We start from the raw sequence: 72,089 nt of genomic DNA, 5'->3' as shown, positions 1-72,089 counted from the left end.
TCGAGTTCCTTCTTGGAGCTCGATGAGCTTGTTCCACAAGTCCTTTGCACTCACAAATGGACCTACCTTGACAAGTTGATCTTTGGCTATTCCACATTGTAGGGTGACCACCGCCTTGGCATCGGCTTGTCCTTTGCGAGTTTGCTCGGCGGACCACCTTGACGACTCTAGTTCCTTACCTTCTTCATCTTTCGGTGGTGTGAAACCTTCCTTGACCGAGAACCACATGGAGATGTCGGTCTTGAGATAATACTCCATACGGCTCTTCCAATATTGGAAGTCCGTTCCATCGAAGTAGGGTGGGTGATTGGTACTAAAACCTTCCTTCATAGCCATCTTCTTGCTCTTTCGGGTGTTACTCCGTATGAAGAGCACCAAGCTCTGATACCACTTGTTAGGATCTTCGGATGGCTAGAGAGGGGGGGGGGGTGAATAGCCTCCACTAAAAATGTCAATCAATTCCTCACAAAAGCTTGTTAGCACAACGGAAATAAACAAAAATAAAACTGATGCAAGGAAAGAAGCACAACACACAGCTTACACAAGTATGTACGAGGTTCGGGGATAACTTGCCCCTACTCCTCGGCGTGTCCATAAGGTGGACGATCCCTTGATCGTTCGGTAGATCACACCCCGGACAAATTCCGGCTAAATGTTTCTCCTTCTCGGTGGAGTAACCTCTCCACAAAGATCACAAAATAGATTTGAAAGTAAAGCACAATGACTTACAGATTTCAGTGGCTAAGGATTGAACAGATAAACTTACAGCCACGAAATAAAATGCACGCAAAGACAGAAGGGATCAGCCAAGAGCTCAACAACACACAGCCTCTTGCTTGATCGAACGAGAGCTTTTTCCAGAACCTTAGCAAGCCTCTCTTCTTCCTTCTTCTTATTCTGCTTCCTCACTGTCCCGAATCACTGTCACCTGTGTCGAATCACTGCAACAACTCAGGCGTCGCCAATCACTCTTCCTTCTCATCTGGTTCTCTGAACTCACACCAATACCATCCATGGTCTTCACTGGTGTCTCTGAGCTCGAACCAATGAGGAAGAGTCCAACTGATCACGGCCAGTGAACGTTGAAGCTCGAATTGCATCACTTGCAGTGAAATACAGCATAAAGGGCACTTGTTCTTATTCTTCTGATGGAACTTCATTTGAAATTAACCAATGGCACGATACCTGCAACCTGTAACTTAAAAATCTCACAGCAGATGATTTGATCAGGCGAATCAGAAGTGAATCAGAAAAATCAGAGAAGCAGCAGAAACAAACGACAAGTTGTGGATCGGTCAACAGACCGATCCATAGCTCTCTGGACCGATCAGGACTCATCCTGATCGGTCTGGAAATAGTCTGATCGGTCTGTGGACCGATCAGTCTATGGGTGGATCGGTCCACAGACCGATCCCCCTCTATCGCTTTGAGTTCCAGCGATCCCAACGCCTCTATCTGATCGGTCTGTAGACCGATCAGATAACCCACAGAATTCTTCTGTGTGGTTACTGATCGGTCCACAGACCGATCAGATAACCCACAGAGACTTTCTGTGTGGTCTCTGATCGGTCCTCAGACCGATCAGGTGACTAATGTATCACTGGATCGGTCTTCCGACCGATCCAGACAACCAGAGTATCACTGGATTGGTCAACAGACCGATCCAATGTCCTTGTGTTAGTTTTGGAGCCTCCCAGCCCTAAACCCTAACGTCTTCCTGGTCCAGAGAACGAGCTACCAAGCCCTCTCTGACCTAGTCTGGAGAACGAGCTGTCGAGCCCTCTCCAACTTCGTCCGGTCCAGAGAACGAGCTACCGAGCCCTCTCTAACTTTACGTGCTAAGTATCCGTACTTGGACTTTTCCTCTCCTCATGATCAACCTTGATCATTAATCAGTCTGAGTTTAATTAATATCTGATACAAACTTAAATCAGTGTCAACATCAAAACAACAGCCAGGTCAGACTGTATCAACATGAATAGCCGACCTCAAATTATCGTTTCTTTCTACAAATCAAGTTAGCGCAGCGGAAAAATAACAACAGAAACGTAAATGGAGAAATCAAACCTCAAGCACAGCGATGTAACGAGGTTCGGAGATGAAACTCCTACTCCTCGGCATGTCCGTAAGGTGGACGAATCCTCTCAATCCGTCGGTGGATGAGACCCCCGAAAACCGGCTAATAAACACTCCTTCTGGGTGGAGAAACCTCGCCACAAAGTTCTTGCAATAGCAAGATAGGAGTACAAAGATACAGCACAATACAAAGGCAGTAAGAATGTAAAAATACAGCTTGCCTTCTCGTCGACTGGATGAAGCAGCAACTTCACGAAACACCTACAACAGCAGGAACCAGCCGAAGGAAGCTTCCACGAAGCTTCAGGAAAATGAGAGCTCAGCAAAGCTCTGATTACAGTAAGTTTTTATACTGTAGAGGCACTCAACCCCTTTATATCCCTGAACCTGCGAACCTGTGAAGAGGGCAGAAGACACAGCAGAAATCTAGCAGTTGTGACTCAACGGCTAGAGCTGGACCGATCAGGCTCCACCCTGATCGGTCCGGCATCTCCGATCGGTCCCCGATCGATCAGACGCTCACGAGAGTTGCCCAACTCTCGACGGTCTGGACCATCAGGTGGATCGGTCCACAGACCGATCCCCCTCTTTCTTCTCCCGATCTTCTTCGCTTCTGTATGATTACTGATCGATCACCAGACTGATCAGGTAATTCACAGAAACACACTGTTTGGTTACTGATCGGTCACCAGACCGATCAGTCAACCAGCGTATCACTGGATCGGTCACCAGATCGATCCAGGTTTAGAGCTCCCAGCCCTAAACCCTACCTGGTCCTGAGAACGAGCTACCGAGCCCTCTCTGACCTAGTCCGGAGAACGAGCTACCGAACCCTCTCCGACTTCGTCCGGTCCAGAGAACGAGCTACCGAGCCCTCTCCAACTCTGTCTGGTCCAGAGAACGAGCTCCCGAGCCCTCTCTGACCTAGTCCGGAGAACGAGCTGCCGAGCCCTCTCCGACTTTGTCTGGTCTAGAGAACGAGCTCCCGAGCCCTCTCTAACTCTGTCTAGTCCAGAGAACGAGCTCCCGAGCCCTCTCTGACCTAGTCCGGAGAACGAGCTACCGAGCCCTCTCCGACTTCCCATGCCAAGCTTCCATACTTGGACTTTTCCCGTGCCAAGCTCCCTGCTTGGACTTTTCCGTGCCAAGTCTCCATACTTGGACTTTTCCCGTGCCAAGTCTCCATACTTGGACTTTTCACCAGATGTCTGGTCAACCTTGACCTATCTGGATTTCCCTTGCCTGGATTCACTCACCAGGACTTTCTAATTGTCTGGCTTCACTCACCGGGACTTTCCCTTGCCTGGCTTCACTCACCAGGACTTTCACCTGGCTTCACTCACCAGGATTTTCCGAATCAGGTCAACTCACCTCGGGCCAACCAGGTCAACCTTGACCAAAGATTGCACCCACAATCTCCCAAGTTTGTATTCTGTCAAACATCATAATACAACTTTTCTACTCTCGTCAAACATCAGAATAGAACTTTTCTATTCTCGTCAAACATCAAAATATAACTCGAGTCAGGTCAACTCGAGTCAGGTCAACTCAAGTCAGGTCAACTCGAGTCAGGTCAACCTTGACCTAAGGTTGCACCAACAGACTCGACTCTCGGACATGATCAAATTGGCGCCGTCTATGGAAATCACACCTGAATCCGAGCAGAGAAGATGGAAGGAGTTGGGCGATCGCACGTCGTGAAGCTCTCTCAAGAGGAGCTCGACGCTCTCATCGAGCCGAGAGCAGCAAAGATGGTGGAGTAGCAACAGCAAAAAGCGTTAGCGGAGCGGATGACGCAGTAGGCGACCTCAGCATCTGGCGGCTGAGCGGCTGAGCGGCTCAAGAAGATCGACCGGAGCAATACTTCACTTGGGCACAGAATAAAGGTCAGACTGGCACACCAGGAGACACGCCGCCCGCCCCTATTCCGTTCCATCGGGCCCTGTTCCAAACTCCGTCTGAGCTGGCTCAAGCTAATCAAGGGTCATCTGATGAAGCCGCCCGAGATGTTAAAAAGGGCAAGGCGCCTCGGACCGAGTCATCCCCCGAGCGGGTCAATTGCCAGTTCTCTGAGGTGATTCTACAAGACCCGCTCCCAAAGCATTGCGCCCCTCTAGCGATCGGAGAGTACAATGGTACAACCGATCCGGACGACCACCTCGGTAAGTTTGACAATGCCGCTACTCTCCATCAATACACCGACGGAGTGAAATACAGGGTCTTCCTCACCACTCTGTCCGGCTCCGCACAACGTTGGTTCCGGAGGTTGCCGGACAGATCAATTCGAAGTTTCAAGGAATTCCGAGCGGCATTCCTCCACCACTTTGCCAGCAGCCGACGTTACCAGAAGACCAGCGTCAGCTTATTTTCCATGAAGCAAGGGTCGAGAGAAAGCCTCCGAGCATACATCCATCGTTTCAACCAAGTGGCCATGGATATTCCCACAGTCTCATCCGAGACAATGATGCATGCCTTCACTCAGGGCTTAGTCGACGGGGATTTCTTCCGCTCGCTCATCCGAAAGTCAGCCCGCGACTACGACCACATGCTGAAGAAGGCAAATGAATATATCAACGTGGAAGAAGCTCAAGCGGCCAGGAGGAAAGAAGCCCCGTCCGAGCCTTCAGCGCCGGTCGAGCGGAGGCCACCGGTCAGCCATCAGCCACCAAGAGGACCCCGCGCGAAGGGAACGCGCCCTCATTAGGAAGTAAGGCCGCACGCTATCCAACATGTGGCGGCTGATCGGCCCAAGTAAAAAGGAAAGGTATGGATTCCCATGTTTTGTTCGCTCCACCAGTCAGCAACCCACAACACTCGTGATTGTCGGAGTCTCGGCCCGATTGCTCACCCGGCGCCGAGAAGCTATCGACGCTGATCACCTTCGCTCGATCGACGCCATCGACATTAGAGTACCAGGCGACGGGTGGCTAGGGAGTCCCCCGAACGGCTGTTGGTGCAGTGAGCACCAAATGACTAAACCTGATTTTTTATTATGGCAAAGGGTTTAAAGTTAAGCTGTGGTGTTATCTAACAAGGTTCATGGAGCTTGCAGAAAAGTCCTAAGTGATACTTAGGCAAAAGTCCTAGATACGGCTAGGCAAGGTGAAAACCCTAGGGTGTGGTAATCCTAGGTCCTAGGGGGTGGTAACCCTAGGTGAAGGAAAACCCTAGGGAATGGTAACCCTAGGTCATAGGGGGTGGCAACCCTATGCGGAAAGTCTTGGCGGGTCGAGGGCTTCAGGCAAAAGTCCTAGGGGGTGGTAACCCTAGGTGGAAAGTCCTAGTGTCGCGAACCAGGTGGAAGACTGGACGGGTCAGGGAGCGGGTGTCCAGCAGAAAGTCCGGAAGCATTGAGCGCCGAGCAAAAGTCCAGTCGATCTGGAGGATCGTACTGGCAACAGGTAACTCTTCTGAGAGGAGTAGGTGAGGACGCATTCCTCGTAGAGGGAACATTAGGCATCGGTTCGACCTAGGATTTCCGTTCGGAAATTCGAAGTCAGAATTGGACAGTCCGAAGACTATTAGACTTATCTTATATAGTTTCTATTGTATTCTAACTCTGTTTTGCAGGAAACTAACATATTTGTGCAGGGTTGGAATCGGTTGTGATCGATCGACCGAACCGATGATCAGTCGATCGAACTCGCAAGCCAGTAGATCGGTTTTCCAGAGATTGGACTAGCTCGACAAAGGGATCGGTCGACCGAACCAAGGTTGAGTGTCGACTGGATCAGGTTGGTTGGACTGAGTCAGAGCAGCTGATCGGTCAACCAAACCTGTTTATCGGTCGACCGAACATGGGATAGAAGTTGACTAGATCGAAGCGGAGTGAGCAGATCGGATGAGGTGGAGGTCATTTGATCGGTTGACCAAACCGGGGATCGATCGACCGATCTGCTTCGGGTCAAATCTGATCCCGAGGTTCGAGGATCTGGATCAGTCTTGCAGAGGCTATAAAAAGAAGCCTTGGGGTGCAGCTTCGAAATGAACTCGAACAGAAGAACTTGTGATCTTGTACGCTGCTCCGAAAGCTTCAACTAGACTCTGCTACTCCGACAATCGACAACCACTTCGTTCATCTTTGTATTTGTCGGTATAATCTTTTAAAGTTTAATACTTGTACTTATTTGCTTGTAAAAGATTTGCGATATTATAGTTGTTGCCCACTGAAAGCGATCAACGATTGCGGGCCTTGGAGTATGAGTCGCCCTAGACTCTGAACCAAGTAAATCTTGGAGTCTTCTGTGTGTTTTTTATTTTATCTATTTCCGCTGCTACTTCTCGAGTGTTTTACGAATCCGAAATGAGTGAAAGCCATGAGCGCTACTCACCCCCTCTAGCGCTTCTCAATCCAACAACGACAACATCATCATCAACCGAGGGTCAATCCCCGAGTCTCGCAGGAGCGAATGAGAGCGTCCACTCGGGAGGAAGAAAACAGGAGCAACACTGCTCGGGGCGAGATCAACATCATTGCTGGTGGACCAACAGGCGGTGACTCAAACCGGGCCAGAAAGTCATACTCTCGGCAGCTAAGGATCCATGCAGTAGGCTGCAGTCGGGAGCGGGCACAGGGCCCCGAGATCAGCTTCGGGCCTAGAGACCTGGAAGGAGTTGAAGTGTCGCACGACGACGCATTCATCATCCGAGCGGTAATAACAAATTATACTATTCACCGCATATTCATTGATACAGGTAGTTCGGTTAACATTATTTTCAAGAAAGCGTTCGATCAACTGCAAATCGACCGGGTCGAACTGCTGCCCATGACAACCCCGCTATATGGATTTACTAGCAACGAGGTTCTGCCGGTCGGGCAAACCAATTTGGCCATCTCGCTAGGAGAGGAGCCACTTCAAAGGACGCAGACCACTAACTTCATCGTGGTCGATGCCCCCTCCGCCTATAACGTGATACTGGGACGACCGGCTCTCAACGAGTTCCGGGCGGTGATCTCAACTTTCTGTCAGAAAATCAAATTCCCCGTGAAGGACAAGGTGGGAGAAGTCCGTGGAGATCAGCTGACCGCCCGACGATGTTATGTGGAGATGATTCGAGCTGAATCGAAGTCCGCTTGGAAAGCGTCGCGCCTTGAGGTAAACACCATATCCGAAAAGCCTCCCACCTTAATTTATGAAGAGAAGGATGAGGTGCAGATCCAGGATGACCGACCGGAGGCCACCACATTCATTGCATCAGACCTGGAAGCGGGCCCGAAGGAAGAGCTGATCAGGTGCCTACAGCGTAACCACGACGTCTTCGCATGGTCAACGCATGAGTTACCAGGCATCTCACCGAACGTCACGCAGCACGAACTCTATGTTCGGCCGGACGCTCGGCCCGTCAAGCAAAGGAAGCAGGACTTCAGTGCGGAGCAAAACGTCATCATCCGAGCAGAAGTCGAGAAACTACTGGGGGCCGGCCACGTACGTGAGGTGCAGTTCCCAAGCTGCCTCGCGAATGTGGTGTTGGTCTCCAAGCCGAGCAATAAGTGGAGGGTCTGCATCGACTTCCGGGATCTGAATAAGGTGTGCCCAAAAGACTTTTACTCTCTGCCTCGAATTGACCAGATGGTAGACTCAACCGCTGGATGCGAGCTGATATGCATGTTGGATGCCTATCAGGGTTACTACCAAGTGTCGCTCGCCCGGGAAGACCAGGAGAAAGTGAGTTTCATTATGGCAGACGGCACCTACTGCTACAATGTGATGCCGTTCGAACTGAAGAACGCTGGTGCCACATACCAGCGGCTCATGAATAAGGTATTCCGGAAGCAGATCGGACGAAACCTGGAGGTATATGTTGATGACATACTTATTAAATCGAGCCGGGCGGCCAACCTTTGTGCAGATATAGAGGAAACCTTCCAGATGCTGAGGACATACAGAGTCAAGCTAAATCCCCAGAAGTGTCTGTTCGGAGTAAAGAGCGGTCGCTTTCTAGGGTACATCGTTATCGAGCGGGGCATAGAAGTGAATCCCAGCAAAGTGAAAGCGCTGCAAGACATGCCGCCTCCTAGAAACTTAAGGGAAGTGCAACGCCTTACCGGTCTGATAACGACCTTGTCGCGGTTCATCTCCAAAACGGCTAATCGGAGCCTGCCTTTCTTCAAAATTCTACGCCGAGCCACCAAGTTCCATTGGGATGAAGAATGTGACCGGGCGTTCGAAGAATTGAAGGTTTATCTAAACTCTTTACCTGTATTAGCTAAACCGACTATCGACGAGCCACTCCGCATCTACTTATCCTCGACCAAACATGTTGTTGGCTAGGTGTTAGTGCGGCCGGATGGCGAAGAACATCCAATGTATTTCCTGAGTCACATTTTAAAGGATGCTGAATCCCGCTACACTGGCCTCGAGAAGCTTGCCTTCGCGTTGGACCTTGCAGCCCGGAGACTCCGTCCCTACTTTCTCGCACACACAATTGTCTTCATGACGAACAGTCCTCTGGGAAGAGTACTTCTTAATCCTGAGGCGTCCGGATGATTAATCAAATGGACAATAGAGCTCAGTGAGTTTGACATACAGTACCAACCCCGGATGGCCATTAAAGCACAATCATTGCCAGACTTCGTCACCGAGGTGCAAAACCCCGAGCCCGGAGCTACTTGGAAGGTGTATGTGGATGGGTCATCCACTCGGCAGGGAAGCGACATCGGCATTCTGTTAATTTCACCGTAAGAAGAGCGTATGCATCTGCCCGTTCGGCTGGATTATCGCGCAACTAACAACGAGGCAGAGTATGAGGCCCTCATAGCTGGTCTACAGGCCGCTCGGCACGTAGGAGCCAATAAAGTTCTAATTTATTCAGACTCACAGTTGGTTGCTCAGCAGCTCTTGGGAGCCTTCGAGATAAACAACGCAAGGCTGAAGCTGTATGCGGAGGTCAAAGCTCAAGGTCAACTTCGAAGAAGTCAGTCTGTAGAAACTTCCCCGAGCGAATAACCAAACAGCGGATGAATTGGCTAAACTTGCATGTTCGATGTCACCGATCGTCATCCAACAACCGATTGAGCATGTATCCTTAGTGGCTCACATTGACAGGATGGAGGGCCTCGCATTTCCAAGCGACTGGAGGACGACCATAGTGGAATTTTTGTGATCGGGAGCTACGCCGTCTGATCGGGAAGAAGCTCAGTTGCTGAGGAAGAGAGCTGGTCGGTTCACCCTCATCGGGGATCAGCTTTACAAAAAGGCTTTTTCCAGACTGCTGCTAAAATGTGTTAGCTTGGAAGATCCAGAGTACATTTTACAAGAAGTGCATCAAGGATCCTGCGGAGGGCATCCGGGCGGTCGCTCGTTGGCTAGGAAGATTTTGCTATCTGACTACTTTTGGCCGACCTTCCAGGAAGATGCCGCTCGGACCGTCGCCACCTGCCTTTCCTGTCAAAAATATCATAATTTTTCCCATCGGCCAACGAAGGAAATGGAAGCGTCCACAGTATCTTGCCTGTTCGACCAGTAGGGCATGGACATCGTGGGACTGTTCCCTTTGGCGACTGGGCAGCAGAGATTTTTACTCGTGGCGGTGGATTATTTCTCCAAATGGGTCGAGGCCGATCCATTGGCTAAGATAACCGAGCAGATGGTCAAGAAGTTCATCTGGCAGCATATAATATGTTGGTTCGGCATTCCACGTTGGCTCATGTTCGACAATGGGCGGCAGTTCGTCGGATAGCAGCTCTGAGAATGGTGCAAGGGGTATGGCATTCAGCAGCACTTCACTTCCGTGGCCTATCCGCAAAGCAACGGGCAGGCCGAAGTCGCCAATCGGGAGATCCTTAAGATTCTTCGAGTTCGGCTCGACCGTGTCGGAGGTAGCTGGGTAGATGAGCTCCCAGGCATATTATGAGCGATTCGCACTACCCCCAAGGAGGGAACGGGGGTCACGCCCTTCCACTTGGTGTACGGAGGAGAAGCTGTTGTTCCCGTAGAGGTCGGAGTAGAATCTGATCGGGTGCAACAGTACGACGCGAGTAACGCCGAACGGAGGCAATTGGAGATAGACTTGATAGACGAGGTACGAGCCAAAGCAGCCGTTCGACTAATGGCGTAGCGGCAGAGAATGAAGCAGAATTACAACAGGCGAGTGATTCCCATGGCATTCTATGTAACACCCCAATTTTCCTCATTAGGAGTCCTAAAAGTGCTTCAAAATATTTAGAAATGCTATAGAAAAATTCTAGAGATTTTTAGGAATTTTTAGAGTATTTTTACGCAAATTTTGGAGTTCGTTTGGTATTTTTACCAAGAGGAAGAAGTCTAAAAAAAAATAATAATAATAAAAGTGTTAAAGCTAGGTTTTAAACCCAAGACCTCGGACCCGAACCAGATGTTAACCGGACTCAGCCAACCAGCTGGTCTACGAGAGTTTTGTTAATAAAGTATGGAATAAAATCTATATAAGCAGTGTTTGGGAACAGAAATACCAAAATAAAAGGGAGCCGAGCAGAGTTCGAACACGCGACCTTTAACTCGCGCTAAACCACTACTGACCAAGTATTCAGGCCGTTGGTTCTGTTTAGAATTGATAGCAAATTTATTTAAAGAAGTTAACCGAATATTGAAGTTATAAAAGAGGAGAACTTAGGGCTTGATTGATTACCCGTGACCTAACTTCCTCCCCTTTCTCTCACGCGCGGCGCGTCGACACTCCTCTTCTCGGGCGAAGACGCAGCAGGGAGTTGGGGCTTCTCCGGCGGCCGGCCAGAGAGGATTTCCGCGAGCTCTTCTCGGACCCGAGTCCCTCTCGTCAAGGAGAGCTCGTGGGTGCAAGGAAGAGCTGGGATCTCGAGCTCGCCGAAACCCTAGAAGTTATTCCGGTTGTGAGTCAAAGAACAAGAGGTAAGTCGCTTCTCACCTGCAGTAGGATAGCTCCGGATTCTTTTTCCTTTTGTTTCGAATTTTCTGTGAAGATTATGGGTTGGGTTTGCTGCCGTGAGGTTTAAGGATGAACATGAATGGTAAAGTTCAAGTATGCAGGCATTTTACCTCTAAGCTTTGTAGCTGAATTTTGGGTTTTGTTGTTCTAGACAAAGAGCATAGAGAACAATTAAGATTTTTAGGTTTCAGTAGCAAATTTGCTGGATTCTTTTGGTTGCCGTGGATTTCATCAGGAAAATGAGAAGAGGATTAATTATTTGAGCACGTAGTTCAGTTTGTTAATGCGTTGAATATATCTGTACCTTCTTCTTGGGTTGCAATTAATGTTGCATAATTTAGTTTTAAGGTTGTGTTGGATTCTTGCTTTTGGGTTGCTGCCGTGGGTTGATAAAGAAGAGGAGAAGGGATTTGAATGGTTTTAGATCTGCTCAAGTTTAAAGCATGCAGTGTTAGCTTTAGATACTTGCTGTTTAGATTTCCTTTGTTAATGATTTGGTAAGCTTGAGCAGCCTTGCATTTAGCACTACAGATTTTAGTTCTTTGCCACCTCATTGATTATGGCATAAGCAGTATTGATTTAATTCCTAGTTTTGTTTGCTATGTGTTGAGCATGATCAGTTTCCTTTGCCACGAGATATGCATGGGTATACCTTCTAGTTTTCCTATGCTATTAGATTAACCTGAGCAGTTATATATATGTTGTTTATTTCAAGTATTCAGAATTAAGTTTCTTGTCACCTCAATATGCATGAACGATTTCGTTTATAAGCATGCGGATTTTGTTAAGCTTAGTATAGTGCAGATTTTTCTTGAGTATCATAGTACAGATTTTGGTTAAGAATTATAGTTTTAGAATTTGTTTAAGCATACATATTTAAGTTTAATTGCTACTTCAATATGTATGATTATGTGTTACATAGTTAGTTTCATTCATAGACGCATAAGAAAGATAAAGAAAAGTATAAGAAAAATAAAGAAGAGAAAGAAAAGGCCGAGACCTTAAGTAGATCCCAAAAGTCAAGACTTTAGGGATTTTGGCACATAAGGTGCCTATTAAAATGCCAAGACATTTAAAGAAGAAGTAATTAAGATTATAAGTATTTTACTTTTAAGAAGAGACTAGTACCCGACTTCTGAGGTTGTCGTTAAACAAATCCAGGTGTCCAATTCCGAGGTTTTGGCCCTGGTAGACCGAGGTCTGCTCTTTTAGGATTGGTGGCTCGCTACCCCAACCTATTAGGGAACGCGCATAAGATGGTACTATGCCTGGGCCCAAGAAGAAGTTGATTATTATTTTGAAGTATTATAAGTATAAGTTTTTGAACAAGTAAAACGAGTTTTACATAAACATAAAGTATTAAAGATTAAGTTAGAACAAATGAAATAAGTTTCATATAGTTCTGAAAATCAGTAAGTTTAGTTCTTTATTCTACCATGTTTATCTAGTGGATGAGTAGTTTTCATGTTTACCTATTAGATGAGTAGCATGATTAGTTATTAGAATTACATGAGTAGATTCCTTAACTTTTCTTTGCTATTAGTTTGACATGAGCAGTTATGTTTATGCTTTATTTCTTTTTAGAGCATATAGTTTCTAGTTCTTTTCGTATACATGCACATTCGTGATTTTGTGAGTTAGATAGCGCTTACTAAGCAAATTTTGCTTATAGACTACACTTCCTCTTACTGCAGATAAAGGAAAAGAAAAGATTTAGCAAGGAAGGCGACGAGGTGGCGCGGATGGTGTGTGATGCCAGGACTATGGAAGTCTTGGGACTTAGTTTAAGAATTTATTAAGATTGCCATTTATTAAGAATGTATTAGATGAGTCATTTAGTCTTCCGCTGTTAGTTAATTGTATGTTTTTATTTTGTTTCCGCTATTCATTACTTGCATGATTTGATTTCATTAAACTGCGTGGTGATGTTATTCCTTTTGTGTGTTTGATATGTGTTCCAGCCGCCTGTGGCTGTGTATATTATGTTATGTATTAATGATTATGGTCACCGGTACAGGGGAGACTCTGCCGGAATTTTTCGGTAGGGTTTCCATGTGATTTTTAATCATACCGGTTAAGTAGAGTTAGTAGTTAAGTAACGGTCATCCTTAGAGAGTAGTAGTAGTAAGAAGGGTGGTCGTTACATTCCAGGTCAGCGACTTTGTATGGAAGAAGGTGAAGTTGGTTGGCGATGTGAGCAAGCTGGAGGCTCCCTGGGCTGAGCCCTTCAAGGTTATCGAGAAGCTCCGATCGGGCACATATTACCTGGAAGATGAAGACGGACGACAACTAGAATGACCATGGAGCGCTATCCATCTCCAACCGTATCGGGTTGAGTGAAAGGTGCACTAATGTAATCAGTTATGTGTATTTCCATTCTTCGGTAGCCTTTGACTACATGAATGAAATCATGAAACACAAGGGTATAACAAGTTCACACCGAACGGCTACGCTCCATCAAATTGTCGAGCGGCGACGTTAAATTCTAGAGTTGAACCGGCGACTATAAACCCCTCGGCCTGAAGACCGTCGAGCGGCGACGTTAAACTCTAGAGTCAAACTGGCGACTATAAACTCTCCGGCCTGAAGACGGTCGAGTGGCGACGTTAAACTCTAGAGTCAAACTGGCGACTATGAACCCCCCGGCCTGAAGACCGTCGAGCGGCGACGTTAAACTCTAGAGTCGAATCGGCGACTATAAACCCTCCGGCCTGAAGACCGTCGAGCGGCGACGTTAAACTCTAGAGTCGAACCAGCGACTATAAATCCCCTGCCCTGAAGACCGTCGAGCGGCGATGTTAAACTCTAGAGTCGAACTGGCGACTATAAACCCACCGGCCTGAAGACCGTCGAACGGCGACGTTAAACTCTAGAGTTGAACCGACGACTATAAACCCCCCGTCCTGAAGACCATCGAGCGGCGACGTTAAACTCTAGAGTTGAACCGGCGACTATAAACCCCCCGGCCTGAAGACCGTCGAGCATAAATCTCAAAGGAAGGAAACAATGACCCAGTAGCAAAGCACCCGCTTGGATCACGTGGTTATTTGCGCCGACCAAGGAAAACAAGCTAACAGAGCAAAAAGCGAAATTTCATTCAAACTAAGGTTTTCCGACCGAGCGGCAGAATTACAAAGAAACTTCACTCAAGGTAGTTAAAAACATGTTTTGGTATGGTAGTAAGAAGCGCAGCGTGTTCCCGGATGGGGATGATAAAGGACTCCGGGAGGTGACCTTGGCTTTCAGATGATCCGCCGTGGCAGTAATGGCCACCTCGAAGGCGATGACGAGCCGATTGTAAACTTTCTGAACGAATTCATCCGAGTGGATGTAGCTTTGCCTTATTATAGCAAAGTGGCTCGGCTCGACCTCTTGGTACTCCTTGAGGGCAGCGCGCGAGGCCTCGAGGGCCTCTTGAAAGGCCTTCATTTCGTCATTGAGAGCCACCACCTCTGCCGAGCGGCCTTTTTTCTCGACGTCCAGCAGGTCAGCCAATTCCTTCACCTGCTGCTCCAGGGATCGGCCCACGACGTTCTTCGCGTCCAGATCGGCGATGGCACTATTCTTCCGCTCGGCCTCCAACAATTCCTTAGTCTGGGCTAGCTCCTTCTGCAGCTCGGCGCATGATAGCGCCTGAGAGGAGGACGGTCCACTAGAAATTTTGAGCTTCTTCACATCTTTCTCTAACATCGCCATACAACTGGTGATGGCCACGCTTTCCACCCAGTTCTGACAAATAAACAGCTGTTCAGTGCCGATCGTAAAAAACACGTGAATGAGTATGGACAGAAAACTTACACTGGTGGCGTACTACAGCTAACTATTGGCTAGCAGACAGAGGGGCATTGCGGCGACACGAGCGCGGGCGTCCTCCCATACTTTGGCGAGCGACCCTCTGATGGTAATCATGTGTTCAGGGGTCGTCGGTAGCTCAGATTTTGCCATGTAAGCCTCTGTTGGAAGGTGTAGAACGACCTTTATTGTGCGGCGCCCGCTTGACGTTATATGAGCAGACGTTGAAGGACTAGATGGCTGGTCGGACGGCGCAGAAGGTATGCCCGAGCGGCGAATCCTTTGACGCGCTAGAGGCAAAGAACTGACCGGCTGCACAGCGATGGGGTCAGCGGGCAGATCCAACTGGGAGGGAGTCCGATCGAAGGAGAGGGCCTCGACAGATGGGACATTTTCTTTGGGGGAGAACGTGCCCGTCTGTCTAGACGCCTGTATCGCTGAAGTGGCCGAAAACATAGGTGTCCCTGTCCTCGTCGCTTGCGTACGGAAAGGGGAAGATCGTCCTCTGGCTCAAAGTCGTCGCCTCGAGCGACAGGCTGTCTACTTGAAGTTGCTTCGCCCACCACCTCCATAGGAGAGGTCTGAGCGGCGGACTCCCCAACATCCACCTCACTCTCACCCTCATGAGAGCCGACCGGAGAAATGTCAAGTCGCTCCATTTCTTTGGCCGCTGCTGCCTCGATCGCGGCGGCCTTCTTCTTCAGGATGTCGAACAACACTTATTCCATCACGATATTCGCTGCGAAAGAAAGGGAAGAAAATTAGTTAGACTCAAGGTAAAGACACGAGTAAATTTCTTACCAAAACTGCTCGGGAGCTTCGTTCGGATCGGACTCAGACCAAACATGTACATCACCCCCTCTGGTAGCAGCTTGTGGATATCGAGCTTCAAGCTGGCTAGCATATTTGCTGCTTGGAGATAGTCCGGTCGGGTCTTATATATCTTCACCACGGGAGGAGTAGGAAGCCTGACCTGCCACTTTGTTCGGAAGGGAGGCAGTTGGGGAGTCGCAGGTAGAAGAAGTAATCTTTCCAGTGTTTATTAGAGGATGACATCTTATCGAAAAAGACTAAGTCGCTCCGAGACTGGAACAAATAAGTGTCCAGCTCGGACTGTTTGGGATAATAAAAGTAATAAAAAACCTCAGGACGAAGAGGTATGTCGTGGATTTTGAATAACACCACGACCCCACACAAGAGGCGAAAGGAATTAGGGATGAGCTGGGCGAGCAGAATGCAAAAGAAGTTACAGACTTCGAGGATAAAGGTGTGGATAGGAAACCGTAGCCCGACCACAAACTGCTCTCGGAAGAAGTAGATCGTGCCGCTCGGCGGCATGTGTGGTCGGTCGGAAGGCGAAGCCAAAACCAATTCAAAATCAGAAGGAAGGTCGAGGGCATTGGTCAGGCTCTCTGCGTCGCGCATGTCGAACCGTGACTCCATGGTCGTGTACCATGGGCCAGGAGCAAGTTCCGAAGGCTGAGTAGAACTAGCCATCGCCGAAACAGTAGGGAAGACCAAAGCCAAGGAAAAACGGAGGGGTCGATGGAGGAGATGATCGGAACAGTGCCTAAGGGGCACAAACACCGCTAGAGTGTAAAGAAAAACGCAAAAGAACAAAGAGACAAGGGGCGGAGAAGCCTTACAAGGAAAAGGGTGAACGAAGAAGAAGAGGAGTTGCCGGAAGGCTGAGGAACGGGTTCACCGGAGTACCAAACGCAGACGAAAGCCTTCGGACGCACGAGCACGAAGATAGGCGGCGGAGGAAGGTGATGGGGGCTTTATACAGACGAGGCTCGATTTCTCCAAGCCGTTGGATTCAGGTCACAAGACTCGAGGACCAGATTTTACAGTCAAATTCAAAAAGCAGAGGTTACATCGTCCGATCATGCGATGACGACGGCCTCGCCACGTGTCGCCCGCTCACAGGATCGCATTTAATGAGCCCCATTATGCAGTCGTGACCGCGTGCTCAGCCTTAATAGCAAGGATTTGCACGAATTATGAGGAAATCCTATATACTTCAGCATTGACTGCCATCGGATCGGCGAGGCAATCAGCGGCAAACCAAAATATTTGAAGTTCCAGGGGATAGGCTGCCGAACGACAGTGTTCACCTTCATGGTGCTCGAGCGGAGAGACATTTTCGTCAGTGGCAGAGCGGCTGTCACACTACCAGGCTAACAGTCCAGTCAGTCGGACTTGCATCCTCCTTCGACTAGACTTGAAGAGAAGACACGTGATTCGGTGGTAAGTATAAGGGGACCCACATGGGCAGTGGTCAACGACACGTAGGGGTCAAAGTCAAGAGGGTCAGCCTAAGGATCTTGCCGATCGGAGAGGTCCTCTGGCCGCTCGGCCAGGATAGCGCCAGGGTTGGCGCGAAGATAGCTCGACTACGGGTCGGGCTTCCGACGCTCATGATTTGCTCGTATAGAGGAATTGCTGCGCCAAGCGGCCCGCTCGCTCGGCTGAGCTGTAGATCAACTAAAGACGCAGTCCCGTCCGAGTATGTGCCCGAGGGGCCTTCCCGCTCGATCCGACACGCCTTTACACCCGACCGCCGGGAAGGCCGAGCGACCCTCTCGGTCGGCCCGGAAACAGACAAAAGGTGCAAAAGAGGACAAAGGAGGCAGACAGCTGATGATATTTCTCGAGCCAGGTGCCGCCAACGGATAGCATGGTCGGTGGCTGGACTGGACAGAGAATCGTACGGTGGAAGTTTCCACCGTCATGTCAGAGATATGCTCGGACAGTTGCGGTATGGCGTCAGATACACTTTTCTGACACGACCATTCTGAGGTAGGCTTTGGGAAGCGTGCACATCTCGAGAAGTGTGCACGTGCCTCCCCGGGATCCTATATAATGCCCCCCAGACTTCGACGAAGGTATGTGAGATTCTTCATTGTAACTACAGTCTCGTTATTCTGCTTCCGCTTTTTCTCATCGTTGCCTGACTTGAGCGTCGGATGGTCGTCGTCGGGAACCCCTTCCCGGTTCGGCTTTGCTGCAGGTTCATCAGAGGTCCATGTTATTTTGGAGGTCATCAGAAGACAATATAGAGTGTCACGTTTTCAGCGTCCGTCAATTCGATTTTTGGACAGGATCATATTAGATAATGATCTTTGTATGAAAAAATTGAAGTAAATAAAATTTTATATACAGAAAGTGAAAATAAAATATTTTAAATACGAAGATGGCATATTATATAAAATTGAAGTTGTGATTGAGAATTTAAAATAATTTAGCGATAAAACTAAGCTTCAATCCTTAAATTTTATAAAATTGAGATGACGCCGTCCGGACACTCTTGCTAATTTAAAGGAGACGGGTGTTATTTTAATATTTACTAAAAGAAAGTGTTTCGATTTGGATTTTGTAACTATCTTTCCTGGCACCTACCGCCCTTCTTGTTACTTGCCGACCTTCCCAAGCATCGAACGGCGACATCTACCCAAACGTTCGCCCACGAACTCTGGGTCCCCAGCTGGAGCACTTCATGTGGGACACAGGCTTCTTTGCTCAGTGATCCATTGCGTGCGAGGTTCTGCGTGAGGGGAGCCAACTTTGGGGACGCATGTCGGTATCTCTACTATTAGACTTGTGATTCATCCAACTTCCGTTCTGTATCGGCCTTTCCGAATATTTGCCGATTCAATTAAATCGAAATTCAATTTCTTTAATTTAATTCAACTTGGAATTATTTATATCTCTCAAATCGCTTGTCGTGCAGTTTCGGCGATCCCAAATTCCCGAACTCGAGAAGGAGCCTCGAATTCTCCATCGGATGACGGGGAACGAGCGGCGAAGTGAAGCGGAATCGAGTCCGGCGGCGGCGGCGGTCGCAAGAGCGGGGAATGTGGGAGCCGACGTCGTCCCGGCGGAGGAGAAGGGGGCCTGTGTGGTCATCGACGTCGGGCGATGCAGCGGGAAGGAGGCAGACGAGGATGGTGGCGACCGGGAGGGGGAAAGCGAGTGCCGGATCTGCCAGTTGAGTTTGAGTTCCGGGGGAGAGGGTTCCGAGCTGATCCTGCTCGGGTGCGGCTGCAAGGGCGAGCTCGGCGTCGCACACCGCCACTGTGCGGAGGCTTGGTTTTCGGTCAAGGGCAACAGGTAAGCTTTGAATTTGCTTTGATCTGCCTTAATTTCCTCGATTTCATCGGATTTGACTTGGCTGCGTATGCTTTCAGACGATTAGATCTAGTTTGAGAAAGAGTATCCTTTTTCTAAGGCTGTGAAACGTTTCCTCACTGCTAGGCCTTGCTTTCTACTGGTTAATGTGGCAGGAAATCCTGGAGTTGTTTCATTCATCGTTCTTGTTTCACTCCTTTTTTTGATCTTTATCTTCGATTTTGCCGATTTGGAGAAAGTTTCTCGTAGGAGACATCTTTATAACCCTCTCTCCCTGGTTTGGGTCTTACCTTTTGACAAAAAGAGGTAGCTTTTTCCAGGGAAGGGAAGAAACTTCGAGGTTTTCCTTGTACAAGATAGTTTCTTATTCCATCGATTCCATGGCCATGCCATTTCTACACTCCATGACCCGCGAGGAACGTTGTAAAACCATTGCAACTAATCGAATGCATTGTAAAAACTATACCAGATTAATTAAATGAATAAGCTTTAACAACTCATTTAACTAAATGAATAAGTTTGAACATATATTTATTCAGCTAGAAATATAAATGAGCCAAATTAAGCTGAACAGTATTATACTCGAGCTCGGCTCGTTTAAATCATATTTGGACTCGAGCTCGAATCGAATGTTTATCATAAGGCTCGAGCTCGGTTCGTTATTAGCTCGATTATCGTTGTTAACGAGCCTAACTCGTTAAGCGAGCTCGAGCTCATTTTTGGACTCATTTTAGAGCTCGTTTTTGGATTCGTTTTAAGACTCGTTTTGCAGTCTTGTTAAGCGAGCTCGAAAATTTATTTGAATAAATATTCAACAAATCTAACAACTAAAATAAATAAGTTTGAATGACTCGTTTAACTAAACAAATAAGTTTAAATACATATGTGTTCAACTCGCTAATATTTTTGAATATATTTGTGAACAATATTTATTAATAAAACTTTTATCAACTTAATAAATAAAGAAAATTTCAAAATAACAAATAAATTTGTATTATTAAGCTACTAATCAAATAAATTTCAAATATAAAAATTTCAAATAATTAAAACAAATTTAAATTGAGAGTTTGATAATATTCACACTCAAATCAAACTCAAATAAATAAAAAAGAAACTAAGCTAAACTTGAATAATTATTTCAACGATTTGGTTCAAATATATTACCAACATAGAATTACATGATTTTGGTGAATGTTTGAAACTAATGATAATTTGTTCATATATTATTTGCATTGATTGTTTGAAACTAATTTTGATTTCCTCACTTCAAGATATTTACTTCTAAGTTGTAATCAGATCCATTGCCTTGCATTTTGTTGTATTGCCATAGCTGGTGTCATTGATTCTTTCTTGTTTTTTTTGACGCATGGGCAAAGTAGGAAGTGCAATTGCTTGCTTTTTCTCAAACTAGTCATTGGCTAGTTCGGTTTCAAATCTTGTTGGCATTTATCAAACTATAGGTATATATATTATATAGCTACTATTTGATACGGTATACTATTTGATACGGTATATTGTGAATGGACCTATAAATAATATGGAATCGATGGTTAAGATGATGTGACAGACAAAGTAAAAGGTGAGATGACGGTCAAAGTCAGAATATGTGCAGCTGAATGAGTCATTCTCGTCGGGACTTGGCTCCCGACTTTTTAGTGCCAAGATACATAGAATAAAGTTAGTCGGCCCTAGTGCCAGTCGGACATATAAGATCCAACTCTCCACTTTTAATTTACAATACAACTCTCAATATATAGCCAGTCGATCCAAGAGATGGTCAAACCTATAGGGTGTAGCTTCCCACTTCTCATGCGCAAACCTCCCATCATACAGCGGTCGGATATAATGTCGGTCGGTCTGCCTTCAGGGGACAACATTGTCAAAGAATCGTAACAACTTGTCGGAGAATAATGACTACCCACTAGGAAATATTCCAATACTATGACATATACATGCAACGGAACCTTCTTATGAGGATGGTTGTACATCGTCCATTACCTGACATCAGACAGTCTCAGCTCCATTATTGCGGAGGTTATAAAAGATGGTTCATATACATGTAACGTAAACTTCTTTAGAGGATGACTGCACATCTTTCATCCCTAACACATTCTGACACCTAACATTCTCTATCGCCTCATTAATTGCAGAGATCAATTAAATGAATAAGTTTGAACAACTCGTTTAGTTAAACGAATAAGTTTGAATATATATATGATTAACTCGTTAACGTTCGTGAACATGTTTGTAAACAATATTTATTAATAAAACTCTTATCAACTTACTAAATAAATAAAGAAACTTTTAAAATGAACAAACATATTTGTATTATTAAGCTCAATGACTAATTAAATAAATTTAAAATATAAAAATTTCAAATAATAAAACAAGCTTAAATTGAGAGTTTGATAACATCTAAACGAAGCAAGCTCAAGTCAAGTTAAAACTCATAAAAAAAATCAAGCTAAACTTGAACAATTATTTTAATGGCTTGATTCAAATATATTGCCAACATAGAATTAGGAGTGTAATCGAATCGAGTCGAACTCTTAAATGTTTGAAACTAATTTTGATTTCCTCACTTCAAAGATATTTACTTCTAAGTTGTAATCAGATCTATTGCCTTGCATTTTGTTGTATTGCCATAGCTGGTGTCATTGATTCTTTCTTTTTTTCACACATGGGCAAAGTAGGAAGTGCAATTGCTTGCTTTTTCTCAAACTAGTCATTGGCTTGTTCTGTTTCAAATCTTGTTGGCATTTATCAAACTATAGTTATATATATATATATATACTCGACTCCTCACTTTTTAGTGCCAAGATACACAGAATAAAATCAGTCAGCCCTAATGTCGATTGAATATATGATACTTAGCTCCCCATTTTTACAATATAACTCTCAGTATATAGTCGGTTGACCTAAGAGATGGTCGAACTTGCGGGGTGTAGCTCTCCGCTTCTTATACGCAAGCCTTCCATCATACAGCTGGTCAGATATAGGGTCCGTCGATCTGCCTACAAGGGACAACATTGTCAGGGAATTGTAACAACCTGTCAGAGAATAACGACTGCATGTCCACTAGAAAATATTCCGATATTTTGACATATACATGAAACAGAACCTTCTTATAAGGATGATTGTACATTTTCCCTTACCTGACATCTGACATTCTCAGCTATATTATTGCGGAGGTTATAAAAGATGGTGCATATACATGTAGCATAAGCCTCTTGAGAGGATGATCGTACATCTTTCATCCCCGACACATTTTGACACCTAACATTTTTTGTCGTCTCATTAATTGCAGAGGTTATGAGAGGCAGTATAAAAATGGGATTCTCTCTGTTGGTTGGTATGCTAACTTACATGCACGCACATACGCATCCAAATTGCTCTTCTATTGTTCCTCTTCTTTGACTCTTTTTGCCGGTGCTACCGTTCTGACTTGAGCATCGGAGTGTCTGCGTCAAGGACCCCCTTCTTGATTCTCGCTCTAACATTCCCCTTTGCTCTCTCTTTGGTGTGTGCAGAGAGGATCGACCCAGGTCTGCAACTCCTAACTCGAAGTCTTTCCTTTGTCAACATTCCTACCACCTAGCTAGCACGCCATCTCCTCTACTTTCAGACATGATCAAATTTAACGTCATTAGTGGGAAAAATGTCTTATTTTGAAACGCGAAAATGGAAGAGGCTGGACGATATTGTTACTTTGTCACAAGAAGACTTAAAGCTGCTAATAACTGTCCGAGCGCAGAGGTTAGTACAACAACAACAGCCGGGTGTCTTTTGTAGAACAACCCAACTGCATCAATGACAGATCCTCACACCGAACGAGGAGCGCAAGTGGAAGGCTCAATTGGGTTCCAACCAATTCTTCTCCTGAATGGATTCATGCAAGCATCTACACAGTCGATCAACTTTCCGTCGAATGACGGGCAACGAGCGGCGAAGTGAAGCAGAATCGAGTCCGGCGACGGCGGCGGTCGCAAGAGCGGGGAATGTGGGAGCCGACGTCGTCCCGGCGGAGGAGAAGGGGGCTTGTGTGGTCATCGACGTCGGGCGATGCAGCGGGAAGGAGGCAGACGAGGATGGCGGCGACCGGAAGGGGGAAAGCGAGTGCCGGATCTGCCAGTTGAGTTTGAGTTCCGGGGGAGAGGGTTCCGAGCTGATCTCGGGTGCGGCTGCAAGGGCGAGCTCGGCGTCGCACACCGCCACTGTGCTGAGGCTTGGTTTTCGGTCAAGGGCAACAGGTAAGTTTTGAATTTGCTTTGATCTGCCTTAATTTTCTCGATTTCATCGGATTTGACTTGGCTGCTTATGCTTTCAGACGATTAGATCTAGTTTGAGAAAGAGTATCCTTTTTCTAAGGCTGTGAAACGTTTCCTCACTGCTAGGCCTTGCTTTCTACTGGTTAATGTGGCAGGAAATCCTGGAGTTGTTTCATTCATCGTTCTTGTTTCACTCCTTTTTTTTTTATCTTTATCTTGGATTTTGCCAATTTGGAGAAAGTTCCTTGTAGGAGACATCTTTATGACCCTCTCTCCCTGGTTTGGGTCTTACCTTTTGACAAAAAGAGGTAGCTTTTTCCAGGGAAGGGAAGAAACTTCGAGGTTTTCCTTGTACAAGATAGTTTCTTATTCCATCGTTTCCATGACCATGCCATTTCTACACTCCATGACCCGTGAGGAACGTAGTAAAACCATTGCAACTAATCGAACGCGTTGTAAATGTTGTCTACGGGTAGCTTCTGGAGTATTCAAACTGATCGTCGAGGCTAGTGTTCGACACTATCTCCGTAAACGATATTGCTCCGCTACGGTGCTTAACGGATTGTTGCAATTCGTTCCCAAGATACAACGACGACGAACGTCTCGGAATCGTAGCACTCCGACTTCCGAGACCAGCGAACCTTTAGTAGACTTCTTGGACTCTTGAATGCACAAGATGTGATGAATGCTTGAGGAAGAGAAGAGAAGATTGAGTGAGTATTCCATCATCTGGAGGGTTCTATTTATACTGAACGAAGAGGTTGAGTGTCCTTTGGGTGAGTGGATGTGTTCCTTGGGCTGGATCGATCTAGATCATCTATTCTGAAGGGTTGTAACCCTTCACTAAGCCCACTTCAGTCTCATCCATCAGATCTGAGGAGTTGTGACCCTCAGATCCCGCCTATTGTCATCAGCCATCGGATCGGATCCATGATCGATGCTCGGAATCGAGCCTCCGATTCCGAGATCGTTACTCTTTGCGATCCAACGCTCTAGATCGCATCACAAGCGATCCATCATATCTATTTGATCAACGTTGATCAACGGTAGCCATTGATTCGATGCGTACGTGCGAAGTGCAAAGTGCGCCTACAAAGCGCCCATTGTGCACGTGCGCACGTGCGCACGTGGCGGGTGGCGGGCTCACAGGTGCGAGCACCTGCTCGCCCTGGGCTAAGGGGTCACCTGTCCTTTTATTTTTTGTGTTAACTCCATTAACACATCTTCATTAATAAGTAGAGAATACACATCGAAAATTTCCGATGTGGGACTATTCTCCTATGCACTTTATTAATGAATAACAAATGTTATTTTGGGTTGACTTTAAACATTAATTTCTCATTCACCCTTAATCGGTTTTGAGCAAATTAATAGTCTAAATCTATCACGCGAATCGTAGATTTCAATTTTGAAGTCAATTACGACTTTCAACAATTGATGGCTTCCTTCCTCTAAATCGTTTTGGTCCATTTAAGGCTGATATCCAACATCCCCATGAATGGAATGTCTGATGCGTGTATCGTCTGACATTTTCAAGAGTCCATCGATAAGTCAACTGCGTCGGAGAGGTAGCGTGGCTTTGAACCTTCCGTAGTGAAATGCTATCGAGTATACTAATTGTGATGAGCGTGATGTCTTGAGCTGCTCAATTGTTGGTGTATACTTAAACAATAACACCCATGAGATCTATCTCACTATTTTAGGTTCTCGTGGTTGGTTCCGTTTGACCGTGGATACCATCTTGGATTCATGAGTGTTTCATTGAGCGGCTGTCTTCACACTCACATAGGTGACACTTCTATCAAGAGTATCCTACCATACTCCACCTTATCAGGTATAGAAGTCACTAAAAGCATAAGCTTAACCTCACTACATGAGGTAGGACAGCACAAATTCATCCTAGGATTGGGATAGAGATAAACTATCTAATGTGCTGGACCACAACTTCTGTAACTTCGTTGTCCCATTGAACCAAGATCTTGGGATCTCCAGTCAACAAGGTTGGGTTACCGCTACAGTCGTTTTTAGTTGTAGATTTTTAATCCCATTCCTCTAGATGAGCAGTATACTTGATCTCGACTTAACCCCTTCGTTAGATGATCTGCCAAATTATCTTTAGACTTAACATAGTCGATTGCAATCACTCCATTCGAGATCAACTGCCTAATGGTATTATGTCTACGACGTATATGTCGTGACTTCCCATTATACATATTACTCTGTGCCCTTCCAATCGCCGATTGACTATCACAGTGGATTAATGGCGAGGTTTCACCGACTAGGAATATCTTCGAAATTTTGCGACCATTCGACTTCCTCTACTTTGTCTAGTGCTATAAACTCGGATTCCATAGTTGGCCAGAAGCAATGCAAGTGCTGGTGGATTTCTGAATCTTGCTCCCCGCGATCATGAATACATATCCACTAGTGGATTTGGAGTCTTTTGCGATATCCAATTAGCATCACAATATCCTTCCAATACAGCGGAATATTTTCTATAATGTAATCCATAGTTCATAGTATATTTCAAATATCCGAGAACTCGCATCAACTTTTCAATGGGTGTCGTTTGGATTACTCGTAAAACGACTCGGTTTGTTGACCAGACAGGCAATATCCGGACGTGTGCGGTTTGTGAGATACATCAAACGCCTATTATCGAGAATATTCCAACTGCGATATGGTCTCACCATGGTTTTGCTAAGTGTTGACTTAGATCCATAGGTGTTTTCACTGTAGAGAGATCGTCGCATTGAATTTTTTCAATACTGATTCTACATAATGGGATTGTGTTAAAACTATCCCTTCTGTCCTGAGAATTTTAATTCCAATATAGCATCTGCTACCCATATCTTTCATATCAAAATTCCGGTCAACATTTTCTTTGTAGTCATGATTACATCATGATTACTGCCATTATTAGCATGTCGTCTACGTATAGGCAGACAATTACATAGGTGTGTTTTTGACATAAATGCATTTGTCACATTCATTTATTCTGAATTCGTTTGACAACATTACTTTGTCAAATTTTTGGTGTCATTGTTTAGGCGCTTAAGTCCGTCATGACGACTTAACAAGTCGACACACCTTTTTCTCATTCCCAGGAGCCATGAACCCTTCGGGTTGCTCCATATAAATTTCTTCTTCCAACTCACCATTTAAGAATGCAGTCTTAACATCCATTTGATGTATTTTAAGGTCATACAATGCTGCAATGGCTATTAGCACTCGTATGGACGTAATCCTTGTCACCGGTGAGTATGTATCGAAGTAATTAAGGCCTTCCTCTTGCTTGTACCCCTTGGCTACAAGTCTGGCTTTATACTTGTCAATTGATCCATCAGCTTTATACTTACGTTTTAGTATCCACTTACAACCTAACGGTTTATTACCAGAAGGAAGGTCTACTAATTCCCAAGTATGATTATTCATGATAGACTCAATTTCACTATTGACAGCTTCTTTCCACATTGGAGCATCGGGTCTAGAGAGAGCTTCACTTAATGTTCTTGGTTCCATTTCTGACATGAAAGTCATGAAATCTGGCCCGAACGATTTCTCAACTCTAGCCCGTTTGCTACGACGTGGCTCTTCACTTTGATCGTTAATAGTCCTTTTATAACAGCTAAGTTCGGTAACGTCATTTTTGTTTGAACTTCCGTTGTTATCACTTTCAACGTTTCCCTTTTTATTTGGGAATACGTTTTCAAAGAATATCGCATTTCGAGATTCTATGGTTGTTCCCACATGTATATCAGGAATATCTGATTTGTGAACTAGGAAACGATATGCACTACTATTATGGGCATATCCGACAAATATCGCATCGAACGTTTTAGGTCCGATCTTTACTTGCTTTGGTTTAGGTACTTCGACCTTTGCCAAGCACCCCCACACTTTCAGGTATTTGTACGATGGCTCGCGGCCTTTCCATAGTTCATATGGAGTTTTATCATTTTTCTTATGAGGGATTCTGTTGAGAATGTGATTTGCCGATAATATTGCTTCCCCCCACAAGTTTTGAGGTAAGCCTGAATTTATCAACAAGGCATTCATCATTTCTTTTAGTGTCCGATTTTTTACACCATTTGATTGAGGTGAGTAAGGTGCCGTTGTTTGATGGATAATGCGATTCTGTACAAAATTCATCAAACGGTGCACCATATTCTCCACCTCTATCGCTTCGAATTATTTTAATTCGTTTGTCAAGTTGGTTTTCAACTTCTGTTTTATAGGTTCCGCCCGCCTCTAGGGCTTCGTCTTTACTTCTTAAAAGAAAGACATAACAGAACTTTGTGCAGTCATCGATAAAAGTAATAAAATATTTTTTACCTCCTCTAGTTTGCACAAATTTCAAGTCACATAGATCACTATGTATTAACTCTAGAGGAGTTGTCGTCATTTCCACCGAATGAAAAGGTAGTTTCGTCATTTTCGCTTCCACGCACACTTCACATTTGAGTGTTCCGTCAACATTGACGTTTGGTAATAAATTTAATTTGACGAGACGTTTGAGAGTATTATTATTCACATGTCCGAGTCGATCATGCCATAAATTAAAACACTCAACAACATAGTTGAAGCATTTATTTTATTACCATCAAAATTTGGAGTACAGGCATTACAACCATTTTGAATAAACCCTTTTCTAGGTACCCCTTTCCTACGAAGACACCATTCTTCGTAAGTACAAAGTTGTTTGACCGGAACACTAGCCTAAATCCGGCCTTAACTAGTGCTTTGATGTCGGGAACATGGAGTACATCAATGAGTGTTAGCTCCTTTCCGGATCTTCGGAACAACTTTCCGAGTCCAACAATTGGCGGCGTCGTGGAATTACCCATATAGAGCTTCCGCCATTTATCGAGTATACTTGGAGAACATCGCTTTATCGGAGCGGATATGACGAGTTGCTCCGATGTCGATGAACCATCGCTTGGGTTGGTATCCACCAGTTGGCTTCAAATACAACCGTAGTGAGATCCAAGTCCTCAAGAGAGGTTGCGACATGATTCGCAACATCCTTTGGCCCCTTGGTTGGCTTCTTTGGGCGTCTGCAGTCCTTGGATAGGTGTCCTGCCTTTCCACAGTTGTAGCAGGAGCCTTTGAACTTCTTTGCTTGAGCCTTCCTTTTGAACTGCTTCGACTTTTTGGCGTTCGGCTCGACCAGGTTGGACATTTCGTCTATAGTCCGCTTGGTTCCTCTGGAGTCGGATAACTTTCGATTATCCTCTTCTATTCGTAGCCTCAGGATCAGGTCTTGCAGCCCTATTTCCTTTTGCTTGTGCTTTAGGTAATTCTTGAAATCCTTCCATGACGGAGGGAGCTTCTCATACTGCGAATGTCTCGTTCAGCTTCATGCCTTCGGCGTCCGGATCATGCCGTATTAATTGCATATCTTGGACTTGAGATGAGACGCTTTTGAGTCCACCATCTTGAAATCCAGAAATCGGTCGAATCCAGCATTTTCGGTCTTGTATTTCTTCTCAAGGGATTCCCACAAAGATTTTGCCGTCTCCAGAGAACAATATACGTTATATAACGTGTTGTCAAGGCGTTGAGTATATAATTGCGCGACGAAAATCTCCATGAGACCATCGCTAGCGACCTTACTTCCTTAGTAGCGGTGGCGTGCAAAACCGTATAAGGTTTAGCGTTGTTAGATAAAACAACATCTTCTGCCATCTTTTGAAGTCGGTTCCGGTGAATTTCTCCGGCTTTTCTCCGTCCGGAATGGTTGTCGGAATGGCGGTCGGGACGGTCGGAACAGCCGTCGGAATGTCGTTGGTAGCCATATCGATTTGCAAAGTTCGCCTACTAAGCGCCCAGTGGAGTATGCAAACTGATCGTCGAGGCTAGTGTTCGACACTATCTCCGTAAGCGATATTGCTCCGCTACGGTGCTTAACGGATTATTGCAATTCGTTCCCAAGATACTACGCGACGAACGTCTCGGAATCGTAACACTCCGAGACCAGTGAACCTTTAGTAGACTTCTTGGACTCTTGAATGCACAAGATGTGATGAATGCTTGAGGAAGAGAAGAGAAGATTGAGTGAGTATTCCATCATCTGGAGGGTTCTATTTATACTGAACGAAGAGGTTGAGTGTCCTTTGGGTGAGTGGATGTGTTCCTTGGGCTGGATTGATCTAGATCATCTATTCTGAAGGGTTGTAACCCTTCACTAAGCCCACTTCAATCTCATCCATCAGATCTGAGGAGTTGTGACCCTCAGATCCCGCCTATTGTCATCAGCCATCGGATCTGGATCCATTGATTCGATGCTTCAGATCAAGCCTCATCCCAGGCCGTCAGATCGTTACTCTTTGCGATCCAACGCTCTAGATCGCATCACAAGCGATCCATCATATCTATTTGATCAACGTTGATCAACGGTAGCCATTGATTCGATGCGTACGTGCGAAGTGCAAAGTGCGCCTACAAAGCGCCCATTGCGCACGTGCGCACGTGCGCACGTGGCGGGTGGCGGGCTCACAGGTGCGAGCACCTGCTCGCCCTGGGCTAAGGGGTCACCTGTCCTTTTATTTTTTGTGTTAACTCCATTAACACATCTTCATTAATAAGTAGAGAATACACATCGAAAATTTCCGATGTGAGACTATTCTCCTATGCACTTTATTAATGAATAACAAATGTTATTTTGGGTTGACTTTAAACATTAATTTCTCATTCACCCTTAATCGGTTTTGAGCAAATTAATAGTCTAAATCTATCTACGCGAATCGTAGATTTCAATTTTGAAGTCAATTACGACTTTCAACAATTGATGGCTTCCTTCCTCTAAATCGTTTTGGTCCATTTAAGGCCCCAATATCCAACAGTAAAAACATATACATGAGATCAATTGTATGAATAAGCTTGGTTTAACTAGACAAATAAGCTTAAACACGTATGACTTATTAATATTTGTAAATATATTTATGAATACTATTTATTAATAAATTTTTTATCAATTTATTAAATAAATAAAGAAATTTTCAAAATAAAAAAAAGGGCAGTCCGGTGCACGAAGCTCCCGCCATGTGGGGTCCCGGGGAAGGATCCATTGTACGCAGCCTTACCCTGCTTTTTGCAAGAGGCTGTTTCTAGGATTCGAACCCGTGACCTTTTGGTCACATGGCAACAACTTTACCATTGCGCCAAGGCTCCCCTTCAAATAAATTTTCAAAATGAACGACATATTTGTATTATTAAGCTCAATGACTAATCAAATAAATTTAAAATATAAAAATTTTAAATAATCAAATAAATTTAAATTGAAAGTTTGATAACATCTAAACGAAGTAAACGCAAGCCAAACTCAAACTAATAAAAAATAAACTAAGCTAAACTTGAACAATTATTTTAACGGCTTGGTTCAAATATATTGCCAACAAGAATTAGGGATGTAATCAAGTTGAGTCGAATTTTTGAATGTTTGAGTTTGACTCATTTATAATCGAGTCAAATTCGAACTTTATTTAACGAATTATTCATGACTCACGAGCTTATTCGAGCTTTTATCAAGACTAAATGAGTTTAATAAATATAAATTATAAATTTAAATATTCATTAAAAATTAAATTATATATTTAGAAAAAATTATAATATTCTTAGTAAAATTTATAATTTTATTATAATCAATAAATTTAATATATTTATCTATATTTTTCATAAATATAGTATAAAATATATAAATTCAATATCTAAATTATTATTTTTTCATTTAAAAATTGATTCATGAGCTTACTAATGAAAGCACTCAAGAGCTAACGAGCCGAGTATTGTGAAACTTGAGTTTGATTTATTTATCTTAACAAGATCGAATCGAAATTCGAATAACTCATGAGTGACTTAGTTTATTTACACCCTATATATAATTACATGATTTTGATGATTGTTTGAAACTGATGATAATTTATTTATATATTATTTGCGTTGATTGTTAGAAACTAATTTTGATTTCCTCACTTCGAAGATATTTACTTCTAAATTGTAATCAGATCCGTTGCCATGCATTTTGTTGTATTGCCATAGCTTGTGTCATTGATTCTTTTTTTGACACATGGGCAAAGTAGGAGGCGCAATTGCTTGCTTTTTCTCGATCTTTATTATGAAGCTTTAGTTTAATTTGTTTATCTTAACAAGTTTTATTAAATGAGTCTAAACTAATTTTTAACAAGTTTTATTAAATGAGCCCAAACTAATTTTTAACGAACTGAGGTTCGAATATTTCATTAACGATATGATTCATTTACACTGCTATATAAAATTACATGATTTTGATGAATGTTTGAAACTAATGATAATTTGTTCATATATTATTTGCGTTGATTGTTTGAAACTAATTTTGATTTCCTCACTTCGAAGATATTTACTTAAAGTTGTATTCACATCCATTGCCATGCATTTTGTTGTATTGCCATAGCTTGTGTCATTGATTCTGTTTTTTGACACATGGGCAAAGTAGGAGGCGAATTGCTTGCTTTTTCTCAAACTAGTCATTTGGTAGTTCTGTTTCAAATCTTGTTGGCATTTATCAAACTATAGTTATATATCTTATGTAGATGTTATATAATACGGTATGTTGTGAGGGAACCTATAAATAATATGAAATCGATGGTTAAAATAATATGATAGTCAAAGTTAAGGTGAAGTGGTTGTTAAAGTTAGAATATGTGTAGCTAAATGAGTCACTTTCGCCGGGACTCGACTCTCCACTTCTTAGTACTAAGATACACAGAATAAAGTCAGTCAGCACTAGCATCGATTGGACATATGAGATCCAACTTCCCATTTTTACAATACAACTCTCAGTATATAGTCGATCGACTCAAGAGATGGTCGAACTTGCGGGGTGTAACTCCCCACTTCTCATGTGCAAGCCTCCCATAATACAGCTGGTCGCATATAGGGCTGGTCGATCTGCCTCCAGGGTACAACATTGTCAGAGAATCGTAACAACTTGTCGGAGAATAATGTCTATCCACCAGGAAATATTCCGATATTATGTCGTATACATGCAACAAAACTTTCTTATAAGGGTGGTTGTACATCTTCCATTACCTGACATCAGGCATTCACAGTTGCATTATTGCGGAGGTTATAAAAGATGGTTCATATACATGTAGCATAAGATTTTTTAGAGGATGACTGTACATCTTTCATCCCCGACACATTCTGACACAACATTCACTGTCGCCTCATTAATTGCAGAGGTTCTGAAAGGCAGTATAAAAATGGGATCCTCTTCGTTGGTCAGATATGCTCACTTACTCGCATGCACATACGCATCCATACTGCTCTTCTACTGTTCCTCTTCTTAGACCCTTTTTACCGGTGCTACTATTCTGACTTGAGGTTGGAGTGCTTGCGTCATGGACCCCCTCCCTGATTCTCGCTCTAACATTCCCCTTTGCTCTCTCTTTGGTGTGCGCAGAAAGGATCAATCCAGGTTTGCTATAGCTCGAAGTCTTTCCTTCGTCAACATTCCTACCACCTAGCTAGCACGTCATTTCCCCCACTTTCAGACATGATCAAATTTGACGTTGTCTGTGAAAAAATGTCTGAATTTGAAATCCGGAAATATAAAAGGCTGGACAACTCAACATTGTTACTTTGTCAAAAGAAGACTTAGAGCTGCAATAACTGCCCGAGCGCAGAGGTTAGTACAACAACAACAGCCGGATGCCTTTTGTAAAATAATCCAACTGCGACATACCCTCACACCGAGCGAGGGGTCCGAGTAAAAGGTCCAATTGGATTCTAACCAATTCCTCCTCTCCCGAATGAATTCTTGCAAGCATCTACACAGTAGATCAGCTTTCCGCCTCTGCCCCCATCCCCGGTTGCATATATTTTTTAGTTTAATTATATTGCTATGACTCAGTCTAATATTCATTGATAAAGTGTTCTTACCTTAATCATTTTCTATGTGATGCAGATGTTGTGAGATTTGCGGCGCCATTGCGAAAAACATCACTGTCGTGGTGGACAGCAGGGTTTCAGAGGAAGGTCCGAGCCGGGGAGAGTCGAACACACGCAGTCCATCCGACACCGGCGAGAGGATCGTTTGCTGGAGGCGCCTTCCCGTCTGCAACCTGCTAATGGCCTGCCTTATAATAGCCTTCATTCTGCTATGGTTCTTCCGCGTAAGCATGTTCTAAGAATCAGTCTCGAGTTTTTCATACCAATAAAATCCGAAACCACGAGTCGCTCTCCCTGTATCATTCTTATAGATAAACTAATTTCCTATTTGATCATAATAGATAGCTACTGCTATAGTTCAAAAGCCTCAACAGTAGTAAGTAGCAGGCTAGTTTGAATCTGATCGTTTCAGACGGATCATTCACAAGATACCAGACATCTTTAAGCTTCCTCGACCACTCGGAAGATATGCACGCAGAGCTCGACAGGGCCAACGAGCTCAAACGCGCAGAAGTCTCCTTCCTCGAGTTTGTTGGCTCGCACGAAGGCTGTCCACCCTTTGGCTATCTGGCACCTCAAGCTCGGGCTGTAGTTCACGGTCCATGACCTTCCGCTGGGGTCACGAAGGACCATGCTCGATTTCTCCTGTGGAAGATGTTCCCGTGAAAACCGATTTGGGACATTCTGCAACCAAAACAGAGTAGAAGAAGCTCAATGAGAAAAGCAATGCAGAGACATGGCGTGAGAAAGGAATCATACCAGGTACGGTCTGTGGACGTGGGTGGGCGTCATGCGGAGAACGATGAAAGGGAACGACGAGGTGAAGGCGTTCGCAGCTTGCTGCGCTTTCAGCCTCTCTTCTTCCATTGGATTGGTTTCCTGTGCTTCGTGTTTGATGATCTGTAAGCTCAAACCTTTATTCTTCTCCTCCTTCTCCTTCTTCGCTTCAGATTGAAGGGGCTTCCTCCCCGGTTTGACAGAGAACACGTCTTCTCTCTCGCACGCGCTCGTGTCGAAGATTAAGACCGTGAAGTGCATGTTGCCGTCGTACTGGAAGACGAGGAATTCGTACTCGTTGAGGGAGTGATCTTTGACGAACTTGGGCCAGCCTGTGGTCAGGAATGTGTCTTCCGTTGACCGGCCGAGTTCTACGTGCCATTTGCTCCCGCTGGGGCCGTGAAGGATTACCCTCTTGGACTTTACTCCCGAAATGTGTTTCAAGAAATTTGGGGGAATCCTCTGAAACAAGAAGACGAATCAGATCGCAACAGTGGCTGTAAATGTGTGATTAAGAGAAAGAGGAGAGACAGGGGAAGAAGAAAGCTTTCCAGGTGGTGGGTGAAGTCACCCAGAAGGACTTTGAAAAAGTGGGGCTTCCTGTTCGCAGCTCCCTTCTTCTTCATCTCTGCTTCTTCTTGCTGCAGCTGCTGGTTCTTTGGTGGCATAATTATGGATCTCAGATCGCTATCAAAGCTCGAACTGCTGCAGCTGAGAATTCGGCAGAGAGCGAGAGAGATGGCGGAGGTGATACAGGAGTCGGCGCTTCTTTTGAGAGCTCGCGAGTCGCAACGCTGCGCCACTGCTCTGCTTCAATTGCCGCGACGGCAGGACGAGGGCGACCCACACGTGTCCAGTTAAACCCCGACCACATCGAACAACGTGACCAATTCAGCCGAGTGTGTTTAAATATAATGGATAATGTTAAATGATTAGAATTTGAATTTTTTTTAATTATAAATTGTGATGAAAATGAATTATTTCATTTATAAATGGAATTTCATAGACCCTACTTATTATAAAAGTAAATCAGGGGTTACGAGGATCACGACTACTTGAATCTAGTCGGTCCATATATTTTGTAAATTATTATTAAAAATATTTTAGTAATATATATTACAATTCAATTTGGCCTGATTACGTAGATTTACTAAAATTTATTTGATAACATAATCAAGTTGAATTTAAAATAAATTACATTTTTAAAATAATTATTTAAGATAGACTTGATTTATGTTTGTATGAGTCTAAGTTTATTTGAATTTTGACTTCAATTTGATTCGTTTAAATATTATCGAACTCTCAATTAAGCTCAACTTGATTTTAGTTTGAGTTTGACTTGAGTTTGATTCGAGTTTGACTTGAGCTTGATTTGAGTATGATTCGTTTAGATATTATTGAGCTCTCAATTCAAATTTGATTGATTATTTTAAACTTTTAGTTATTTGATTAATTATTGAGCTTAATAATTTAAACAAATTTATTTATTTATTTTATTATTTATTTAGTATATTGAAAAAAATTATTAATGAATATGACTTATGAACCGTATACGTTCACGAATATTAATGAGCTGAACACATATATGTGTAATCTTATTTGTTTAGTTTAACTAGTTGTTTAAATTTCTTTATTTAATTAATTTTATGTACATTGAATGAATATAAATAAATTCTTATAAAACTAAACATCAAATTTATTCACGAAATTTTAATTTATTTACAACTCTATCTCTATAGTCGTACTTTTCATTATATATATTTTTCATCTATATTTGTTTTATCTCTCTTTGGTATATTACTTTATATATATAATTAAAATTTTATAATATTTAAATTTACAAATGATTAATCTGAAAAACATTAATAAATAATTAAATATTATACTGAGCTGTTCCTTTTTTTAAAACAATATTTCATTTTTTAAAATAGTAATAAAAAACATTTAATTTAAAAAATACAAAGAAACAACTTCGTAAATCTTGAGAGTAAAGAAGGAGCTCCTATACGTCACAGCTCCGAAGAAGTTCCCTGGATGCTCTAAGCCTTTAGTTTAGATTATCTATCCGAAATAATTCTATTCTCATGTTCTTTTATTAATTGGATGGTCATGACTAGGGGTGTAAATAAGTCAAGTCATTTGTGAGCTATTCAAAGTTCGATTTGATAAAAACTCGTTTAATGAGGCTCGTTAAACTTCATAATATTCGGCTCGTTACTCATGAACATGTTCATTAAGTTCATGAATCAACTTTTAAATAAAAAAATAATAATTTTGATATTGAATTTATAGATTTTACACTCTACTTATAAAAAAAACATAGACAAATATATTAAATTTATTTATTAGAATACCATTATAAATTTTAACAAAAATATTGTAATTTTTTTAAAATATATAATTTAGTTTTTAATGAATATTTAAATTTATAATTTATATTTATTAAGCTCGTTTATGCTCGATAAAAGCTCGAATAAGCTTGTGAGCCATGAATATATTCGTTAAATAAAGTTCGAGCTCAGCTCGATTATAAACAAGTCAAACTCAAACATCCAAGAGTTCGGCTCGGCTCAACTCGATTACACTCCTAGTCATGACCTTCTTAAAATGTGTACGATATCCTCATAATATATAAAATATTCTTAAAATATAATCTGATCCGTTCAATCAATAATAAAAGAACACATGAACAAAGATACTTCAAGATAAAAAATCCGAACTCCTAAACCTCTTTGGGACGGATCTCCTTCTACTTAACCACGTTCACAAACTTCCGAAATATCCAAATAATAAGTTTTAAAATTATTAAATCATATCTAATTCCCATTTTATTCCTATGTATTCGCTCATCAATTTTATAATTGTCGCTCATCAATTTTATAATCGTCTGTTATAATATATTAATCCATTAAAAATCCTCTGGGATCCTAAACAGTCATATGTTAATCGTTTAAAAAAACTTCTATAATCGTGAACATTAAGCGTTTACAGTGATGGATCTAGATAAAAATGTTAAGGGGTGCTTAAAGAAGAGACTAAAAAAAATATTTTTTGCTATCAAATAAATATACCAAAAGATAAAAGTATTGAATTGATAATGATGATAATACATACATAAAAATATGTGCATACCAATAAAGTAATTACTTTTTGATACTTAAACTACCAATATCAGATCTAGACATACAAACAAGAGGAGGTAACTGTATTTCTACGAGTGTTCATCCGTTGAAAATATTATAAAATTTGTTTATTTTCCATTATGTTAAAAAATATTCTTCTCGATGTATACTATCAAACTGTCATTTATCTACTCATCCCTCATCCTATTACGTAAATTAGTCTTGATAATTTTCATCACAGAAAAAACCCTTGCAACTGGTAAAACTAATGCTAACTCAATCAAACGATATACCAATGAAAAAACTATATCCTTGTTCGTTTCAACTATCTTTTTAGCAAGACTTCTCAAATATTCAATCATAGAAAATTCAGCTCGTACATTTTGAATGTAAGTCTCAAGTTGGTCCTCAAATATTACACGATCAGTCAATGAAAAGTCCTTCGGATAAAGTTCAGCAAGGTAGAGTAGCTTACCAATATCAAATTGAGAAAAAGAAACCTTTGGATCTAAGCAAGCAATGTAAGTAAGTACCTCCGTACTTGATTCTGAAAATCGATTATTCATCTCTTGAACCATCATATCAAGAACCTAATATTGTAACAATAAAAAAATGAATAAAAAATATTATTAGAAAATTAAAATTCAATAAAATATTTAAAAATAATACTTGATAAAAAATTTCAACATGATAGTGATGAAAATTAGTAATCATTTATCCATTACGTCTGCTACGACTATGAGTTCTCATATTTTCTTCCATATTCGGTACTGAGATCATATGGTTATTACAAAATTTGTTGACAACGTCCAAAAATTCTCCCATCCTTCCTCTCTCAATTTTTGTAATTGAACTTTCATCGTCTTGATCAAACTGACAACCAGTACAATGTTTTGATCCTTTTGTTGTAAGGCAAGTGATAATTCATTTGTGATTCCCAATAAAGAATTCATCAAATGCATCATAAACACAAATTCATAACTTTCCATCTTATCAATTAAACTGGTAACAATACCGCTATTATCATCATTAGTATCATCATCATACACATTTTTAAGCACTTGTAAAATAGAAGTCCATGTAGACATCAAACAGACAATTGTCATGTAATGTGAACCCCAACGAGTATCCCCTGGCTGTTTTAAACTAATTTCCTGATTTTTTTCCTTTGCCACTAATAACATCTCCTTTGTCCAAACATTCTACAAGTTTATCATGTTCAAGTTGTCTAAACTTATCTTTTCTTTTGCATTAAGCACCAATAATATTCTCAATCATAGTAACAAATTGGAAGAAATCACTCATAATTCGATTGCTTTTGGCAACTGCAACAACAACTAGTTGAAGTTGGTGAGCAAAACAATGGACATACCTTGCAGATTAATTTTCCTTCAATATGAGAGCCTTCATTCCATTCTACTCACCTCACATATTTGAAGCTCCATTGTATCCTTGACCTCTCAATCTTGATAGTGACAACTTATGTTTTGCAAATAATTTATCAATAGCCTTCTTCAAAGAAATAACAGTAAGTGTCAAACACATGTACAATAACAAGAAATCTTTCAATAACACATCCATGTTTGTTCATGTATCTTAAAACAACTCTCATTTGCTCTTTGACTGAAATATCTCGACATTCATCAACCATAAAAGAAAATGTGTTGTCTTTTATATCATTAGGAATGACATTTGTGACTTCAGTAGCACAAGCTCGTGTTAAATCCTTTTGAACTGTTGGAGACTTTATTTGATTGTTTTCAAGGGCATTTTCATTCATTATCTTGGCAACCTCATCATTTCTTTGGGTATACCACTCACTCAATTCAAGAAAGTTATCTTTATTTGAGGAACTCAATGACTTGTCATGCCCACGGAAAGGTAAATCTTGTTTCAAAAGAAAGCGTGTAACATCCAAAGTTGCCATTAATCGAGTGCGATATGCAACCTCCATTCCATGCCCCTGTGCTTGTAGCAAATGTGACACTTTGTCGTTGATTTTGAATAGCCTCAAGTTGTGTTCTTGCATCATTGTGAGCACTAGCTACACCATCAACATGCGTGTTAAATATTTCCATTGTTTTTCTCCAATTATTCATCCCTGAATTAGTAAATGCCTCATCTCCAACTCTACATCCTCTATGAGAATTTTTAAAGAGATAACACCGAAAATAAAAAGCTGCATCTTTTGATATGCTGTACTCTAACCATGAAAATTTTTTAAACCAAGCAACTTGGAAACTTCTATACTCTTTACCAAATTGTCTTTGGGGATAACTATGACCAAATGGTTGACAAGGTCCTCTAATCACATATTCTCTTCAAATCTGATCTCTAATAGAAACATCAAATTCATTAATTGGTTTGCGTAGCCCTGAGTCACTAACAACATCATCCAGGTTGAATTCAACGCGAGAATATTTTGCTTACTATTTTCTTCCATAGAATTCTTAGAAGACTCAATACTTCATTTTAAAAATTTCTCAATAGCCTATTTCAATTCATCAAAATTATTGATTTATGCAATCAACATAACAATTAAAGTACTACCAAATATAAATCATGAAATTAGGAATTAGATGAAATAAGGAACAAGATTCACCTAAAATTTAAGGGATTTTGCTTGTTATGGAGGATCACCGGCGGGGCATAGTGGTAGTGGCGTCAACGGAATAGGCGAACTGCGAACAGTAGTGGTGTTATTGGCGTGAGGCGTCAACGAAGTGAAGAGGCGACAAAGATGGGGGCAACGGTTTGAGGAGACTGGAGAGGGAGAAACGATGAGATCTCTTAGCGCGATTGGGATTTTTGGTTTGAAGAAGAAAGGTTTGGCTTAGAAAAAGAAGGTTCGGCTGCTGAAAAAGTTGCTGGAAAAAGGATCGGGAATAAGAAAGAAAAGGAAAGCTGATGGAAAAAGGATCGGGAATAAGAAAGAAAAAGAAAAGGAAAGCTGATGGAAAAAGGATCGGGAATGAGAAAGAAAAGGAAAGGTGTTTTTAATGACACTTTTGAGAAAAAGTCTAATAAGTTTGAAAAATTATAATTATGCCCTTTATTTTTTTAATCATAATTATATTTTATTTCTAGAAGCAAGGGGGTGCTTCCGCACCCCCTCGCGCCCCCTGTCTTTGTCGTTGAATCAATTGACTAAAAGTGGTCGATGAATTTAAAGGTTTCGTATTGACGTATAGTGCTTCTAATATATGTATGCTCTCGAATATGATATTGAACAATTTTTTACACAGATCGGACATTAAAATAATAATTAATTCTGTAAAAAAAAACTAAAATTCATCCCTCTGATGGCTCCCCACGACTGTCTCATACCATTGAGAGAGAGTAAATCAGAAAATCAAAACTAGCTATCACATGAAGGATAATGTTGGAACCTTGACGTCGCTAGAGGGGGGTGAATAGCGTCTCACCCAAATCGATTGCTTCCTATAATGTTAGTTCATAGCGAAAATACAAAAACAAATACTAATAAGAGAAAGCAAACCTAACACGTTGATTTAACGTGGTTCGGAGATAAAGCTCCTACTCCACGGCTGTCCGTAAGGTGGACGATCCCGATCCGTCGGTGGATGACTCCCCAGAAAACCTCCGGCTAGCTCAAGCTCCTTGTCAGTGGAGAAATCTCGCCATAAACACTTGAATACAAGCACACCAATCACACAAAGGCTTAGAAGACTCTAATAGGCTTTAACCAAGTCCATTTCGTGAACCATGCCCAAGCACCTCGAGCTCTATTAAATAGAGCTCGAGAAGAAAACACTAAGCTGTTTTCCCGCTACCAGTCGACTGGTGTATACACCAGTCGACTGGTCCTTTAAGTGAAGACCGTTACCTAACGGTCGACTACCAGTCGACTGCTACAGACTACCAGTTGACTGCTACAGTAACCAGTCGACTGCTACAGTGCTACTATAATGTCACAGCAGTGCTGCTACAGTGTCGCTACAGTACTGCTACAGTGAAACCTAAAACCATAAGATTTCACCCCGAGTACAATCACTCAGCACTCGTCCTCGCCCGACCAACCTAGACCTAGCCTTTTAGCCTCCTCCATCAGCCTCGCATCCCTCGGATGTCTCCCCATCCTTCATGTCTTGCCTTCTGGAGCTTCCTTCGGCCTTGTCCTTATTGTCGGGTCTTCCTTTGCCAAGAGGATCCTCACCTCCGGGACTTCATCCATTGCCAAGTCACATTTGGACTTACGTTGCCAAGACTACATACTTGGACTTACACCGCCAAGACTCATCCTTGGACTTTTCTCCTCTGCTAAGATTACACTTGGACTTTCCTTGTTGTACCTGTATCCTGCACACTTACAATGCATATCAAATACAACAATAAACCTAACTTAAACCTTTGCCCAAACATCAAAACCTAGGGCACCTAGATTGCTCCAACAAATAATTCTTTGATCTTTGTCGTGATTCGACTCTTACTCAATTCTATAAATCTATCATGTGAATCAACACTATAAATGTGTTGCTTGGACTCTCACATTTACGAAGATATCAAATTTCTGATTTTTTGAATGGTGAATGTCTACCCAAACTGATTGATTGACTTAAAGAGCTCGGATTGAAATATAATTAGATCCTATGTGCTCGTATCGTGCTCCTAAATATATTTATGTCCTCAAACATCATTGTGATAAAACATATTGAGAGTAATAATTATTTTTAAACGGATCAAGTATGAGAAATGATGCTGGAAACTCGTTAAATTTTTTACAATGATGGTAATCACCTTGATCTTGTCCGAAAGTCGATGAGATGGAAAGCTGGGGATGTGGCGCGCTCGTTGATCGCCTGTAGACTCAGCTCCGCCCTGTAACACAAATGACATCAGTGCCGAGCCAGGTAAGGGGTCCTTGATGTTGTTCCTGCGACGCTCAAGTCAGTTACCGACGATAAAATAGAAGGCGGAGCAACAACAAGAATGAACAGTGTAGCACGAATAGTGTCTATTGCTTACCTCCGCCGATGCTTGGACCCCCCTTTATATAGAGCTCCTATAGTGCGCGTGCATGCTCCCCAAGGTGTACACACTTCCCAAAGTTTTCTTTGAAACGACTTGTCAGTAAAGTGTCCCTGACACAATATCTTAACAGGCCAAGCATATTTATGATGTTACAGTGGAAGTTTCCATCGTACGATCTTCTAGTTGACCATGCTTAGTGTCTACGACACTAACTTCCAAAATGATGTCGAGAGATAACACAGCGAGGTAGTTGCTAGGTCGAGCGGGATAGTTGCTCGGCCGGGACTTCGCTGTTCCTGTGTACCACCCGCTCGGCCGGGAGTTTGTTACATGTGTCGCGTCCACTCGGCCGGAACTCCCCTATGCTTGTGTCACGTCCGCTCAGCAGAAGTTCTGCTCTGCCAATGTCGAGTCCTGCTGCCTGGCCGAGTGGGGTAGCTACTCGGCCTGACTTCTGTATATCGTCTCCTCCTCCATCCGACGTCCAATATTTCATTGAGCATCGGTCATTTGACACCTCCCCGTGTTAAAGGCAGGATCGGACCGGAACCTTCTCCTCCCGGTCGGGGCATGATCTCTCGACCGGTTGATGATATCTGAGCGTTGACCTGATCGTCCGACCGGCCGATGATATCTAAGTGTTGCCCACCTTGACTTTGACCTCCACCGTAGTAGCCATCCCCCGCAGGATGGGCCCCTCCTTATCACCGCATCACATGCCTCCCTTTTAAGTCTAGTCGAAAAAGGTTGCAAGTCCGACTGGCTGGACAAAATTGCCTGCGAAGCTTTTCACCCACTTGACTTATGACGCTCCTTATATTTTGATCGGCTTGACACAATCCATCGATCAGCTATGGGACTGCTCTTCTGAGCGACTGTTAACAACTTTTACTCCCGATCAGCCTGTTAAAGACTTTAAGGTCGGTGGCCCGTCCGCTTCCTTACATCGATCAACACAACGAACATTCATACTTGAAAAACCTTTTCTTGCGTTGCCTTGGGCAAGCGCGATCCGGGCTTACGTCAGTCATATTTTTGGGAGACTGTGCAAATCTCGGCTCATGATGGCTGAGCATGATCCATGCCTCCTTAATTTCCTCCATTAAATGTCATCCCATGGCTAAGCGCCATGTGTCTTACCCGTTGTCGTCGCACGCTTGACGTGACAGGCGGATATCCGCTGGCGATGTGACATTTGACACTTCGAATTCAACAGTTTGATTTCTGCCTAGGTTTCCGTAACCTAGATCGGACGACTCTCGTCAGTCAACCCCAAGGTTTATAAACCTGTGCGCGTCACCTTCTCCTCCTCCGCATCTCCGTCTTCGAGCTCCTTGGCGATAAACCCGTGCGTTTCCCGTCGACATTCTGTCTTTGCTTCTCCGCGATTTTCTTCCTCCGTTGCTCTCCGGCGACACCCCAGTAAGCTTTTCTCCCTTCCAATTGCGTCTTTTCGCTCTCCTTGGTGTTTTTGCGATGGCGAGTTCCTCACAGCCTTCCTCCGGCATCCCTTGGCCTTGGTACACCTCTACTGAGTCCAGGTTTGACGCCGGTGATGCTGAGAGCCTGACAGCCGCCTTTGAGTTTCCTTCCGAATACAAAGTTGTTCTTCCTTCTCCTTCCGATCAGCCAAATGCTCCGCCGCTTGACTGTCTTTGTTTCTTTAGGGATTAGTTTACTGCCGGTCTGCGATTTTCAATTCACCCCTTCTTTCCTGCCATATGTAAATACTTCCATATCTCCCTTCATCAACTAGTGTCGAACTCCTTTCGGCTGCTGTGTGGGGTAGTGGTTCTGTTCAGCCTACACGATATTCCTCTCACCCTTCGAGTTTTTCATTACTTTTATTATCCCAAATTGTCTGAGTCGGGGACTTTTCTTTTCAAAGCCCGAGTGAGCTTTGTTTTCTTTGACTAAATTTCGGCCTCCAACAAGTATTGGAGGAAGTACTTTTTTGTGCACCTTCCCGAGCGGCCAGACTTCCCAACCAACTGGCAGCTCGAAGTGGCGAGTCAGCCTCCCTTAAAGCAGTACAAGAGCTGATCGGACTACCTCAATGTAGCTTCAATGTTGGCTGGTCAGAGATATGACATCCACAAGTTGCTACTAGAGGGTGTCCTCTACATTTTCAGCCTGAGTCCGATCCGCACCCAGCTTTCGTCCAGCCTAGGTATGCAGCTTCTTCACTCCTTCCTTTGATTCTAAATGATGTTTCTGTTGGTGCGGGTAGCACTAACGATCTAACTCAGGTTTTGATGAATGACAAATCAGGTTAAGTTAGTTTGTTGTTATCTAACACTTTGATCGAGTGTGCAGGAGAAGTCCAGATAGGTCGACGGGCTGACCGGATGTCTGGCACGAAGCCCACTAGGTTGACGGGCTGACCGGATAGCTGGCACGAAGTCCAAGCGGGTCGACGGGCTGACCGGACGCTTAGGCATGAAGTCCAGCTAGGTCGACGGGCTGACCGGACGTCTGGCAGGTAAGTAAGGTAAGTCACTGGAGGGGAGTGACTGCGAGGACGCGTTCCCGGGAAGGGAATATTAGGCGTTGATCCGGCTTAGATCCATTTCGGATATCTAAGTCGAGATCGTGACTAGATTCCGGTCTCGGAAAGACGGAATCTAAGTCATACTCTTTTCTATTAAATCATATTACTTTGTTGAACTTTAATTGTGCTAACAATCTCTTTTACAGGATATATATATTTGCCTCGGACTAACTCTATTTTGCAGGAGAAGGAGTTTCTGGAAATAGGAGGTCCGGCCGCCCAGAAGGGATCCGGTCGCCCGGAGGTCCAGGCGCCCGGAAGCAAATATTATCCATGCAGAGTCGTCGCCACGTGGAGTTCGCTGATTAGACTTGCCACGTCGCACCAGGGCGCCCGGAAGGGATCCAGGCTCCCGAAGCAGCATATAAAAAAAGCCCCATGGGTGGAGCTTCAACATCAATTTTCAGAACTCTTAGATTGCTTGCTCTGCTGCTCTGCGCTCCAACGACGCTAACGAAGCTCCGACAACGCGCTCTTGTCCTTGTAGTTTTCCTTCTGTCGGTATAGCTTTGTTTTACTTTTTATTAGCATCTCTTGTACTGTCTTTGTAATTATTATTTCGAATTGCTAGTAAATTGCCCAACGAAAGTACTCACGGAGTACGGGCCTTCAAGTAGGAGTCATCACAGGCTCCGAATGAAGTAAAAACACCGTGTTCATTTGTCTATTGTTTTTAATTCTGCCGCGCTTACACTCATTATTTTTCGAATCGATATTCACCCCCCTCTATCGAACTCTCACGATCCAACAGTTTCTTCCTCTTTTGCAGCTGAAGTCATGCTACGTGCGTGTCTGGCCGGCAAGGCTAAGCTTGCAGATGTCGCGATCAATGCAGCGGCCGTAGATGAGTTGAAGAGTTACGGTCTGCAGCCGGTCGGCTCTCAAGAAGATCCACAAGATGAGAGCGAAGCGACGCCAGTCTTGGTGAGCAGAGGGGCAGCCAGCCGGACGCCTAGCGGTGGAGCGGCTGGTGGATCACAACCTCCCTTCGAATGGCTCCCGGTTGTTCGGGTTGCGTCGGGCTCATCCTCCTCAAGAGAGCCACTGATAAGGCATAAGAGGTGTCGGGTGGAGACTTCATCGTGCTCTGCTTCCTCGGTGGTGCGGACCCCAACCGGAACTAGCCTGTGCCCCTCCGCTGAGCGGGTTGAAACTTCGACCCCAGCTCTAGTTTAAGAGACTGTGGCCCCTACGTCGTCTAATCGGACGTCATCATTATCTGGTCTATCGCAGGGAACTCTTTGCGCGCCGCCAGTGGCCTCCATGCCACCACCATCGAAAGTCAAAAAGTCTAGCATCCGTCCGACGTCCTTGTCTCGGCCGTCTGATCGAGCGACTTTGGCCTAATCAACTCCGAGCGGCCAATACTACATAACGGTGATTCTTCATCTGCCGACTGAGGAATGGCGCGAGTCGAATAGCACTTAATCCCAAGCCCTCGAGCACTAAATATTTATTCAGGGGTCGCTCGCACAGATATGGGCTGATGCCCGAGTCCGTACAACGATGATGCCTCCGGGGGCACTCGCGGACAGCCACACCCAAAGAACTTGGAACACACTCAGATGAGAGGTTAGACTGGACGTGGGACGAATCTCGAGACCATTCCGATGCTCATGTTAGGGTTTATTTCAGATGATATGTGGAAAAACAAAGAAGGAACAAGAAGATAGAACCTTGTTGAGTTAGTCCTCTCCCAAAAAGATCACCTAACTTTACCTTTGAGAGTGATTATATCATCCTCTAAAGAGCATCTTGTTGGTTGCTACTCGGAAAACCTAGAGGTTCCACTGTACAAAAATTTTGTACAAAGGTCTGAACCTTTTCCTAGCTACCATGTGTTCTTTTAAATTAAATTTTGGATCGCCTGCGGAACTTAACACGTTTGATCCAAAACTTAATCTATTCGTTCTTTTAGGTTTTGACTTGGGTCTCCTGTGGAACTTAACACGTTCGACCCAAATCACCTTAAGTTATTAATTCCATTAAATATTAATTTCCATAATTAGTTCCCAGTACTAACGTGGTGAGGCACATGACCTTCTTGGATATGGGAGCAACCACCACCGACTAGACAAAACCTTTTATGGAAATCTAATATTTAATTTCCTAAAATAACTTTAGGTTAACCGAAAAGAACAATCAAATTACAAGGGAAAGAAAAACAAAAGAACACTATATCGAAAACAAATTCGAAACTCTAGAATCGTATGCCTCTTGTATTTAGTATTATTTCCAAAAATAACTAGTATGATGCGGAAACAAAAATTACTAGTTATACCTTTTAGAAAGACCTCTTGATCTTCTACCGTATTCCTCTTCTAACCTCGGACGTTGTGTGGGCAACGATCTTCCGAGATGAGAACCACCAAGCACCTTCTTCTTCCTTACAAGTTTCGGCCATCAAAACTTCTCCTAGGATGAAGAGGTTCGGCCACCACCACCATGCTCCAAGGGATGCTAGAAAAGAGGCTTCTTTTCTCCTTCTTAGATCCGGCCACCAAAGCTATCTCCACCATGAGAAGGTTTCGGCCACACAAAGGAGAGGAGAGGAAAGAAAGGGCCGGCCACACCCAAGGAGAAAAGAGAGGAAAAATAGAATAGAGTCGTTAGCCTTGAAGCCTCCTCTACCCCCTCTTTTATAATCCTTGGTCTTGGCAAATAAGGAAAATTTAATAAAAACTTCCTTAATTCTTTTGCCATTGAAAAGGAAAATTTATTTAATTAATATAATTTTCTCTTTTCAAATTATAATGGTCGGCCACTCTTCTCCCCAAAACAAGGAGAGTTTTAATTAAAAACAAAAATTAAAACTTCCTAATTTGTTTCTAGAAATTTATATAAAAATTTCTCCAATAATTTTAATCCCTTCATGATTGGTTAATAAAAAGAAATTTTATAAATTAAAATCTTTCTTTTAAACATGTGGATAATTTCCAAAAAGGAAAGTTATCTCTAAAAATTAAAATCTCCTTTCAATCTACAAATAAGGAAAGATATTAAATCTTTTCTTAATCTTTTGTAGAAACAGAATTTTTAATTTTTAAACTTTCTTTTAAATCATGAATATAATTAAAAGGAAAGTTTTTACCAAAATTAAAATCAACCTTTTAATCTACAAATAAGGAAAGAGATTTTAACTCTTCTCTTAATCTTTTGTAGAATCATATAAAAGGAAGGATTTAAATTTTTAAACTCTCTTTTAAATTATATTATCCACATAAGAAAATTTTAAAATTAAAATTCCTTTTTATTTTAATAGGAACGGCCACATGAATTCACCCATGAACTTACCCATGGCCGGCCCTAGCTTGGTCTCCAAGCTAGCTTGGCCGACCCCTATAGGATGGGTAAGAAGGTGGGTATAAGTGGGTATAGTACTCTATAATTAAGAGGCTATGATAGGGACCGAGAGGAGGAATTGGTTTTGGTCTCCCGATGAAATTAAGCATCCCGTGTTCGCCCCGAACACACAACTTAATTTCATCAACAATAATTCATTCCACTAAAGAACTATTATTGAACTACCGCACCAATCCCAAATTACATTTTGGGCTCCTTCTTATTATGAGTGTGTTAGTCTCCCTGTGTTTAAGATAACAAATGTCCACTAATTAAGTAAGTTACTGACAACTTACTTAATTAATATCTAGCTCCAAGAGTAGTACCACTCAACTTCATCGTCATGTCGGACTAAGTCCACCTGCAGGGTTTAACATGACAATCCTTATGAGCTCCTCTTGGGGACATTCTCAACCTAGATCACTAGGACACAGTTTCCTTCTATAATCAACAACACATACTATAAGTGATATCATTTCCCAACTTATCGGGCTTATTGATTCATCGAACTAAATCTCACCCATTGATAAATTAAAGAAATAAATATCAAATATATGTGCTTGTTATTATATTAGGATTAAGAGCACACACTTCCATAATAACTGAGGTCTTTGTTCCTTCATAAAGTCAGTATAAAAGGAACGACCTCAAATGGTCCTACTCAATACACTCTAAGTGTACTAGTGTAATTATATAGTTAAGATAAACTAATACTTAATTACACTACGACCTTCCAATGGTTTGTTCATTTCCATCTTGGTCGTGAGCTACTGTTTATAATTTATAAGGAACCGATAACATGATCTTCTGTGTGTGACACCACACACCATGTTATCTACAATATAAATTAATTGAACAACTACATTTATCATAAATGTAGACATTTGATCAATGTGATTCTTATTTCTAGATAAATGTTTATACCAAAAGCTAGGCTTTTAGTATACATCCTAACAATCTCCCACTTATACTAAAAGACTAAGCTTCTATATCTGCTGCCATACATCTGATTCCTAACCCTCAACATGCCCATCAAAAGCTCTTGCCTTAAGGACCTCAGTAAAAGGATCTATAGGTCATCATCTGATGCAATCTAGGCGGCAACAACTTCTCCTCGTTTATACGATTTCTCGTATTGGGTGGTACTTGCGCTCTATTGTGTTTACTTGCCTTATAGACTTATGGTTTCTTCGAGTTTGCTACTGCACCAACATTATTACAATAAATTGTAATAATCTTTGGACAAACCAGAAATCATATCTAAGTCTATCTTGAGGTTATTGAGTCTTTCAGCTTTTATGGCTACCTCAGAGGCTTGCCATATACTAAGCTTCTATGGTGGAGTCCAGAAAAACACCTATGCTTATCACTCTTCCATAGTTATGACTTTACCTCCTAAAGTAAACACAAAACCCCAAGGTTGACTTATTATTGTCCCTATCCGATTGGAAATCAAAATCCATGCAACCTACAAGGACCAAATTAACTGCCTTGTAAGCTAGCATATAATCTCCAGTGCCTCTAAGGTACTTCAATATATGCTTTACTGCAGTCCACTGTCCTTGTCCAGAGTTACTTTGATATCTGCCAACTATGCCCTTGGCAAAACAGATTTCTTATCTCGTGCATAGCATTCATTAGGCTTCCGACAGCCGAAGCATAAAGAACTGCCTTTCCTTTATCTCCTTTGATGTCTACAGAGACATATCTTTAGATAAAGCTACTCCATCCTGAAAAGGTAAGAAACCTTTCTTGGAGTTTTGCATGCTTTAAAACGAGCAAGGATTTTTCCGATGTATGAAGCTTGGGATAAGTAAAATATTCTTTTCTTGCGATCCCTTATTACTTTGATCTCAAGAATATATACATTCTCCCAAGTCCTTTATATCGAATTGTTTGGACAATCATACCCTTACTTCTGACAACATTTTGATATTGTTTCCAACTACCAAAAATGTTATCTACGTACAGTACAAGAAATACCACCACGTTTCCATCACATCTTTTGTATACACAAGACTTATCCGTTTACTCAATAAATCCATAGGTCTGGATTACTTTGATAAACTGGATGTTCCAAGACCTTGAAGCTTTGTATCATTCCATAGACTGATTGAGCTTGCACACAAGATGCTCTTAGCCCTTTGCAATGAACCCTTCTGGTTGTTTTATATGGATACTTTCTTCAAGACTTCCATTAAAGAATGTTGTCTTGACATCCACTTGCCAAATAGATAAAAGAATCCGGATAGACTTAAGCATGGCTACCAGTGAAAAAGTTTCCTTTTTCATCAAGCCTTGCTTTGAAAGTTTCTACCTTCCTGTCTATCCCTCTTTTCCTATTATAGACCTTTTTACGCCCAAAGTCTTTTACACCATTTGGTGGTTCTACAAGCTTCCAGATTTTATTAGAATACATATATTCTAATTCTATTATTTATTACTCTTTGCCAAGATGCTGCATCTTTATCTTGGAGTGCTTTGTCATATGTCCGGAGATTAGGTTTATGTCTTCCAGGGATCGAGTCCAAAAACTCTCCCAAAACATGAATCTTTTAAGGTTGCCTAACAACCCTCCCACTACGACGAGACACTTTCTGCAATTGTGTATCATTTATGATACGTGTTGCAGTTTCCTTGTGATATTTCATCTTGTACAGTTGGTACTAGAATAGACATGTCCTTTATTATTTCCTTAAGAACAAATTTACTTATGAGCACGTGGTTCATTATATAGTCCTTTTCTAAAAATCAGTCATTGATGCTAACAATGACCTTCTGATTTTTAAGACTATAAACCTACTTTTGTTTATCTAGGATAACTTACAAATAAGTGAACTCTTATCCAACTTATCATTATCTCTCTTTAACATATGTGCTGGATTACCCGAATCCGAATATGCTTCAAAATAGGCTTACGCCTATTCAGCAATTCTATATGAGCAGAGAGTTATGACTTTGGAAGGTACTACGTTCACTTCCGTTTCCAGAGCATATCCTTAAAACAAATTTGGTAATTTTCTGAATAACTCATCATCTATCTAATTATTCCATAAGAGTCCTATATCTTCTTTCTACTACACCATTCTGTTAGGGTGTACCAGATGCAGTTAGTTGGGATTGAAATCCAACTTCTGATAAGTGACTCCTAAAATCTCTCAAGAGGTACTTGCCACTACGATCTACCATAGTGACTTTTTACTTTAACATTTCTCCGCATCAGCCTTGTACTCTTTGAACTAATCAAAGCACTTAGTCTTGCGGCACATTAAGTAAATGTATTTGTATCTTGAATAGTTGTCTATAAAATAGACGAAATATTCGATACTACCTCTTGTCTGGATTGTCATAGGATCACACAAATCAGAATGAACCAATTCCAATATATCTTTGACTCCATTCCCCTTAGACTTAAAAGCTTCTTGGTTATTTTTCCTTTCAAGTAAGACTCGTAGGTTGGAAAGATTTCCACTACTAATGAACACAAAAGTTCATCAACTACCAATGAATCCTACTTAAGTTAATATAACCTAGCTTTAGATGCCAAAGATATAATTGGCTCATTTCCGAAGGTTGCTTTCTCTTAAAATTAGAAGATGTGTTACTAATTTCCATTTGTTGCATCGTGGGAGTTATTGGATTATAAATTGTCAACCATCATACCAGAATAGATAACTTTCCTATTTTTCTTGATAACAACTTTGTTATTAAAAGAGGCAGAATATCAAGTTCTTTGAATAGTTTAGAAACTGAAAAATAGTTCTTTCTAAACTTGGTGCGTAAAGACAATTACTCAAAAATCCATGTTTTATTCTTATCAAAAGATAAACATCTCCCACTGCAACAGCTACCATTTTTACAGTAGTGCCCATGTGGACGGTGATTTACCTTTCATTTAGTTGTCGGGTTTCCTGGAATCCTGCAATGAATTGAAGACATGATTAATGGCATCTTGTATCTACACTCCAGGTTCTGGTAGATAACACCACTAGACATGTTTCAACTAATGAATTAAATACACCTAAATTGTTCTTAGTTCTTAGAAGACAGTCTACCTTAATGTCCAAGTCCTATTTCCAATCATTACAATTGGGACTACTAAGTCAATAGTATAACAACTAGGGAATTGACAAACATTTTAAATCCTAAGAATCACAAAAATATTTGGTCAAGATCAATTCCTTAAAATCCCCATGAATTTTATATGCCACGATAGTGTGGACATATACAAAATCAAAGAGGAGATTTTATCCATTAATTTTATTATCTCGTCAACTTTACTTTATGACGAATAAAATTAATAGTTGATCTGTCTTTGATCAAATATTTGGTCAAAAACTTTTGAATTTAAAAAAATATTGATTCCTTAAACAATATTATTTAAATTCACCAACACCTCAAACACCGTGAATTTTGCATGCCACGTTAGTGTGGACGTATACAAATTCAACATTTGTAAAAGGAGGGTCTTAACCCATTAATTTTATTATCTTGTCAACCTAACTTTTTGACAAATAAAATTAATAGTTGGTATCATTTGGTCACACAAATAATAGCAGTGACTCCGATAGGGAGGATACTATTAGATGTGTCTAAGTGTATACCATTACTTGACACTAAGTCCATTAATAAGATTATGCCCCTTCCGTTGGGGAAGATCACACGCTCTTAACTTCCGTCATCCAAAATGGAAGTCATTTAGTGATCCACAAACAAACTCATCCGTTATGGAGGAAGGCACTCAGAGCCAACGCGCAAGCTTGTTTGTATCACTTACAAACCAGTAATGGAGACCATGGGATTTACTTAAAAATCCCTCTCCCACTTAGTTATTTATAAATGAGGAATTTTAACTATGCTAGCCTACTAACATGCACACACAGCACAATATAAAAGCAATAAATAGAAAATCTAATTTTCAACTATTATGGCTTTTATCTCTTGTTGTCCTCCGTGTATTGTCATCCCAAGCTGCTGCCATATTTGACCACTGCCACCGGGTCTAGCTGTCGCATCCATCTTGCTCCTAGTTCCGCTGCGCCTCTGGTCCTTAGAAGGTTCCACGCTATGCAAGATTCGATCCGCGATATAAATAGAATTTTACATTTTGATCCTATATTCCTCGAAGGAATGTACATGTAAACTAGATCGAACATAAAATAAAATTTACATCCATCGATCCTATATTCCATAAAAGGAATGTACATGTAACTAGATCAAAAATAAAATCCTAATAAAACTAAATACAGCTCCTGCTGTATTTTATAATACAATCATACACACACAATAAAATGCCCTTGACATGTCCAAGGGTCCAATCACACACATAATAACTATAAGCCATAATAGTTGGATCCTACATCCACAAAGTTAGCACATCCTACTATTAACCTGCCTAAATTATGTATGACATGTGCATAATTAAACTAATACCAAATACACAGAGGCAAAACCCTAGCTCTGATACCAATTGTTGGTTGCTACTCGGAAAGCCTAGAGGTTCCACTGTACAAAAATTTTGTACAAAGGTCTGAACCTTTTCCTAGCTACCATGTGTTCTTTTAAATTAAATTTTGGATCGCCTGCGGAACTTAACACGTTTGATCCAAAACTTAATCTATTCGTTCTTTTAGGTTTTGACTTGGGTCTCCTGTGGAACTTAACACGTTCGACCCAAATCACCTTAAGTTATTAATTCCATTAAATATTAATTTCCATAATTGGTTCCCAGTACTGACGTGGCGAGGCACATGACCTTCTTGGATATGGGAGCAACCACCACCGACTAGACAAAACCTTTTATGGAAATCTAATATTTAATTTCCTAAAATAACTTTAGGTTAACCGAAAAGAACAATCAAATTACAAGGGAAAGAAAAACAAAAGAACACTATATCGAAAACAAATTCGAAACTCTAGAATCGTATGCCTCTTGTATTTAGTATTATTTCCAAAAATAACTAGTATGATGCGGAAACAAAAATTACTAGTTATACCTTTTAGAAAGACCTCTTGATCTTCTACCGTATTCCTCTTCTAACCTCGGACGTTGTGTGGGCAACGATCTTCCGAGATGAGAACCACCAAGCACCTTCTTCTTCCTTACAAGTTTCGGCCATCAAAACTTCTCCTAGGATGAAGAGGTTCGGCCACCACCACCATGCTCCAAGGGATGCTAGAAAAGAGGCTTCTTTTCCCTCCTTCTTCTCCTTCTTAGATCCGGCCACCAAAGCTATCTCCACCATGAGAAGGTTTCGGCCACACAAAGGAGAGGAGAGGAAAGAAAGGGCCGGCCACACACAAGGAGAAAAGAGAGGAAAAATAGAATAGAGTCGTTAGCCTTGAAGCCTCCTCTACCCCCTCTTTTATAATCCTTGGTCTTGGCAAATAAGGAAAATTTAATAAAAACTTCCTTAATTCTTTTGCCATTGAAAAGGAAAATTTATTTAATTAAAATAATTTTCTCTTTTCAAATTATAATGGTCGGCCACTCTTCTCCCCAAAACAAGGAGAGTTTTAATTAAAAATAAAAATTAAAACTTCCTAATTTGTTTCTAGAAATTTATATAAAAATTTCTCCAATAATTTTAATCCCTTCATGATTGGTTAATAAAAAGAAATTTTATAAATTAAAATCTTTCTTTTAAACATGTGGATAATTTCCAAAAAGGAAAGTTATCTCTAAAAATTAAAATCTCCTTTCAATCTACAAATAAGGAAATGATCCGGCGGTAAGAATGGGGGGCCCACCCTCTGAAGGGTCTCAGCCTAAGGACGGATGGAAGGCTGGTCAAGCGGGTAATGGTCCGAGCGGAGCTAGAGATAACCCATCCATGGGCTTGGGTTTCCGACGCCAAGGCAGGAGGATCGAAGGGCCGAGCGGGATCCCGATCGGCTGGGACCGAAGGGCCGAGCGGAATCCCGATCGGCTGGGACCGAAGGGCCGAGCGGGTGGTCCGTTCGACCAAGATAAGGGCGAGGGTACAAAGGTAGCCGAGCGGCCTATGCGCTTGTCTCGGGATATGGGATGTCAGAGAAGGCGTGTCTGATGATTAGGCCGTACCCAAGATTGCACGATGGAAGATCTCGCCGTCACATCAGGAAGCGGTGGATACAGTAGCAGTATGACCTCATATACGCTCTTCTGACAGGCCCATACTTGGGTATGGTCTAAAGCAGATGACTGCTTCGATTAGCGTGCCCGGGCTCTTTCGATAGTTCTATATAAGGCCTCCATTTCTTCACCGGAGGTACGCGCGTCTGGATCTCTGAAACCGCTTCATCTATTTCCTCGCCTGACTTGAGCGTCGGAGGGCCGTCGCCGGGACACCCCTCCCGGCTCGGTTTTGTTGCAGGTTCGCCGGAGCACCTGAGGATCTAGTGGGGAGCGCCACATCCCCAGCGTTCGTTGACCCCTGGTTCGGACAGGATCAATTTGGCGCCTCAGAGCTGCACTCGGAGAGAAATGTGGACGAGGCTGGAAGGATACACAATGTGGCACTCTCACAAGAAGAGTTGGACGCTGGTCGAGATGAGGGCCGCCAAACTTGTGGAGCGAAATGAAAGGCCGAGCGAGCCGAGCAACAAGCAACATCTGCGTTGGGCGAGCGGAAGCACCTCAAGCCACCATCGCTTCCATCGGGCCTTATTCCGCACCCCGGAAGCCGCAGCAGATCGATCCTCTTCAGACGAAATGCCAAGGCGGGATGACAAAAAAGCCCCGCGGACTCATCTCCCGAGCGGATCAATCACCAATTCCGGAGGCTATTCTACGAGACCTTCCCCCAGCACTACGTGCCTCCGACGATCGGGCGAGTACAACGGAACAACGGACCGGATGATCATCCGGTAAGTTTGATAACACCACACTCCATCAATATACGATGGAGTAAAGTGCCGCGCCTTCCTTACAACTCTCGGATCGACTCAACGGTGGTTTCGAGGTCACGGACGGATCCATCACTAGCTTTAAGGACTTCCGCCTTCCTCCACCACTTCGCTAGCAGTCGGCGTTATCAGAAGACAAGTGTCAGCTTGTTTGCCATCAAGCAAGAGTCGAGAGAATCGCTTCGAGCCTACATCCAGCGATTCAACCAAGTGGCGATGGATATCCCAACGGCCACATCGGAGACGATGATGAATGCCTTCACGCAGGGCCTTGTGGATGGGGACTTCTTCCGGTCGCTCATCCGAAAGCCGCCCCGAGATTATGATCATATGCTACATCGGGCCAACGAATACATAAACGTGGAAGAAGCACAAGCCGCCCGGAAAAAGGAAACTCCTACCGAGCGGGCACCTATTCATGCCGAGCGGAAACAGCACGCCGCTCAGCAGCCACCTAGAGGACCTAGAGCCGAAGCAACCCGATCCCCCCACGCCAGGTCGCACGTACAAGAAGTGGCTGCCGCTCGGCCCAAGCCAAAGAAGAGGTGGACCCCTATGTTCTGCTCCTTCCACCAGACGGATACGCACAACACGAAGGATTGTCGAAGTCTTCCCTTCGTGGCCAATCCCGTTCCCAGGAAGGCCGAACGACGGTCACCTCCCACCGACAGGAGACAAAGGACTTATGAAGCCGACCGGACCCGCACCGAGAGGCAACATCGGCATACGCCCGATCGGCACCGGTCTCCAAGACAGGAGAATCGACGGGCGTCCCGAGAACGGTCCCGACCGTCCGCTCGGGAAGAGGAGAATAGGAGCAATATTGCCAGAGGCGAGATCAACGTTATTGCTGGTGGGCCGACCGGAGGAGATTCCAACCAAGCCAGAAAGGCAGGCGTCCGGCAGCTCCAGATCCACACAGTCGGTTGCAGCCAAGAGCGGGCAAGTGGGCCGGAAATCACTTTCGGGCCTGGGGACTTAGAAGGAGTCGAAGTGCCCCATGACGACGCCCTGCTCATTAAAGCGGTAATAGCAAATTACACTATTCATCGCATATTTGTTGACACAGGGAGTTCGGTCAACATCATATTCCAGAAGGCGTTTGACCAGCTGCAAATTGATCGAGCCGAGTTGCTTCCCATGATAACCCCGCTCTACGGGTTTACGGGTAACGGTTCACCTTGACAGATCCTACTGGCTACCTCACTGGAGAGGAGCCGCCAGAGGACCAGGACAATAAATTTTGTGGTGGTCGATTCTCCTCGCCTACGTCATGGCCTCCGCCGCTCAGCGAATTCCGAGCAGTCATCTCAACCTTCCACCAGAAGATGTTCCCGTCGAAGACAAGGTGGGAGAGGTACGGGGAGAGCTCGACGGTGTTACATAGAGATGGTCCGAGCAGAATCCAACTCTGCTCGGAAGGCGCCTCGAATCGAGGTAAATGCTATCACTGAAAAGCCACCCGCCTTAATTTATGAGGAAAAAGAGGAGGTGCAGATTCATCCGACCCGATCGGAGGCCACGACTTTTGTTGCCTCTGATCTGGAGGAGAGGCAGAAGGAGGAGCTGATCCAATGCCTTCGGCGAAATCATGATGTATTCGTCTGGTCGACACATGAATTGCCTGGAATCTCGCCGAGCATAGCACAACATGAGTTGCATGTCCGACCGGACGCTCGACCGATAAAGCAGAGAAAAAGAGATTTCAGCGCCGAGCAGAACTCCATCATCTAAGCGGAGGTCGAGCAGCTTCTGGAGGCCGGCCATATACGAGAAGTACAGTTTCCGAGTTGGTTGGCTAACGTAGTATTAGTCTCCAAGCCGGGCGGCAAGTGGAGAGTCTGCATCGACTTTCGGGACTTAAACAAAGCATGCCCCAATGACTTCTATCCTCTGCCCCGGATAGATCAGCTAGTGGACTCTACGGCCGGCTGCGAATTAATTTGCATGCTTGACGCCTATCAAGGATACCATCAAGTGCCGCTCGCCCGGGAAGATCAAGAAAAAGTAAGCTTCGTAACGGCCGACGGCACATATTGCTATAATGTGATGCCGTTCAGATTGAAGAATGCCGGGGCCACCTATCAACGCTTGATGAACAAGGTGTTCAAGGAGCAGATCGGGCGTAATCTGGAAGTCTATGTGGACGACATTCTTATCAAATCCGTCCGAGCGGCCGATCTCTTCAAGGACATGGAAGAAACCTTCCGAACGCTACGCAAATATGGAGTCAAGTTAAATCCCCAGAAATGCTTGTTCGGAGCAAAAGAGGGGCGTTTCTTGGGATATATAGTGACCGAGCGGGGAATTGAAGCCAATCCCAGCAAGGTGAAAGCTCTGCAAGACATGCCGCCTCCCAGAAATACAAGGGAAGTGCAACGGTTGACCGGTCGGATAACTGCTTTGTCCAGATTCATCTCCAAAACCGCCGACCGGAGCTTACCATTCTTCAAGATCCTGCGCAAGGCTACTAAGTTCCAGTGGGATGAAGAATGTGACCGAGCATTTGAAGAATTGAAAACATATCTAAATTCTCTGCCTGTACTTGCCAAGCCGATCGGGGGTGAGTCACTTTATATGTATCTGTCGTCAACTGAGCATGCTGTAGGCTCAGCACTTGTGAGGGCGAGCGGCGAAGAGCAGCCGGTGTATTTTCTAAGTCACATCTTGAAGGATGCTGAATCTCGTTACACCGGGCTCGAGAAGTTGGCCTTTGCTTTAGTTCTAGCCGCTCGGCGCCTTCGACCATATTTCTTGGCTCACACCATCATCGTTCGGACGAATAGTCCACTAGGAAGAGTGCTGTTGAATCCAGAAGCGTCCGGACGGCTCATCAAGTGGACGACAGAACTAAGTGAATTTGACATCTAATATCAGCCCCGCTCGGCGATCAAAGCGCAATCCTTGGCTGATTTTGTGACCGAAGTGCAGAGGCCAGAGCCGGAAGCTATGTGGAGGATATATGTGGATGGGTCTTCCACTCGGCTCGGAAGTGGGATTGGAATACTGCTACTCTCACCCCAAGAAGAAAAGATGCACTTATCTGTCCGGCTGGACTACAAAGCCACCAACAATGAAGCAGAGTATGAGGCTCTCATAGCCGGATTGCAGGCAGCACGGCATGTAGGAGCTGGTCGGGTGACACTCTATTCGGATTCACAGTTGGCCGCTCAGCAACTTTCTGGTACCTTTGAAATCAACAGCGTTCGGCTTAAGCTCTACGCTGAAGCCTTTGAAAAACTCAAAGCCACTTTCCGGGAGGTCCTTATTCAAAAGATTCCCCGAACGGAGAACCAGGCAGCCGATGAGTTGGCCAAACTAGCAAGTTCTATAACGCCGGTCGCCATTCAGCAACCAATTGAAAAAGTACTGCTGGTGGCGCACGTCGACCGGATGGAAGGCCTCACATTTCCAAGCGACTGGAGGACACCCATCATAGAGTTCCTCCGCTCAGGAGACACACCGGCCGATCGGGAAGAAGCCCAGCTGCTCAGGAGGAGGGCCGGTCGGTTCACACTCATCGGTGATCAGCTCTACAAGAAGGCTTTCTCTCGCCCGTTGCTGAAGTGTGTGAGCTCGGAAGACTCGGCTTACATCCTCCAGGAGGTACATCAAGGATCGTGCGGAGGACATCCGGGCCAAGGAGATTTTGCTAGCTGGATACTTTTGGCCAACCTTACAAATAGACGCCGCTCGGACAGTATCTACATGCCTTTCGTGCCAGAAGTATCACAACTTCTCGCACCGACCGGCAGAGGAGATGAAAGCATCAACCGTTTCATGTCCGTTCGATCAATGGGGAATGGATATTGTGGGTCCATTTCCGATGGCGACCGGGTAGAGGAAATTTTTGCTGGTGGCGGTCGATTATTTCTCCAAGTGGGTGGAAGCCGAGCCACTAGCTAGGATCACCGAACAGATGGTCAAAAAATTCATATGGCAACACATCATCTGTAGGTTCGGTATCCCTCGCCGATTGGTTTCCGACAATGGGCGGCAATTCACAGGGAAGGTGCTAGAAGATTGGTGCAAAAGCTATGGCATTGAACAACACTTCACGTCCGTGGCTTACCCCCAAAGCAACAGTCAAGCCGAAGTAGCCAACCGGGAAATTCTCCGTATTCTGCGCGCTCGGCTCGACCACGTGGGAGGAAGTTGGCCGGATGAAGTGCCGGGCGTTTTATGGGCCATCCGAACAACTCCTAAGGAAGGAACGGGCGTTACACCTTTTCATCTGGTATACGGCGGTGAAGCGGTCATCCCGGTTGAAGTCGGCATCGAGTCCGTCCGGGTCCAGTGTTATGATGAAGGCAACGCCAAGCGGAGGAATATGGAGCTGGATTTGGTTGACGAAGAGCGTGCCAAGGCATCCGTTCGGCTGATGGCATACCGTCAACGGATGAAGCAAAACTACAACCGGCGCGTCATTCCCCGATCATTCCAAGTCGGCGACCTTGTCTGGAAGAAAGTCAAACCGGTCGGCGACGTCGGCAAGCTTGAGGCTCCGTGGGCAGGTCCCTTCAAAATCATCGAAAAGCTCCGCTCGGGCGCGTATTATTTGGAGGATGAGGACGGCCGGCAGCTGGATAGGCCGTGGAGCGCAAACCACCTCCAGCCTTACCGGGCGGGATGAAAGGTGTATCACTGTAAATCATCCTGTGTATTTTTTTTTTTCGACTAAATACTTGAAATGCAGAAATGAAAAATCAAAAGAACAAATATAAGGCATCGTCATCAAGGAACGAAGGCCCCTCGCCGCTCGGCCGGTGGTAAATGGGTCGAGCCAAGCACTCGATGAACGAAGGCCCCGCGCCGCTCGGCCGGAGGTAAATGGGTCGAGCCTAGCGCTCGAAGATCGAAGACCCAGTACCTTCCGGATGGAGGTAAATTATCCGAGCCAAAATACTCGACGAAGCAGACCCTGAGCTGTTTTGCCAGGAGTACGTTCTCCAAGCTAGTTGAAAAGGGCATATGGATTATCCGAACCAAGCGCCCGAATAGTAAAGGCCTCCCAGCCAATTGGATTCGCAGTCAAATGACCCGTGCCGTTCGGCCGGGCACAAAGACTGTCCAAGCGCGAGATAAGTTATGAAGGCCAAGGTCGCTCGACCTGGTAAGGAGTTAGCCTTCAAGGCCGTCTAGCCCAGACGTTAAACCGTAGAGCCGCGCCGACCGGCTATAAATAACCGCGCCGTCGAGCACCGACGTTAAAAATCGAGAGACGAGCCGGCGTCTATAAATCCCCGAGCGGAAGACCGACGAGCACCGTCGTTAAAGATCGAGAGCCGCGCCGATCGGCTATAAACATCCGCGCCGACGAGCACCGTTGTTAAAGATCGAGAGCCGCGCCGATCGGCTATAAACATCCGTGCCGACGAGCACCGTCGTTAAAGATCGAGAGCCGCGCCGATCGGCTATAAACATCCGCGCCGACGAGCCCCGTCGTTAAAGATCGAGAGCCGCGCCGATCGGCTATAAATAACCGCGCCGTCGAGCATCGACGTTAAAAATCGAGAGACGAGCCGGCGTCTATAAATCCCCGAGCGGAAGACCGACGAGCACCGTCGTTAAAGATCGAGAGCCGACCGATCGGCTATAAACATCCGCGACCGACGAGCACCGCCGTTAAAGATCGAGAGCCGCGCCGATCGGCTATAAACATCCGCTACCGACGAGCACCGCCGTTAAAGATCGAGAGCCGCGCCGATCGGCTATAAACATCCGCTACCGACGAGCCCCGTCAAAAGATCGAGAGCCGCGCCGATCGGCTATAAATAACCGCGCCGTCGAGCACCGACGTTAAAAATCGAGAGACGAGCCGGCGTTTATAAATCCCCGAGCGGAAGACCGACGAGCACCGTCGTTAAAGATCGAGAGCCACGCCGATCGGCTATAAACATCCGCGCCGACGAGCCCCGTCGTTAAAGATCGAGAGCCGCGCCGATCGGCTATAAACATCCGCGCCGACGAGCCCCGTCGTTAAAGATCGAGAGCCGCGCCGATCGGCTATAAACAACCGCGCCGACGAGCCCGCCGTTAAAGATCGAGAGCCGCCGATCGGCTATAAACAACCGCTCCGACGAGCCCCGTCGTTAAAGATCGAGAGCCGCGCCGATCGGCTATAAATATCCGCGCCGACGAGCCCCGTCGTTAAAGATCGAGAGCCGCGCCGATCGGCTATAAACAACCGCGCCGACGAGCCCCGTCGTTAAAGATCGAGAGCCGCGCCGATCGGCTATAAACAACCGCGCCGACGAGCGCCGTCGTTAAAGATCGAGAGCCGCGCCGATCGGCTATAAACATCCGCGCCGACGAGCCCCGTCGTTAAGCATCGTGAGCCGCGCCGATCGGCTATGAATAACCGCGCCGACGACCACCGTCGTTAAAGATCGAGAGCCGCGCCGATCATGATCGTTCGCAAGTACCAGACTAATTAAGGCCGATCGGCCGTCGGTTTGCCAACACTTCGCATTCACTGAAGGCAAGTAGCATAGCCAAGCGCTAAACGATTCTGAGGAAACAAGTCAATTGATTAACCCGATCGGTCATTTAGTAGGAAGCTAGGGGAGTCCAACTGATTCTACGAATAAGCAGCAACACACTAAAACGAAACAATGAAGGGCAAACAAAAAATGCAAGCAAAGGAACATAAGGAGGCCGAACGGCACGTACAAAAATTTTTGCATCCGCTGAGCGGATGAAATACAGAAAGCACTTGAAAGAACTCGCCTCACTCTGGATCTTCAAAATTAAAGAAGGCGTCCGGGATATCATCAATCATGGCCGCCAGGTCGGAGGCGGGAATATGCATTCCCTCGGGAAGGTGGCCACCCTTCTTCAAGTACGTCATGGTGACCTTGACCGCTTCGGCGAAAGTAGAAGAGACGTTGCCGCCGAATTTTGCGCCGAACCTCTCCGAGCGGAGGTATTCTTGGCGCGCTGTTGCTAGGCGGTTCGGCTCTCCCTCCTTATATTTTTTAAGTGCCGCTCTAGAAGCGGTTAAGGTATCCTGGACAGCCTTCAAGTCCACCTCGGCCTTTGTGCGTTCTGCCGAACGGTTCTCTCGCTCGGCGTTCAGCTGGGCCTCCAGATCCTTGGATCGCTGATCTAGCGCACGGACATCTACTTTCATCTTGTCCAAATCGGCTACCGCTCGCTTCTTCCGGGCAGTAGCGCGTTTGGCATCTCGACTTGGCTCAGTTGGACCTCCTAGTCAGCAGACTTCTTCTATTCGGCCTCGAGGGCTTCTCCTTCTTCAGACGGACCTCCAGCTTGGAAGTCCGAGCTCGGCTAGCCGATGGCTAGTGGCGATTTGCTCAGCCCAACTGTAAGGGAAATAATGAAATGAGGAACAAACAGTAGCATGGCATGGAAGAAAAATGAATTTACAGAGTGGCTGCTGCATGTTGTTGTCGCCGAGCTGCTTGGGTGTCATGAGGGCCATTTGAATCTGCGCGTCCTCAAAAAGCTTGGCGAGCGGACCCGTCAAGGTTATTTCGTGAACAGGGCTCGATGGCCGATCGGCGGACAGTAAATATTCCTCCGATGGGAATCGGAGGGTGGTCTTGATGGTCGGATGGCCGGACGGCGCTTCTTCGGATGTCGCTGGCAAGAGGACTCCCCTATGGTGGAAGTTTCGTCCAACCGACGAAGCGCGACGAGTCCGGGAGGAGAGCCGAGGGTCGCAAGAGGGTGAAGCCACGGGGTCCCGATCCGTGATGGCGCAAGCGGTTACGCCCGATCGGCGCCTATGGTGCCCCTCTTGGGTCCGGAAGGCTGGAGTCTTCGACATTTCACGAACCTCCAATGGTGGATCTCCGACTTGGTGGACGCCCAGGCCGAGGAAGCGGATCCGCCTCAACCTCCGTTGCATGGGCACTGCTTGTGGGCGACCGCCCTCTCTCTCAGACCGCCGGGCGGTGGGATGAGACCCCGCCCGAGCTCTTTTGGTGGCCGCTTCATTTCCACGGACTTTAATTTCAAATGAGCGGTAGCCTTGGAGCGCCACATGACTTCAGCAGGGAAAAGAAATTAAAATCAATTAGACAAAAAGACTAAGAGAGTAAAGAATCCTTACTCATGGAAGGGGAGATTTGCCCGAACGGGAGACAATCCAAAATATACAACACCCTTGAGAAGCAATCGTCGATCTTGTATCGTGACCGGATAACCAGCTCACGCATGAAGATAGGTCGGGTTGCTTCGAACTTGCCGAGCTCCGGTTGAGTCGGCACGGCGATCTGCCATTTGGTTGACGCTCGGGAAGTCGGATATAGAAGAAAACTCCTTCCAGTGTTTGTTGGAGGCATATTATCAAAAATCTAAAGCCTATTCTACTTTGGAAGATAAAAGTGCGGATTGTTTAGGGTAGAAAAAGAAGTGGAATATTTTGGGGTCAAGAGGGATACTAATTTTAAAGAGGACGACCACCTACCAAGAAATTTAAAGGAATTCGCAAGTTGGCCGAAGGATGCAAAATAGTTACAAACCTCTAAAATAAAGGGATGGGTAGGAAATCTAAGGCCGCCCTGGAATTGGTCTAGAAAAAAACAAATGGTGCCGATCGGGGGGTCATGGGGCCGGTCAGTCGGGTCGGCTACAACTATTTCATAGTTATCGGGAATCCCATACGTCCGAACAAGGCGCCGAGCACCCTCCTCATCAAACCGACTTTCCATGGTCAGATACCAAGGGCCATGAACACCAACAGCAGGTTCGGAGGAGCTTGCCATCTCGAAGGAGCAAAAAGATAGCGAGAAATCGAAGGAATGGGAGCAAAAGAGGCAAAACAAGTTGGGAAGACCTTGTAAACAAAGGGAGGAGACTCACTGAGAAGGAAACGGACGGAAAAGATCACCGGGGAGAAGGTAGCAGCCGGAAAGTGGAACTGGATCGCCGGAGGCTGCAGCGGCAGAGGAGGTAGAAGGAGAAAGCACGAGCGAGCGTGCGACAAAGGAGGAGAACTGAGGCTTTATACAGCCGGGATCAGTCGGCCTACGCCGTCCGATCCAGGTCACGACAGACAAGGACGCCATCGGGCCGTCCATTTTAAACGGGGGCGTCCCATCGTAAGTGACGCCGCCGCCACACAATGGTCGACACGTGGCGCTCTGTCACCAAGCGCAATTAATGCGCCCATACCGCGCACGCTTCGCCTTAATGAAGAGGATTTGCGTGAATTTCGAGAAGATTTAGACAAGCAAACATCCACGTTGAGCGACAAGACAACCATAACTAAGAGCCGAGCGGCTGAATTTGGCAGAAGGGCCGAACGGCCCCAGGGATATTATAAGCGACTGAAAGGCGGCGACCGCCCGCTCGAACACATAGTCCAGTCAGTCGGACTCACTGCCTCCTTCGACTAGACTTGAAGGGAAGGCAAGTGATCCGGCGGGGGCCCACCCTCTGAAGGGTCCCAGCCTAAGGACGGATGGAAGGCTGGTCAAGCGGGTAATGGTCCGAGCGGAGCTAGAGATAACCCATCCATGGGCTTGGGTTTCCGACGCCAAGGTAGGAGGATCGAAGGGCCGAGCGGGATCCCGATCGGCTGGGACCGAAGGGCCGAGCAGAATCCCGATCGGCTGGGACCGAAGGGCCGAGCGGGTGGTCCGTTCGGCCAAGATAAGGGCGAGGGTACAAAGGTAGCCGAGCGGCCTATGCGCTTGTCTCGGGATATGGGATGTTAGAGAAGGCGTGTCTGATGATTAGGCCGTACACAAGATTGCACGATGGAAGATCTCGCCGTCACATTAGGGAGAGGTGGATACAGTAGCAGTATGGCCTCATATATGCTCTTCTGACAGGCCCATACTTGGGTATGGTCTAAAGCAGATGACTGCTTCGATTGGCGTGCCCGGGCTCTTTCGATAGTTCTATATAAGGCCTCCATTTCTTCACCGGAGGTACGCGCGTCTGGATCTCTGAAACCGCTTCATCTATTTCCTCGCCTGACTTGAGCGTCGGAGGGCCGTCGCCGGGACACCCCTCCCGGCTCGGTTTTGTTGCAGGTTCGCCGGAGCACCTGAGGATCTAGTGGGGAGCGCCACATCCCCAGCGTTCGTTGACCCCTGGTTCGGACAGGATCAGGAAAGATATTAAATCTTTTCTTAATCTTTTGTAGAAACAGAATTTTTAATTTTTAAACTTTCTTTTAAATCATGAATATAATTAAAAGGAAAGTTTTTACCAAAATTAAAATCAACCTTTTAATCTACAAATAAGGAAAGAGATTTTAACTCTTCTTTTAATCTTTTGTAGAATCTTATAAAAGGAAGGATTTAAATTTTTAAACTCTCTTTTAAATTATATTATTCACATAAGAAAATTTTAAAATTAAAATTCCTTTTTATTTTAATAGGAACGGCCACATGAATTCACCCATGAACATACCCATGGCCGGCCCTAGCTTGGTCTCCAAGCTAGCTTGGCCGACCCCTATAGGATGGGTAAGAAGGTGGGTATAGGTGGGTATAGTACTCTATAATTAAGAGGCTACGATAGGGACCGAGAGGAGGAATTGGTTTTAGTCTCCCGATGAAATTAAGCATCCCGTGTTCGCCCCGAACACACAACTTAATTTCATCAATAATAATTCATTCCACTAAAGAACTATTATTGAACTACCGCACCAATCCCAAATTACATTTTGGGCTCCTTCTTATTATGAGTGTGTTAGTCTCCCTGTGTTTAAGATAACAAATGTCCACTAATTAAGTAAGTTACTGACAACTCACTTAATTAATATCTAGCTCCAAGAGTAGTACCACTCAACTTCATCGTCATGTCGGACTAAGTCCACCTGCAGGGTTTAACATGACAATCCTTATGAGCTCCTCTTGGGGACATTCTCAACCTAGATCACTAGGACACGCTTCCTTCTATAATCAACAACACACACTATAAGTGATATCATTTCCCAACTTATCGGGCTTATTGATTCATCGAACTAAATCTCACCCATTGATAAATTAAAGAAATAAATATCAAATATATGTGCTTGTTATTATATTAGGATTAAGAGCACACACTTCCATAATAACTGAGGTCTTTGTTCCTTCATAAAGTCAGTATAAAAGGAACGACCTCAAATGGTCCTACTCAATACACTCTAAGTGTACTAGTGTAATTATATAGTTAAGATAAACTAATACCTAATTACACTACGACCTTCCAATGGTTTGTTCCTTTCCATCTTGGTCGTGAGCTACTGTTTATAATTTATAAGGAACCGATAACATGATCTTCTGTGTGTGACACCACACACCATGTTATCTACAATATAAATTAATTGAACAACTACATTTATCATAAATGTAGACATTTGACCAATGTGATTCTTATTTCTAGATAAATGTTTATACCAAAAGCTAGGCTTTTAGTATACATCCTAACACATCTCCACATCAACAGGGATATCATCATTGCAGGGGTTAAAGAGGAGACTAGATTCGACATCCGTTGGTTGTCTTCCCATTCATCTAACGCCACGTGTAGTGGGAGGGGTAGCTAGGGGATCGGGTCTAGCAACTTGTAACCACCCTGCTATTATTAAGATGCCAAGTGATCTAGAATATTCGCTGTTATTGCAAGTGATCCCACGTGGGGCATAAATTTATTTTAAGGATAGAGAAAATGACATCAATATGGATTGACCTTAAAGGAGATGACGTAGGGATCACCTTTGAAGGAGGACACGAACAGCCGGAGCAAAGGCAAAGGTGTCACCAAGGATGCAGGGGAATAATGAGATTGAGACAGAATTTGTTGCCAAGACTGAGGTGGAGTTAGAGACTGAGACGGAGTCTACTACTGAGACTGACATAGAGTCTGAGACTGAGATGAAGTCTAAGAGCATCCACAACGCTCCAATGTTATAACACCCACCACCTCATCAAAAAGTATGAGGTCCACTGCCACATACTCATTATAACAACCTCCTTCTTTCACCCATATTCCTTTTAATATTAACACTCATTATTTATGGGTCCCACAATTCACTCAATTATCTTAAAATTGTATCATATTAAATAAATATATTTTAAAATATTATTATTATTATTATTATTATTATTATTAATCTTACCTTTAAAAATATAATTTTATTGTTTTTCAAAAATAATATTAATTTTTTAATATATTTATTAAATAAAATAGATGTTTGTGAGAAAACGAAATTACAATGTTGGGAAAACGAAATTATAAAGTTGGGAAAACAAAATTACAACTGAGCGGCTAAAATTATAAAGTTGGGAAAACGAAATTATAACAGAGCGGCTAAAATTACAAAGTTGGGAAAATAAAATTTATTTTAAATTACCATCTAATTATGAAATTGAAATGCAACAATAACTTAAATAAACCATACTGTTATGAAATTAAAAATAATATATGAAATACTAATTCACGGATTATTGTTGTATTGCCTCCAGATATGCTCACACTACAAAAAATACCATTATTATCGACTGAATATTCCATCGGTATTCCGTCGGTATATGACATTACCGATGGAATTTATGGTATCGGAAGTATTTTGGTTGACATTCACTTTACCGACTGAATATATAATTCTGTCGGTATATTACCGACTGCGTTTTTTACCCGTCGGTAAAAAACCAAACGGCGGTAAACGGAGACTCCTGACGGAATCAGTGATTCCGTCGGTAGGTCCCGACGGAATCACTGATTTCGTCGGAGTATGCCGACGGAATCACTGATTCCGTCGGTAATTCCCGACGGAATAAGGGGGTTCCATCGGTGAGTCCCGACAGAATCAGTGATTCCGTCGAGACTGTGCTTTTTCGATAATTTACCAACGGGAACTATAATTCCGTTGGTAAAAAACTGGAAAAAATTTGAAATCCAGCCCCTGTTTTGCTCGTTTCCCATATACAATTTTAATATAAATACAAACCATCACAAGCGATGGCATCACAAACACAATCCACACGATATATTAACAACATACAACAACAAGATCACAATATAAATTAATCCACAATCTCCAAAATACAACATACAACAAATATATAAACATAACTGAATGACAAATAGAAAATATCCAAACTATAATGAAGTTTAAGTATCAAGTTCTCACAATCATAAGTATATAAATGAACGACAAATACAAAATATCCAAAATACATACCATGATACATCACTTAAACATATATCCGAATATAATCCTGTAAAAGTCAAATACAATAGATTATGATTAGAATAAATTGATGCAAATGTAATATAACTCAAACATTGTTATATATAACTAATTTTACTTGTAAAAAAAAAATACCTGGATTATATTTTGGATAACCAATAATAGTGGTGATGGTGAATGTATCAGTATGAACTCCTGAAAAATGTAAAACACTTTAAGCGGGGTCTGGGTCTGATGGGTCTGGGGTCTCCTCTGACTGGGGCTGCTGTGATGGGTCCCATCGTGCAATAATTGCTTGCATCTGGGTCAATGCTAGGGATGGCAATGGGGCGGGGCGGGGGCGGGGGCGGGTTTGCCATTCCCATCCCCGCCCCGTTCTCATTTTTTCGGGTTCGGGGATTCCCCGAACCCGAACCCACGGGTTCGGGGATTCCCCATCCCCGCCCCATTTCTAAATTTAATTTATATTATTATTATTATTATTTAATAATAATTATTAATGATAATATTAATATTAATATCAATATCAATATCAATAATATTATTATTAATAATATTTTCAAAAATTTTAATATTAATATTAACACTATTATTAATATTTTTTTAAAAAAATCATATTATTATTTATTAATATTAATAATAATAATATTCGGGGCGGGTTCGGGGATGGGGATAGTATTCCCATACCCGCCCCAAACCCGCCCCATCCCCGAAAAATCGGGGATCCCCATCCCCATTTTGGGTTTTCCCCGCGGGGCCCCAAACCCGCGGGGAAAATTGCCATCCCTAGCCAATGTCTGCTCCTGTGCAGCCCACTTCTTCTCCCACTTCTGATCCATGGTAGTCATATGAGTCTTCAAGTCTTGGTTTTCTTTTCTTAATGACTCCGCCTCAGAAGAAGAAGAAGAGGAACTCGCACGGCCCCTAGGAGTCCTCAAGCGATCAAATATCACCTTGGCCTGGGAACCAAGGCCGTAGAGGGAGGAGTTCTTTGTCCTTCCACCCACAATATCATAATAAATTTCATTTATTTCCTAGGTGGATAGATCCTGTGACTCCCCTCCCTCTACTGGTGGCTGAGATGTCTGAGCAACCCTGCTTGTCATTTCCTCCTATGTAGAAAAAATATACTATTTATATATTATACACAATTATTAAAGCTAATTAATCATTATTAAAGATTAAATATAAATTGCAAGTTAATAATTCAAACCCCAATGTTCTTTGATCGATCATCAATATATGTGTCATCCTTTCTCTGGTGAGTCTTGAGAAAAATCTCCAAGCAAGTGGGTTGTCTTTCTAAAGAACGCTCCTGCATGCACAAATAAGTTTGGCTAAAATTATACAAGTTCATTAATAAATAAAAATTTAATTTATATAACTTTAAATTAAAATCACCAGATCCATAGCGTGCTCAACAATGGATCGAGATCCTGATGTATGCCGTCAGATCCGGTACTCGGGCCACCTGGCGCTTTTAGAGCCTTTGTCTGCCATCTTTCTGTAGACCAAGTGGCCGTCCATGCACTCCAAATCTCGTCGGATACATAAGCAGGCCGTGTGCCATCCTTTCTCACATAGTATAATAGGTCTTTGTACAACTTGGCACAATAAATATTCCAAGTTTTTGTAAATTCTACCTCGTGCCCCTCCTCCCATGTATATTTTTTCTGCAATTTAAAAATAAAATTTTAGAATATTAAAGGATAAATATAATGTACATATTCAATTTACTTACCACAAATTCTTGATAATAGAAATCATTAGTTCCAGCATCTACATGTCTCCATGTAGTCCCAGATATGCAGACTCTTTCCTTAAATTTCCGTGTGATATATGTGAATACTCGATGGCCGTCGGGAGTAAACCTACATATAAGCAATATTAAGACATAAGATATATGTTATAAATAAAGAACTTGAATTACTAATAATAAAAAAAATACTTACGACTCTCCAACAACCCTAAGGACGGTGGATCCACGGAGTGGTGCTGGAAGATCTGCCATGATACCTTATATCTACAAAAACATATTACAGCACATCATAATAAGTCTTTAATAACATGATAAATAAGCAACAAAACATGATTAAAGCATAACTTACTAGATGAATAATAATGCTAAAATTTAATCAATGCTAGACTCTGGAAGTATTTCTACTCAACATTAACAGTTTGTAAGTCGTCGTCGCTAGACTCTTTTAGTTCAACAAAATCCTCACTGCTGGATTTCTCTCCATCATCTATCTCCTCGTCAGTGGCATTACCATCTACAAGTAATTGTGATGTAGATTGGAGTTGTGAATCAACCGAATGTCTCTCTACTTCGTCATTCTGAAATGCATCATGATTTTGAGCAGTAATAGTGTTCGGCATTTCTATGGTAGAACGAAACTTCAATCGACAAACAGACAACCATTCACTAGCTCTTCTTCTCTTTGTAGGATATTCAAGATAAACAACCTGACCCGCTTGTATTGCAAAAATGAAAGATTCAAACTTATTGAACCTTCTATTTGCATTAACCTCTACTAAATTATAATTTGGATGTATTCTGGTACCTGTTCTTAGGGTTGGATCATACCATGAACATTTGAACAACACACACCTTTTTATTGGTAATGCAGGATACTCAACCTCTATAATTTCATCAAGTCTACCATAGTAATCAAACTCGGTGTTATTGGTGTCGATAGATCCTTTAACGCAGACACCAGAATTAAAAGTTAATCTCTGCGAATCTCGTTGTCTCACATGGAATTTGAGACCATTAACATAGTAACCCGAATAGATCATTATTTGGCGTAGGGGTCCAGATGCAAGATTCAATATTCTATCATCTTGTACATTAGATATTCTTCGGTCTTTCACCTATCAAAATAGTAATAAAAAAATTAGGACCGAATTTATTTTAATAAAGAATTATGAAAATTTCTCTAACTCACATATATTTGAAACCATAATGTAAATTTGGTCTCTAACTTTTTAGCAACCTCACTTGCAGTCATTGATAGATTTTGAAGATGTAATTGTTGCTCATACAAGCTTTGAAAAAAGGTAATTATAAGAAAATTAGGATATCAAGCAATTAACTACAACGAAATAAAATCTTGATTAGAGAAGTTAACTTACTTTATGTAGGGTTTGACCTCATCACAGTTTAAGAGTATGTATGTTCT

The 72,089-nt window shown here is 43.5% G+C and overlaps 2 protein-coding genes and 1 long non-coding RNA gene across 3 annotated transcripts; 1 reads left to right on the top strand and 2 right to left on the bottom strand.

The window, feature by feature from the left end:
* The first annotated feature begins 18,451 nt into the window (after positions 1 to 18,451).
* Positions 18,452 to 33,447, top strand: LOC121979359. Its single transcript, XM_042531341.1, has 2 exons — positions 18,452 to 18,864; positions 33,097 to 33,447. The coding sequence occupies exons 1-2, from the start codon at positions 18,539 to 18,541 to the stop codon at positions 33,317 to 33,319; spliced, it is 549 nt and encodes a 182-aa protein (XP_042387275.1). The 5' UTR covers positions 18,452 to 18,538; the 3' UTR covers positions 33,320 to 33,447.
* LOC121979358 (B3 domain-containing protein Os01g0723500-like) lies at positions 33,408 to 34,756 on the bottom strand. Its single transcript, XM_042531340.1, has 3 exons — positions 34,409 to 34,756; positions 33,840 to 34,319; positions 33,408 to 33,764 (listed from the first exon to the last, which is right to left on the bottom strand). Exons 1-3 carry the CDS (start codon positions 34,523 to 34,525, stop codon positions 33,522 to 33,524), a joined length of 840 nt encoding a protein of 279 aa, XP_042387274.1. The 5' UTR covers positions 34,526 to 34,756; the 3' UTR covers positions 33,408 to 33,521.
* A 35,771-nt stretch (positions 34,757 to 70,527) lies between these two features.
* LOC121982594 lies at positions 70,528 to 70,903 on the bottom strand. Its single transcript, XR_006112144.1, has 3 exons — positions 70,860 to 70,903; positions 70,649 to 70,778; positions 70,528 to 70,580 (listed from the first exon to the last, which is right to left on the bottom strand). It is a non-coding gene; the product is annotated as an uncharacterized LOC121982594 (long non-coding RNA).
* Positions 70,904 to 72,089: the final 1,186 nt, after the last annotated feature.

The sequence above is a fragment of the Zingiber officinale genome, chromosome 5A (assembly GCF_018446385.1).
Source record: "Zingiber officinale cultivar Zhangliang chromosome 5A, Zo_v1.1, whole genome shotgun sequence".
NCBI lineage: Eukaryota > Viridiplantae > Streptophyta > Magnoliopsida > Zingiberales > Zingiberaceae > Zingiber > Zingiber officinale.
Note: the sequence above shows the minus strand (reverse complement) of the source record. Positions and strands in the feature narration are given on the sequence as shown.

Bases quoted from the DNA above. Each gene is read 5' to 3' on its own strand.
- LOC121979358 (XM_042531340.1), bottom strand. From the start codon at position 34,525: ATGCCACCAAAGAACCAGCAGCTGCAGCAAGAAGAAGCAGAGATGAAG. The intron at 34,320-34,408 runs GAAAGCTTTCTT...TTCTTGTTTCAG, and splicing joins GTGACTTCACCCACCACCTG to AGGATTCCCCCAAATTTCTT. The intron at 33,765-33,839 runs GTATGATTCCTT...TTTTGGTTGCAG, and splicing joins ACGTCCACAGACCGTACCTG to AATGTCCCAAATCGGTTTTC.
- LOC121979359 (XM_042531341.1), top strand. From the start codon at position 18,539: ATGACGGGGAACGAGCGGCGAAGTGAAGCGGAATCGAGTCCGGCGGCG. The intron at 18,865-33,096 runs GTAAGCTTTGAA...TATGTGATGCAG, and splicing joins TTTTCGGTCAAGGGCAACAG to ATGTTGTGAGATTTGCGGCG.